The 72,089-nt window shown below is 34.9% G+C and overlaps 1 pseudogene; it reads right to left on the bottom strand.

The window, feature by feature from the left end:
- Positions 1 to 36,013: 36,013 nt before the first annotated feature.
- LOC102996930 (uncharacterized) lies at positions 36,014 to 69,455 on the bottom strand (annotated as a pseudogene).
- Positions 69,456 to 72,089: the final 2,634 nt, after the last annotated feature.

Here is a 72,089-nt window from a genome sequence, read left to right as displayed (position 1 = left end):
AACTGCTACTGCTGACAGATAAATCCCCAGTAAGGAAATGATTGCAGTCAAGAGCATAATCACTATGCCCCAGGGACCTCCAAAGTCTTAATCAAAATTGTTTTTGTTAAGTCATTTTTAACTATTACCTTTACTATTTGAAAGTAGTGATCATGATCTATTGAAGATATATTTTATTTTTAATCTTTCAAGCTTATTACACCATCTGTGTGCCAGCTGCCCTTTCATTCTTTTTCATGAATTAGCTCCTTGATTCACACAAAATTCCCTTTGATGGGTGCTATTATTTTCCCCACTTTGAAGAAGAGGATACTGAGTAACCAATGTGGTTAAGTAATCTGTCCAAAATAATGCTGCTAAATCGCAGATCTGGATTTGCACTAGGGCATTGTGACTCCTTAGTCTGTATCCCCAAATGGTCTCTGCCCCCAATCCAAGTTAAATTGCATTCTTTGTTTGTTTGTCTATTTTTGTATTGTTATTATGTTTTAAGAAAACCATTAATTTTGGACATTTTAATGACACAATTTTTGATAATTGGAGGGGTCATGCAATTAGTCTGCTTTAGTATTAGGGCAGATGAAATCATTAGCTACAATTTTCGAGCTGCTCAGTGATAAAGTGTGTTCCTCCATATCGTGTTCCACCTTCTAATTCTAAGGCTATAGTAAATTTTACTATGCTTATAGGAAGTTTGTCTTCCCTTAAAAATATAAAGCACAGGTTGATGGGTAAAGATTTTGTGATGATAAAGACCACTGTCTCCTGCCAGTTCTTTGTGTCTCTGGTCTTGCTCATAACCCCAGAAGCCCTGTAGCTAAGTCATGGAGTTATGGGGAAATAACTGATACCATGGAATTCTAGAACCATATGCAAGTTGATGTTAGTAGATATAAAAACTTAAAACTTTCCAGAACAAGCAGATCTGCAAAAAGGAAATAGTTACATTTACAAGGAAAACCCTCATCTCTGAGAAAGAGGGAGACTCCTCTCTCCCCTGAAATGAGTCAAATACAATCTAGATTTATTTCCTAAATTCTAAGATTAGGTAAATGTGTGATATTTGGCTTCATTCCAAGGCACTAGCATCTACTGATTTATAAATGACCTGGAAATATTTATGCATAAATGAGCACTCAGAGGTGAAGGACATAAATCAGCCAAGGATTATGTCCCAAGAGCCAAGGTAAGAGAATGTTTCAAGCAGGGATAAGCAATAACACACAAACTTCTTCAGAGATAAAGAAAAGACTTAAAGTGGTTTCATACAAGTTTGTTGTGAATGTTTTATTTCTAATACTTTTATTTTTAATATTTTTCTTTCATTAAAAAACTTTTTCTGCAACATTAATAGGTTTTATAATTGGTGCAAATGTAAAAATTCCTACTTATAGGGAAATTGTCTAACATGATTATACCTTGGTTTGAATGTTTGCACTTTTACTTTTACTTTTATTGTAGAGCACTTCCAGCATATGCTGGAAGGAATGTATTGTGCTGCAACATCTTCTAAAGAGCTCAGCATGGACACTATTATGAACACGCACCATAATGTACTGTCCTGTGTCATGCCCTAGTACATTTGTATAGCTGTTTTCTCTGATATGCTGCCCTTCTCCACCTTTTATGTGACAAAAATTAACTTAATTGCCTCCACTGGGAAGCTTTTTCTGATCTCATAGACTGGATTGGGAATCTTTATTTTCCCATAGTAGCCTGTGCATGATAAAATCAGACCCATTGGTTTCCAAAATAGATTATGAACTTTTCTGAGACAGGCATTATATTCTTCATCATTTTATTCTAGTCTACTTCCTGACACATGTTATGCACCTTAGTAACCATTGTTTAACTGAACTAACCTCCTAAAGTTGTGTTAAGAGAATATCACTGTTGTAGGCATCTTCTGAAATCCTTCCCAGTGACTCCTGCCTTCCCAGACCCATACCCTTGTGTGGACTGGACCAAGTGACTTGCCTCTACAAAATAGCATATGGCAAAATGAATAGGATGTCACTTCTGATATTAGTTTTAAAAGGACCTTGAATTCTATGTTGCTCTTACTTTCTCTCTTGCCTTCTTGTTTGCAAGTTCTGATGAAATAAACTCTGAGCTGCCCTATGGAAAGGGCCACATGGAGAGGTATTAAGGGTGGTTTCTGGTCACCAGACAGTAAGGAACTGAGACCCACAGTCTGCTTGCCCATGAGGATATGAATCCTGTCAACAACGTGAAAATAATCTTGGAAAAGTATCCACCCCCACTCAAACCTTAAGATGACTGCAGCACAGGCTGGCATCTTCATTACAGCCTTGTGAAAAATCCAAAGCCAGAGGACCTATGGAGAATAAATTCTGTCATTTTAAACCATTAAGTTTTGGAGTATCTGTTATTTATAAATACATAAATTACACAATCATAAAGCCAAAAGCCTAAGATAGACCCCCAAATTATTTATGTGAGTAGATAGGAGATATCAATCACCTTAACATGTTATAGGCAAGACCTGGAAAGTGAAACTTTCCAGAGAGGAGACACCACAGGCACCCAGATACAAAAGTCAACTATTGCAAAAGAGGGCCCATGGTCCTGTAGAAACAAAGTGTATCCTAGCATTTGCATTTTATGTTCTTGAAAATTGGTCAAAGGATGTGCCACAAGTGTAAAAATTAATAATTTCTTACCAGATATGATCAATATTTTGAATATTTTTTTCAATAATGTGTTAAGTGAGGACAGGGTCTGAGCTTTTCTTCTGAGGTTATATGATAAAAGAGTTGAAATTTAACATACCTCTGTGTGATTGATTGTCAACTAGGTCCTTTCCACTGAACTATGCCATCCAATCCCATATCAATTACCAGTCCTCCAAGAGAGAAAAAAGTAATATATGCTTATAGCCTGAATTTATCTATAAATGATTCAACTAGAATTCCCCAAAGCTAACATTAATATATGAGATTCTACTCATTCTAGGACTGAGCAAGGAAAAACACTGAACAATAAGACTTGATTGTAGAGATGGAGACAAGATTACATGCAGAGGAAATTGCTCTGTGAGTTATGATATAGCAGGAGAGCAACTTTGAGTTTCAGCTGATGGCCTTTTGTATCATAATTCCGTGGTACAGTGTAGAGAAATAAGAGGAACAAAGCTCAAAATAGAACAAATAGACCACTTAAAGATAGGGAACACAAAACTGGGCATGGAAAATGATGGTGACACATTATTGAACACTTTCCATGAAAAACATACTGAAAACACAGCAAATATTCAATGGTCTACATTATATTTGCTGAAGCAGGACATATACTCAAAAGCATAAATGATGATACAAGGTTAATATTATGATAAAAATAATATTGGCATAAAACTTACTATATTTATACACCTATACAAGTTTTTTCCATTTTCACAAGAACCCTCTAAAGTAAGTCTTATTATTTCCATTTTACAGATGAGAAAACTAAAGCTTAGCGAGTCCTCATAAATTAAAAAATAATCTACACAAAACCCAATTAAATGACATAACTGAAAGAAGCATAGGATTTTAAGGCTGGAGTGATAGATACAAAATTTATTAGAGGACTTGGGGCATGGCCTGGAAAAGGAAATGCAGGATTTAAAGGAACAAGGAGGTGTTTGGTTTAGAGAGAAAGCACACCAGTGATTTCTCAGCAGCAAGAACGTATATGGACCATTTAAGGAGCAATGGAGAGCCTGTGTCAAATGAGAAAATAATGTGTGCGGAATAGCAGATGTAGACATTGATTTTGTTCATTTTGAATTAATAGAAGAGATGAAAATTGGATGATGAAAGGATTACACAAAATATTGCTTTCCTCATCGAATTCATCCCCTTTCACTTACTATTACTTATAATGCTTTGTATTCTTTTTTTGTGTGTGGTGGGGGTTGCTGTACGTGGGCCTCTCACTGCTGTGGCCTCTCCCTTTGCGGAGCACAGGCTCCGGACGCGCAGGCTCAGCGGCCATGGCTCACGGGTCCAATATATATATATATTTATGTATGTATGTATATATGTATTCTTTTTCAGATTCTTTTCCATTATAGGTTATTACAAGATATTGAATATAGTTTCCTGTGCCATACAATAGGTCCTTGTTGTTTATCTATCTTATATACAGTAGTGTATATCTGTTAATACCAAACTCCTAATTTATCCCTCCCCCAACTTCCCCTTTGGTAACTGTAAGTTTGATTGCTATGTCTGTGAGTTTACTTCTGTTTTGTAAATAAGTTCATTTGTATCATTTTTTAAAATTCCACATACAAGTGATATCGTATGATATTTGTCTTCCTCTAACTTACTTCTCTTAGTATGATAATCTCTAGGTCCATCCATGTTGCTGCAAATGGCATTATTTCATTCTTTTTTATGGCTGAGTAATATTCTATATTCTATTTTATATATATATATACCACATCTTCTTTATACATTCATATGTCAATGGACATTTAAGTTGCTTCCATGTCTTGGCTATTGTAAATAACGCTGCTATGAACATTAGGGTTCATGTTATCTTTTGGAATAGAGTTTTTATCTTCTCTGGATGTATGCCCAGGAGTGAGATTGCTGGGTCGTATGGTAGCTTTAATTTTAGTTTTTTAAGAAACCTCCATACTGTTCTCCATAGTGACTACACCAATTTACATTTCCACCAACAGTGTAGGAGAGCTCCCTTTTCTCCACACTTTCTCCAGCATTTATTATTTACAGACTTTTTGGTGAGGACCATTCTGACCAGTGTGAGGCGACAACTTATTGCAGTTTTGATTTGCATTTCTCTAATAATTAGTGATGTTGAGCATCTTTTCATGTGTCTGTTGGCCATCTGTATGTCTTCTTTGGAGAAATGTCTATTTAAGTCTTCTGCCTATTCTTTGATTTGGCTGTTCATCTTTCTTATTTTATCAGTACACTTTGCATCACTTGATCCTTCCTACCAAAATTATTTTGAGTTTTTCATGCCATCACCTCCAAGTTCTAATTTCTTATAAGCCCATAAACCCTAATTCAATCTTTAAATGTTTTCATTACAGAGAAGCAGTTTAAAGATAAATGTAATACAGAGGGAAAAAGTAAAGGAAAGTTAACGTTCATCTTTTTAAATTATTATTCTTTCTGTAAAATTCCCTAACTGCATTCATTTCATCAGTTTGTCCCTCCTAAATTACAGTTGGCAATGGATTCATTGTAAGATTAACTAAGCAAAGCCAAGACCATTAATTTATGAGTAACATCTATTCATTCTTCATTTATACTGCTGAGTAGAAGGTCATGTTTTTATGCCAAATTAAATGCAACTGTAAAAAGCAGGAAGACATTTTTAGCAAAGCATTCATAAAACTCTTTGACCTGTGTGGTCAGAGACAGTATAATACTAGAAGCAAAGCCACAAATAAACTAAATCTTAAATTATTAAAAATTTCATGAATCAGGATGATGAAGGAACTGGGAAAGTGTCAAAGTAATTCCTAATTTTTAATTGATATTTTTACCTTGTTACACCCAAGCCTGGAGTAAGTAATATATTTGAATTTTTCTGCTGAGTTTATTTTCTATTGCTACTTTTGAATATATATTAAAGGAAAAGGAAAACAAAGGTTTTTTATAACTAAAAAAATTACATATCCACTCTTTTTATTTTTATTTTTCCTTCATAAGTGTCAACTTAAAGAACATTCTTTTGTAATGAATGTGGTTTTAGCTCTTGACAATAAATAAAATTTCTACTTTTTAAAAAAAAATAAGTTTATTTATTTGTTTATTTTTGGCTGCGTTGGGTCTTCGTTGCTGTGCGTGGGCTTTCTCTAGTTGTGGCGAGCGGGGCCTATTCTTCGTTTTGGTGCACGGGCTTCTCATTGTGGTGTCTTCTCTTGTTGTGGAGCACAGGTTCCAGTCACGTGGGCTTCAGTAGTTGTGGCACATGGGCTCAGTAGTTGTGGCACATGTGCTTCGTTTCTCCACGGCATGTGGTATCTTCCCAGACCAGGGATCAACCCCATGTCCCCTGCATTAGCAGGTGGATTCTTAACCACTGCGCCACCAGGGAAGTCCCTCTACTTGTTTCTTGAAATAATATGCCTGTTTCTATTTATTTAATTTTTAAAAATCTTCTCATTTTAAAGGTCCTAAGTATTAAAAATGTGACAAAATACAGATGGTCGTTATTTTCAATAATCTAGTATAAAATGTAAAACTTTAAAAGTTTAATTTAAATACATCTGGTCTAATTGGTCCTCCACCCTCCAGAATTGTTTAAGTCTAATTTGGAGGTACTTCTGATACAAGAAAGAAAATGTGTTAAAAGATGGCATCTAATATTTCAGACAGAAGACATTTCAGTAGAATATATAATGAAAAATTTAAATTGTTTCATTTAATGAAACTATTTGCCATGTGTCTGATTATTGCTAAGTAACAAACCACCTTATAGAAGTACCTTAAAATTTTCTCATTTATTTTGTTCACATATCTGTGGGTTGACTGAGCTGTAAGCATTTCTCATTTGGGGCCTTTCTCATATGGTTGCCGCAGATGGCAGCTGGAGATGGGATCATTTCAAAGGTTTTTTTTCACTCATATGTCTGACATGTACACTGGAAAGACACAAATAGCTAAGGCTCTTCAAGCCATTCTCTCTCTCTCTCTCTCTCTCTCTCTCTCTCTCTTTCTCTCTCTTCCCATGTAGCTGTACTTCCAACATGGAGGCTGAAGGCTCCAAGAGTGAATGTTCCAAGAGAAATTACTTGAACCTGCATGGCTTTTACAACCTGTCTTTGGAAGTCACACAGTATCTCTTCCTTTACATGCTATTCTTTGAGGCAGTCACAAAAACAAGCCCAAATTCAGGAGGAGGAAAGACTAATTCCATCTTGTAAGGGAGGAAGAATCAAAGAATTGGAAAACCACCACATCATGTATGCAAAATATTATCTAATTTTTTTATTTTTGTTTGAATAGAAAGAGTTCATTTTTATTTAATAATGACTTTAATTTATGTGGTATTGAAAACCAGTAATTCACTATAGTTCATCAGTTATGATAATCACAGATAACTCGAAGAACTTTTTACTCTGCAGACCTATATTTCCACAAAACAATAGAAAAAAGGTTAAATTCAATTAAATGTAAACTTCAGGTAGCTGATGTAGTCAGTAAGTAAGAAAACTGATTGCCAATGTTTGTTCAACAAGTAATTTGTTTAGCATCCAGTTAATGCTTACTGATCATGTGGGTCAAATATCAAAGAAAGACAAGAAAAGTAAAAGTATACCTAAAACATGTGTCTTTTCTTTTCTAGAAAAACAACTAAAAGCTACATGAATTGTTAAAGTTAAATTTTGTGGGTCAATTATCATCACTAAACTAAATAAACTATAAAAGTTTATTTTATAAACTTTTAAGAAACTATAGAAATAAATTAAGTAGATACATTTATTTATTAAATAAATTAATAAGGAAAAGACAAGTAGTCCTTTCAAAAATGTGTGAAAGACATGAAAAAGCCTCTTACAAGTGTAAACACAAAGGACCAATAAACAGATTTGCTGAATATTTAACTTTATTAATAATCAAAGAATTTCAAAGAAAACAATAAATAAGTACTATTTTCCTATAAAATTGACAAGGATTAACCAAGTTTTATATACACTATTGGCAAATGTATGGTAAATGATAAACAAAAATGATCACTGGTTGATTGAAATATAAATGGACACAGACTTCCTAGAGGGAAACTTGGTAAAATGTGTAACAATCCTCACGCAACTGAATTTTCAGAAATTTCACTTCTTGGAAATTTTCAAGGATAACATCAAGGAATATAATGGAATTTTCATATGAGGAATAAGCATATATCGAACAATAAATATTAAAATGGTTAATGAAACATGAACTCAGATAAGTGGGGAGACCTAATCAAAACTGACTTCAAATAAGAAATTGGAATTGATTTTACAATGAAGAATGAATAAAATGTGGATAGGCTGAGGAGACAAGAGAAATCAAAATCAAAGTAGTAAATCTAACATAATCTCCATTCTCCTTAGTTGACTCTTATAATTCCATTCCACAATGATCTTTCTCTTTTCTGAGTTGATAGTACATTTACATTAAGTGTTAACTCTTTGAGCCTATAAATGTTTTTTCATGACTTTTTGTTTCTTTGTTTCTCCAATTAGATGGTTAGCTCTCTAAGCACAAAAACATCTTCTTTGATATTCACCCTTGTGCAGTGTTGGGTGCATGACTGGTTTAATATATATCACGTAAGAATTTGTTGATTGAGTAAACATTAAATGAGGTACCACAGATGAATTATTCAATTCTAAATACAGACAAAGCATCTATACAACGTATTTTTATTTCATTGACTGTAACATTGGTTGTTTTCACCCTTATTTTAAATTTTGCTTTTAATATAGTGATCAAGGTAAATTGAACTACATTTCATAAAAAAAGTAGTTAATAAAAATAAACATTATTGCAATTTTATAGCCTAAAACTGTCTATTTCCCAATTTTCAGCATGGAAATGGGATGACATAGTCTTTTTTTTTTTTTTTTTTTGTGGTATGCGGGCCTCCCTCTGTTGTGGCCTCTCCCGTTGCGGAGCACAGGCTCCAGACGCGCAGGCTCAGTAGTTGTGGCTCACGGGCCTAGCTGCTCCGCGGCATGTGGGATCCTCCCAGACCGGGGCACAAACCCGGTTCCCCTGCATCGGCAGGCGGACACGCAACCGAAGATCCCACATGCCACGGAGCAGCTAAGCCTGTGCGCCACAACTACTGAGCCTGCGCTCTAGAGCCTGCGAGCCACAACTGCTAAACCCACGTGCCACAACTACTGAAGCCCAGGTGACTAGAGCCCGTGCTCTGCAACAAGAGAAGCCACTGCAATAAGAATCCGGCGCACGGCAGAGAGGGGCAGCCCCCACTCACCACAACTAGAGAGAAGCCCGCGGGCAGCAACGAAGACCCAATGCAGCCAAAAATAAATTTAAAAAAAATGCACACGAAAAGATGCTCAACATCACTAATTATTAGAGAAATGCAAATCAAAACTACAATGAGGTATCACCTCACACTGGTCAGAATGGTCACCATCAGATAATCTAAAAACAATAAATGCTGGAGAGAGGGTGGAGAAAAGGGAACTCTCCTACACTGTTGGTGGGAATGTAAATTGTTCTCCAGACACTATGGAGAACAGTATGGCGGTTCCTTAAAAAATTAAAAATAGAACTACCTTGTGACCCAGCAATCCTACTCCTAGGCATATACCTGAAGAAAACCATAATTTGAAAAGATACATGCACCCCAATGGTCACTGCAGCACTGTTTACAATAGCCAGGACATGGAAGCAACCTAAATGTCCATCAACAGAGGAATGAAAAAAGAAGATGTGGTACATATATACAATGGAATATTACTCAGCCATAAAAAAGAACAAATAATGCCATTTGTAGCAACATGGATGGACCCAGAGATTGTCATACTGACTTAAGTAAGTCAGACACAGAAAGACAAATATCATATGATAGCACTTATATGTGGAATCTAAAAAAAAAGGGTACAAATGAACTTATTTACAAATGAGTCACAGATGTAGAAAACAAACTTATGGTTACCAGGGGATAAAGGGGGCAGGGATACATTGGGAGACTGGGATTGACATACATACTACTATATATAAAATAGATAACTAATAAGAACCTACTATATAACACAGAGAACTCTACTCAATACTCTGTAATGGCCTATATGGGAAAAGAATCTAAAAATAGAGTGGATATGTGTATATGTCTGAATGCTTCGCTTTGCTGTACACCTGAAACTAACACAACATTGTAAATCAACTATACTCCAATAAAAATTTAATTAAATATATATATAAGCAAGAAATAAATCTTTTGTGTTGTAAGCCACTGAGATATGGGGGTCATTTGTTATAGCAGCTTCCTGCAAATTCTTTGAAGACTCTCTGGGGAACTCTATATAGGTCCATAGAGTAGAGTTTAAAATTTCCATAGTAACAGTATGGTCTTATAGGAAGTTTCAGAATTAGTTGTCAGATTCCTATATACAGACTAAGAGGACAAGAGCAGAGATGGTAAAAATTCTGATTTTATTTCAGCCAATTGTTTCTACGTCTTTCCAATCACAGTTCTATCAGAGATGCTAATGATTGTTATTAAATAGTTTTGTTAAGGGTTTTCTATGACATCTTTTCCATGATCCAGCCAACAGAAGAGATGCTAATAACTAGAAGGGAAAAAAACAAATAAAAAATATCTAGGGCTTCCCTGGTGGCGCAGTGGTTGAGAGTCTGCCTGCCGATGCAGGGGACACATGTTCGTGCCCCGGTCCGGGAAGATCCCACATGCCACGGAGTGGCTGTAAAAATCTAATAATTAACACATTGGGTAACTAGTCCTAAAACAATAATTCAACCCCCTGTGTTCAGACTGCATGTTGGGAAGTCTCTAAAAAACTGATAAATTTAGAGAACTGGCTCAAAATGCTACTTTCAATGTAACAAGAGAACTTGTCTCTCTCTTTCTAAATCTCTCTCTTTCTTTCTCTCTCTCTTTCTCTCTCTTCCCATGTAGCTGTACTTCCAACATGGAGGCTGAAGGCTCCAAGAGTGAATGTTCCAAGAGAAATTACTTGAACCTGCATGGCTTTTACAACCTGTCTTTGGAAGTCACACAGTATCTCTTCCTTTACATGCTATTCTTTGAGGCAGTCACAAAAACAAGCCCAAATTCAGGAGGAGGAAAGACTAATTCCATCTTGTAAGGGAGGAAGAATCAAAGAATTGGAAAACCACCACATCATGTATGCAAAATATTATCTAATTTTTTTATTTTTGTTTGAATAGAAAGAGTTCATTTTTATTTAATAATGACTTTAATTTATGTGGTATTGAAAACCAGTAATTCACTATAGTTCATCAGTTATGATAATCACAGATAACTCGAAGAACTTTTTACTCTGCAGACCTATATTTCCACAAAACAATAGAAAAAAGGTTAAATTCAATTAAATGTAAACTTCAGGTAGCTGATGTAGTCAGTAAGTAAGAAAACTGATTGCCAATGTTTGTTCAACAAGTAATTTGTTTAGCATCCAGTTAATGCTTACTGATCATGTGGGTCAAATATCAAAGAAAGACAAGAAAAGTAAAAGTATACCTAAAACATGTGTCTTTTCTTTTCTAGAAAAACAACTAAAAGCTACATGAATTGTTAAAGTTAAATTTTGTGGGTCAATTATCATCACTAAACTAAATAAACTATAAAAGTTTATTTTATAAACTTTTAAGAAACTATAGAAATAAATTAAGTAGATACATTTATTTATTAAATAAATTAATAAGGAAAAGACAAGTAGTCCTTTCAAAAATGTGTGAAAGACATGAAAAAGCCTCTTACAAGTGTAAACACAAAGGACCAATAAACAGACTTGCTGAATATTTAACTTTATTAATAATCAAAGAATTTCAAAGAAAACAATAAATAAGTACTATTTTCCTATAAAATTGACAAGGATTAACCAAGTTTTATATACACTATTGGCAAATGTATGGTAAATGATAAACAAAAATGATCACTGGTTGATTGAAATATAAATGGACACAGACTTCCTAGAGGGAAACTTGGTAAAATGTGTAACAATCCTCACGCAACTGAATTTTCAGAAATTTCACTTCTTGGAAATTTTCAAGGATAACATCAAGGAATATAATGGAATTTTCATATGAGGAATAAGCATATATCGAACAATAAATATTAAAATGGTTAATGAAACATGAACTCAGATAAGTGGGGAGACCTAATCAAAACTGACTTCAAATAAGAAATTGGAATTGATTTTACAATGAAGAATGAATAAAATGTGGATAGGCTGAGGAGACAAGAGAAATCAAAATCAAAGTAGTAAATCTAACATAATCTCCATTCTCCTTAGTTGACTCTTATAATTCCATTCCACAATGATCTTTCTCTTTTCTGAGTTGATAGTACATTTACATTAAGTGTTAACTCTTTGAGCCTATAAATGTTTTTTCATGACTTTTTGTTTCTTTGTTTCTCCAATTAGATGGTTAGCTCTCTAAGCACAAAAACATCTTCTTTGATATTCACCCTTGTGCAGTGTTGGGTGCATGACTGGTTTAATATATATCACGTAAGAATTTGTTGATTGAGTAAACATTAAATGAGGTACCACAGATGAATTATTCAATTCTAAATACAGACAAAGCATCTATACAACGTATTTTTATTTCATTGACTGTAACATTGGTTGTTTTCACCCTTATTTTAAATTTTGCTTTTAATATAGTGATCAAGGTAAATTGAACTACATTTCATAAAAAAAGTAGTTAATAAAAATAAACATTATTGCAATTTTATAGCCTAAAACTGTCTATTTCCCAATTTTCAGCATGGAAATGGGATGACATAGTCTTTTTTTTTTTTTTTTTTTGTGGTATGCGGGCCTCCCTCTGTTGTGGCCTCTCCCGTTGCGGAGCACAGGCTCCAGACGCGCAGGCTCAGTAGTTGTGGCTCACGGGCCTAGCTGCTCCGCGGCATGTGGGATCCTCCCAGACCGGGGCACAAACCCGGTTCCCCTGCATCATCGGCAGGCGGACGCGCAACCACTGCGCCACCAGGGAAGCCCATGACATAGTCTTAATAGTCTAATATTATGTTTCTATAAAACACTTTAGAAATAAAAATATTAAAATAATATTATTTTGTTTAAATAATATTTCTTTTTATAGTCACACTTACATGTAAGATACAGAGAGAAATCCATTATTTGTACATCCATATTCATACGTATATTTAAAATGAAACAGTGTGACTCATTTCACTATTAATGATTAGAAATGACATATATCACATTTCCAGATGTGAGAAAACAGAGAAAAACGTATTTTTCATTTTATAAAATGTCCAGAATAATTTATAAACATAGAAATCACAATTATAATGATGATTAAAACCTATGGGATGCAGCAAAAGCAGTTCTAAGAGGGAAGTTAATAGCAATAAAATCCTACCTCAAGAAACAAGAAACATCTCTAATAAACAACCTAACCTTACACCTAAAGCAATTAGAGAAAGAAGAACAAAAAAACCCTAAAGTTAGCAGAAGGAAAGAAATCATAAAGATCAGATCAGAAATAAATGAAAAGGAAATGAAGGAAACTATAGCAAAGATCAGTAAAACTAAAAGCTGTTTCTTTCAGAAGATAAACAAAATTGCTAAACCATTAGCCAAACTCATCAAGAAAAAAAGAGAGAAGACTCAAATCAACAGAATTAGAAATGAAAAAGGAGAAGTAACAAGTGAAACTGCAGAAATACAAAGAATCATGAGGGATTACTTCAAGCAACTATATGACTATAAAATGGATAACCTTGAAGAAATACTCAATTTCATAGAAAAGGACAACCTTCTGAGACTGAATCAGTAAGAAACAGAAAATATAAACAGACCAATCACAAGCACTGAAATTGAAACTGTGATTAAAAGTTTTCCAACAAACAAAAGCCCAGGACCAGATGGCTTCACAGGTGAATTCTATCAAACATTTAGAGAAGAGCTAACACCTAACCTTCCCAAAATCTTCCAAAATATAGCAGAGTGAGGAACACTCCCAAACTCATTCTACAAGGCCACCTTCACCCTGATACCAAAACCAGACAAAGATGTCACAAAAACAGAAAACTATAGACCAATATCTCTGATGAATATAGATGCAAAAATCTTCAACAAAGTGCTAGCAAACAGAATCCAGCAGCACATTAAAAGGATCATACAACATGATCAAAGGGGGTTTATCCCAGGAATGCAAGTTTTCTTCAATATATGCAAAAAAATCAATGTGATACACCATATTAACAAATTGAAGGAGAAAAACCATATGATAATCTCAATAGATGCAGAAAAAGCTTTCAACAAAATTCAACACCCATTTATAATAAAAACTCTCCGGAAAGGAGGCATAGAGGGAACTTACCTCAGCATAATAAAGGTCATATGTGACAAACCCACAGACAACATTGTTTTCAATGGTGAAAAACTGAAACCATTTCCTCTAAGATCAGGAACAAGACTAGGTTGCCCACTCTCACCACTATTATTCAACATAGTTTCAGCTCCCAAAGTTTTAGCTACAGCAATCAGAGAAGAAAAAGAAATAAAAGGAATCCAAACAGGAAAAGAAGAAGTAAAGCTGTCACTGTTTGCAGATGACATGATACAATACATAGAGAATCCTAAAGATGCTACCAGAAAACTACTAGAGCTAATCAATGAATATGGCAGAGTAGCAGGATACAAAATTAATGCACAGAAATCTCTTGCATTCCTATACACTAACGATGAAAAATCTGAAAGAGAAATTAAGGAAGCACTCCCATTTATCATTGCAACAAAAGAATAAAATACCTAGGAATAAACCTACCTAAGGAGAGAAAAACTTGTATGCAGAAAACTATAAGACACTAATAAAAGAAATTAAAGGTGATACAAACAGATGAAGAGATATACCATGCTCTTGGATTGGAAGAATCAATATTGTAAAAATGAGTATACTACCCATAGCAATCTAAAGATTCAATGCAATCTCTATCAAACTACCACCGGCATTTTTCACAGAACTAGAACAAAAAATTTCACAGTTTGTATGGAAACACAAAAGACCCCGAATAGCCAAAGCAGTCTTGAGAAAGAAAAACGGAGCTGGAGGAATCAGGCTCCCTGACTTCAGACTATACTACAAAGCTGCAGTAATCAAGACAATATGGTACTGGCACCAAAACAGAAATATAGATCAATGGAACAGGATAGAAAGCCCAGAGATAAACACCTCCTAGAGTAATGGAAATAAAAACAAAAATAAACAAATGGGACCTAATGAAACTTAAAAGCTTTTGCACAGCAAAGGAAACCATAAACAAGATGAAAAGACAACCCTCTGAATGGGAGAAAATATTTGCAAACGAAGCAACTAACAAAGGTTTAATCTCCAAAATATACAAGCATCTCATGCAGCTCATTATCGAAAAAACAAACCACCCAGTCCAAAAATGGGCATAAGAGCTAAATCGACATTTCTCCAGGAAGATGTACAGATTGCCAACAAACACATGAAAAGATGCTCAACGTCACTAATCATTAGAGAAATGCAAATCAAAACTGCAATGAGGTATCACCTCACAGCGGTGTGAATGGCCATCATCAAAAAATCTACAAACAACAAATGCTGGAGAGGGTGTGGAGAAAAGGGAACCCTCTTGCACTGTTAGTGGGAATGTAAATTGATACAGCCACTATGGAGAAGAGTACGGAAGTTGCTTAAAAACTAGAAATAGAACTACCATATGACCCAGCAATCCGACTACTGGGCATATATCCTGAGAAAACCATAATTCAAAAAGAGTCATGTACCACAATGTTCATTGCAGCACTTTTTACCATAGCTAGGACATGGAAGCAATCTAAGTGTCCATCAACAGATGAATGGAAAAAGATGTGGCACATATATACAATGGAATATTAGTCCAAAAAGAAACAAAATTGAGTTATTTGTAGTGAGGTGGATGGACCTAGAGTCTGTCATACAGAGTGAAGTAAGTCAGAAAGAGAAAAACAAATACCGTATGCTAACCCATATATATGGAATCTAAAAAAAAAAAAAAAGGTTCCGATGATCCTAGGGGCAGGAAAGGAACAAAGACACAGGCGTAGAGAATGGATTGAGGACACAGGGAGGGGGAAAGGGTAAGCTGGGATGAAGTGAGAGAGTAACATTGACTTATATACACTGCCAAATGTAAAACACATAGCTAGTGGGAAGCAGCCGCATAGTACAGGGAGATCAAGTCGGTGTTTTGTGACCACCTAGAGGAGTGGGATAGGGAGTGTGAGAGGGAGATGCAAGAAGGAGTGGTAATGGGGATATAGGTATACATATAGCTGATTCACTTTGTTATACAGCAGAAACTAACACAACATTGTAAAACAATTACACTCCAATAAAGATGTTAAAAAAAAAGAAATCACAATTATAACAACCAGTTGATTAAAGTGCGTGAAACATTTATCCATGTTGTTTATTTCATTTTGTATATGTAAAAGTAGTTAGTTGCTCTTTACTTTTACAGGGTATATAAGCTTATGATATAAAAGAAGATGCTGTCTGCAAGAAGGCAAGAATACTTGCTTTATAATGAAGGAGATTTACATTTTATGGAGAACAGTAGAGGAAAAAGTGTATATCAATAAATAATATCAAATAAAGCAGAAAAATGAACAGAATTAAGCACATATTTAATGCACCGTCAAAAGAGCTACATATCTACATATTTCTCTTATTTAATAATTTGCCTCTTGTATCACATTAGGAAACAGAATGCCTTTTGTGGATTCAACTTTAAATTTCAAGAAGGACTTTTTCCCATCACTTTGTCTAGGGAAAGATGATGAGCTCAATTGAAAGTTGGTAATAATATGAAATTGTATTTCTGAATGGGAAATAAGCATATGACACACATTTGCATCCTGGTTTCTTTTGCTATAAAATATGAAAACATTAAAATGAGATATAAGATAAATTAGAAACTGGTTTGAAGGAACTAATCCTTCCAGTTTCACTGTGTTGCCCAATAATTAAGCATATCCAGTAGTTGTCAGAAACATGTAAAGTAAAATAATTCAAAATATTAAATTTCATCTCATGGGAACTCTCTCTTCAAATTAAAGGGATTATCAGGCTTTCTTCTTGTACACTAACAGAAAAATGGTTTTCTCTACTGAACTCAATCTATGAACAAAATGAGCACAAAGCAAATAAGGAAGGCTTGAATGCTTGAATCGTGGAAATCATCAACTTTTAAAGCTATCCATTCTAACAAGTATGAAGTAATATCTCATTTTGGTTTTGAATTTCTCTATTGATTAGTAATGTTAAGTGTCTTTTTATATACCATTTGGCCATTTGTATGTCTTCTTTGGAGAAATATCTATTCAAGTCCTTACCCATTTTTTAATTGGGTTTTAAAAAATTATTGAGTTGTAGGAATTTCTTATATATTTTGCACATTAACTCTTTATCAGATATAAAGTTTGCAAGTATTTTCTCCCATTCAATAGATTACCTTTTCACTTTGTTGATTATTTGATCACTATCATGTATTCCACACCCAACCTTTATTTCCCTGTATTAGAGAGTGACTCTGCCTCCCATAATATCAAGAAAATAGGCATTGTCAGGAAAGAATTCATTCAATCATTTTCTTTTCCAACTCCAGATTCATTTGAATAATAATAATAATAATAGCCATTTTCTGAAAATTTGTCTTGTGCCATGCACTCTACTAATTCTGAGTTTCTTAACCCATGCTTCAGTTTCCTCCTCTGTAAAATGGAAATACAATAGAACCTTGCTCATGGGTTTTGTGTGAGTTAAGTAATTTAAAAGCATAAATATTCATGCATGGCATGTAATAAATATTGAATATGTTTAGCTGTTTATTACAAACATCATTATTATCATCAGTCTCCATGCATTTGCTCTAACCATAAAATTGGGCATCATACTTAATGCTTCCCTTCCTCTCTACGTGCATTCAATTTATTACTGTTTTCTCTTGATTCTAGCTACTAAATTTACCTTGTTATCCCCACTGTGACTTTCCAAGTTTACAATCATCTCTCAGATACTTGTATAATTTAGAATATTATAATTGCCTCTTAATATGTCTCCCTACCTGCAGACCTTTCACTTTCTAATCCAGTCTTAATAAGGCAGGAGAAGGATCTTATGAAAAAAAATCAAAGATTGATTTGATCAAGTTACTTTCCTATTTAAACTTATTAAAGAGTCTTCATGGAAATAGATATAAGATTCAAACCCCTGAACTTGATTTAAATCCTTGATGCTCAACGTGGGCCAGCAAATGGACCAGCAGTGTTAGCATTACTTGTAAGCTTATTAGATATTAGGGCCCCACTCCAAAACTACTGACTCAGAATCTAGGTTTTAACAAGATACCAGATGATTTCTGTGCACATCAATTTTTAAGTACTGACTTACATAGTCTTTTAATCTAGCGTCTGCCTACCATTCCAACTTCATCTTTTCTAATTCTATGCTTTGACACACTGTGATGCAGCCCCAATGATTTTTTAAATTATTGTATTTAATATGTATTTAACCAACTCTGTCTTCTTCTAGGCCTCTGCCTATACTGTTTGGTTTGTCTGGAGCACTATACTTACTTTCATAACAATGCATCTTTTCCAAAGTCAAACTCTTTTATTCAAGTCTCTTTTTCTCTTGCTAGTCTTTCAAGAGTGCTGTTCTGACTGCTATCATATGTTATATACCCCACCCTTTTGCTTCCATAACACATTGTACTTCTCCCATCCTAGCTCTAAACATAATCTCATTGTAATTCTTTTGTCCCAATTACAGTAAGATTATAAAATAAATCAGTGCAAATATCCTTACTACTTTTCCCCCCATGTTATTTTCAATGCTTAGCAGAGTGACAATACATGACAGATGATCAATAAATATTTGTTGAACAAATGACAAATGACAAGAATACTGAGACTGAAAGTGTTTGAATAATTTATCTTATTACATAGTTTACAGCTAGGGAATATTAAAGTCTAACCACATTCTCAACACATAATTTTCCTCCCTCATGTCTCTAGATGTTTCCTTCTTGAAACGGTAAATCCTTTAGCTTTTTCTTGATTTTAAGCCTATCAAATTTCTCTGGACATGTGTGTAACCAATTATTTGGTCTCTCTTATACTTTTAATGTTTCCAAATCCAGCTGATCCTTCTCCTCATGCTATAAATACACATATATTTCTCCCATTTAAAAATAAAACAATAAGAACAACAATAAATATTTTCTTGGATAAAGGTTTCTCAAAGATGTTCAGTGTTTAATTGTGGCCAGATGATGTCAAAATTTGGTCTAGAAAACAAAAAAGGAAGTTCTGCCATCATATACATTACAGATCATTACAACATATATAGCTCTTACGGAGAGTTACAATTATTATTTTTTAAATATCTGGTAGAAGATCTGAGGCCATGGTTGGAAGCAGAAAGAAACCTTTCTAGTATCCTGGAAAAAGATGATTGTGACATTGTTTAGAGTTATCACAATGGAACTAGAAAAGTGGTCAAGTTGTAGACATTTTTGATAATAGAGCTGAGAGGGCTTTCTGATCAGAGGTAGTTACAAGCTGAGTCTTGGGCTTCTTATGACTACTGTGAACAAAGATAAAGATGTGGTTAATTCTGGTAATTTTCTATGAAAATTGTTTTAATATTATGTGTTAGTGTAGGGAATACTGGAAAAGAAGTGTGAGACATTAACATCATAAAATATCTGTTTAAATCATTGATTTCTACAGGAAGCTTTCAAAAAGGTATATTGAAGAATATATTTTATTATTGTTTACATTATAATTGTAAGAGATATTGAAAGTTACAGGTATCCAAGTAGCTATTCAATGATCAAACAAAAAAATATAAGCATAAGTATATAGCATTTATAGGGAGGAATAGCTGAATCAGGGATTATAACACAAAAGATATAATCTTAGAAAAATTTTTTAATGTCTCAGTATAGTGATTTGCTTCTAGATCATTGCTTGAAAAATATTGCTCATACATTTAGTTTTCTTCAAGCATTTGGAGAAATTGTGGGTGGAAACAATAGATTCTCCAGCTTTCCGAGTGATGGGGAAAAAAAGAATACAAACAAAAGTAAAACAGAGAAAGCATGTTCGACACTTACTCCTACACAAATCTCTTAGGCATATTTGCCATATTTGCTTACTTGATATTCAAATGAATATGCTAGAATGAAACAACTATGTCATTCATTTATTCTTTCATTTATTCAATGAGCTTATATCTGGCAGTTACTCTGTGTTGGCAAATATGGCAACACTGATATTACAGAGGTTAAGCTAGGAAGGGAGAGCACCATTTAGGCAGATTAGGGAAATACAACACTGAATATTCTAATAGTGTTGATGAACATAGCAGTGAAAACACAGAAGAGATTGTGTTTGATCTTGCCTGAAGATGCCGGAGAGACTTTACAAAAGGGAGAGTTGTAAGGTGCCTCTTGAAGAAGAAGGAGGGGTTCTGCAGCTCTAAACAGAGAGAAGAACATGTGCAAAATAAGGATTAGTTATTTAATTTATTTTTGTCATCCTGGGATACTTCTAATTTCACTGTATGTAGGTTTTTTCCTCGGAATTCATTAATTATTTGCTCTGCACATGTGGAAAGATCTTTTTTAATAAAATTGATTTTACTTATGAAAAAAAAAAGGCCATTGTTGATTTGGGCATGAAAAAAGTCCAGATAAACTATGGCTCAGGGACCAAGATGCCATAGGACAGGAAAGGCAAACCTAAGAGTACTTTTGATATGATGAGACAGAAGTCTGTGTTTTAATCTGTAGGTCATTAGGAGTCAAGAAAGTTATTTAAATAAACTATACTTGTGATTTTGAAATAATTCTGTCATCTGTGTGTTCTGGAATGAGTGGGTTCACTGGTGGCCAGAGGGGGTTAGAGAAAGTTATAGAGAGTTTGTTGTTTCATGTGGGGTTTAGGAAGTTTAAAAGATAGCATTTACAGTGGGAGGAAGAGAGTGAGTTATCCATCAGAAAACTGAACAGCCTTTGTTAGGGTAAGGGACCCAGCTCATTCCTCCAGCTACCAGGAGTATGAATGATGGTGGCTCATAGCTTTCCATTGACAAGAGGAGCTACTTCACTAGAAGTTATGCACCCTCATTGGGGCACACTAAGCAGTCCACATCCAATGACTGGTCTATTTAGGGCTACAAAGACCCAGTTCTCTTGCCTCAATTCAGGACAATTTAGAATGGCCATCCCAGGTCTAGATCTCCCTGTGGAATTGTCTGAAGCCTGTTACTTCATTGTAGTCCAACTTCTGTCTCCAACCTACCCTAGTTCCCTCCTTCTCTTACAGGTGTTGATCTTAAGAGCATTCCCCAAAAGCCACCTGCATAAAAAATAACTGACTCCTGAAGAACTAAACGTAAGACATATGTTAGATGCCATAAATACAGGAATATGGGGTGGAGATTAGACATATATAGAATAACTCATAGGGACATTATTAAAAATGAGATTGGCTATTGACAAAGAAGGTCTCATGTTTGTCTCTTCCTTTGAAATATGAAAAATTCCCTTGGTCTGTATTCTTTTTTGTGTGCATCTTTTGCACACTTTTGTATTCTTTCAGCAAATATTTACGAAGTTTTCTGTGTAATTTGCATTTGTGAAAAAAATGACTTTGAGAAAAGTAAAAAGAATATATTGGAGGAGAACAAGACTGGAGGTAGAAAGTCCAAGTAAAAGGCAAATTTAATATTCCAAGTGATCTACATAGGGCCAAAGCAAGGTGACGAGTATAGGGATTGAGATGGAAGGGCACATTTAAGTTATAATTAGCAGCAAAGAAGTTATAAAACTTTGAGCAATTTATGAAATAAATCGTGGATATAACTGGATCGATTGTGAATCCCAGTACTCTATCCTGGCCCTTCGGTTGCATCTTGTTATCACTGAACAAATAAAGATGAAACCAGAAAATATAGTTTGGTGGAGGAGAGGGAAGGTAAGTAGTTGAAATCTGGACAACCAAAGCCATTAGAATGTATGAGATCCCCAAAGAGGAGAATGGATAGTGAAAGAAAAAATGACTGATGAGAGAGTAGGGCAGAGTAAGGCAAAAAAGACTTGTGAATGAGATTGCAAAGAAACTAGGGGGAGAACCAGGTGAGGATGGGATGATGATATGCTGGATTCCAAGGGTTGAGATAGATTTAAAAAAAGGATAATAACACTCTTGAAAGCTATAGTCAAGTGCGAAGAGGATATAAAAAATGACTTTGGATTTAGAAATCAGAGCATTATTGCAAGGCTTAACTAGTGCAGTTTTATTGGAATAATGAGGTAATAGTAAAAGTTCAAGCATTGTGGACTGACAAATGGGAGGAGGTGATGTAGGAATATTATGAGTTTAGACTATTCTTTTGGTCATCTTAGAAGTGAAAGAAAGAAGAAATAATAGATGGAGAGAAACTCAAGGTAAAGCTTTAACTTTCTAAACTTTCTATTTTATTATATTTTAATTTTTAAGTGCAAAAACACTTATGCGTATTTATAAGCAGAGGGGAAGAAACCAGCAGTGGAGAAAAAGACTGTCAATATACAACAAAATAACTTATGGCTGATGGCTGGAGAAAATTCTCAAGGTCAATAAAGGGTAGTGAACATAGCATGCAGAGTAGAGGTGTCATACTTTAGATGTAACTAGTTTGTTTCTTCCGAGACAAGAGGGAAAGAATTATTGGTATACAAAAGTTTGTAGGCTGAATAGGTGGAAGCAGCTGGTGATGGACACACCTGATGACATCCATCTTTCATATAAAATAGAAAGGAAGTTTTTATGCTGAAGGAGAAGTGTTAGAAAGCTAGAAGGGGATATGGAAAATTTTGAATACTTGCTCTGAGTAATGTGAATGATTGTGAATGGCTAAAAATGGATGCAGCACTAAGAATCACTGAGAAGTCATATATATTTATGAACCATAATTTTGAAGAGTTACCAAACTGCACAGTTGAATGATTTTGGCCAGTTATTTTGTGCAAAAAATAAATGAAGTATTCAAGCAATGAACAGGATTATTTGGACATCTGAGATGGAAATGCTTGCCTTCACCTTTTAGGCTAGTGCATTGGCCCAGCATTGGTTTCACATACTTTGACCATTACTTTGGGTGATTCAAGAGAAAATCCACTGAGTGTGTGTGTGTGTGTGTGTGTGTGTGTGTGTGTGTGTTGGCAATGTTACCAACCAGGGTTCTTGGCCTCCTTAATCAATAGAAATTGATAAGAGGCCAGACAAGAAATTCAGGCAAGGCTTTATTGGGGCCCCTGCTGCAGCAGGAGGGAGTGAAAACAAGTAACAGTTTCCCTTGCTCACTAGCTCTCTTGCTGGAGGTGGTGGGTGGGGGGAGAGCTGTTTCCTTACATGGGGTGAGGGTAGGGGTGTGTCCAGGGGTCAGGCTGGAAGGGTGGCTTAGGTGGTTTGCCCACCCCTTTGGCGGTGCTGTGTGCAGGGATCATACGCAGTACCCTGCTTTTGCTCCCAGATCTTTAGAAGTGGCAGGTTTTTTTGTTTGTTTGTTTGTTTTTATCTGGTGTCATAATTTGCCCCAACTGCACATGGACACAGTTATTTTTAGTCCCTTTAGTTTCTTTGTATTTTGTTGCTTTAGGAGAAGTTTGTTCAGGTGCAAGCACAGCAGCAAAAGACCCCAAGTCCCAGATCCCATCTCAGCAGTATGTGTACACAAAACACAATTCCAAATGGTGAAGAGTAGTCATGAACATAGAAGTAAGAAAAAACTCACTGAGAAGAAATTTTGCAATCTAATGGTAACTAATAATTCTCCAACTTGATACCCAAACATCTGAACATGAAGTCTTGTGAACATACAATGAACATAAAGAAAACAATAAGCATAATGAAAACTGTGTCTTTAAGATCTGCTCATAGAGATCAAAACAAGGTATCATTCTTTAGGAAGCAAGCAGTCTGATATTTGGTAAACAACCTAATGTTACTTTTTTTAAGTTTATGAAAGCCTTTCCCCCATATCCTTGGAGAGTCATTTTCTTGACTGCTCTCACATGAATGTTTCCATGCTTATAATAAAACTCTGTCAAAAGGTTCAATTCAGTTGTTCCTGTGTGTGTGTGTGTGTGTGTGTGTGTGTGTGTGTGGAAGGGAATCTCTTGTGATTGAAACAATTGGGTAATTTTTTTTCCAGAAGATGAAGTACCCCTATAAAAAAGTATAAGTGTTATAGACTCAGGTTGGTTAAGTGGGAAGCCAGGAGACTTAGCTGGTTAGAGAAGAGTGATTAAAGGCCATTGTCCACTGTACACACAATTCATTTAGTCTTGTAGATGCATGAGACAGGCATGTGGAAGAGCACCAGTAGCACAGGAGAAACCCTAATTACTCGAGGGTACATGTATGTATTTGTGTGCAAAGCAGAGGCCTCTTAAAACTTGGATCAGATTTGCTGTTTTTATAGATGAATTGTCAAATCTACATCTTTTTGAAAGAATGAGTCATTAGTTTTACATAAAATGTAAAACTAGCTGAATGTCCAGTTGCTTACAATTATGCTTTTATTTTTCCCCCAGTTTGTACCTCAAAAATCAGTCCTGTGTAAAACTGTCATTGGGTTTTCAAATGCAGGAAAGAAACCACAGGCATAGGCTTATATAACCAATAAAACTTATAAATGCTGCATCAAAGATCAGCAAGCCTTACTGGTGCATGTAGGTTAAGACCACACAAAAAAAAGTCTAACTATGCTTGAGGAGCTAAACTGTGGTTGCTGTGGAAACAGAGCTTAACTTTTAGGTTTTACACTGTGGTGCATGGAAAATTTCAAGCCGACTGTGCAATAATGTTGGCTTTTTCAGTGAATATACAGCATCAGTTATGGGAAATAGCATGAATGGAAGATAATGAGTTCCTAAGACTGACAACAACGTTGAACACACAAACACACATACGCACACACACAGACACACACACATGTCTAACTTTTTAGAAACATAATTAGATATTATTTTTTAAAAAAAAATATTCCATTTTCCTTGTCTTAGTCCATTTGGGCTGCCATAACCAAATACCCTATGCTGAGTGGCTTATAAACAGCAAACATGTATTTCTCACAGTTCTGTAGGCTGGGAAGTCCAAGATCAAGATTCCAGCAGATTTGGCATCTGACGAAAACCTGCTTCTTGGTTCATAAGCTGTCGTTTTTCTGCTGTGTCCTCACATGGCAGAAGGGGTGAGGAAGCTCTTTAAGATCTGTTTTATAAGGGCACTAATCCTATGCATGAGGTTTCACCCTAATGACCTAGTCACCCCCCAGAGGTCCCATCTCTTAATAACATCACATTGGGTATTCGGATTTCAACATATGGATTTTAGTTGTGGTGAGGGACTGGGGGGAGCACAAAAATTTAGTCCATTGCATTCCTCCACTCTGTTTTTATAAATCATTTCCAATGGAAAATTTTCACTCTCATAACGTTTATAATGTTATTCTAAAGGTGTCTTCTTTTTTTTTTATTTTGACAACAGTGGTAATGGATGATCTCTAACATCTCTCTCATTAATGATTCCACTGGTGCATTGTAAATAAATCACAGAGGCATGAGCATTTTAAAATTATTTTGTCCCATGGACAATACAGAACATGTATAAATTTAAGTATACACAGATATACGAACAGAAGTTTAGCTAAAGAGAAAGTCATCTTTTATAGACAAAAATCTGTAAACAAAGTACAGATACATTTTTATATCCCCAGGTAAAAGAGTGCCGCTGTATAGATAGGATGTAATTTATACAAATTATTTACCTAATATTTCTGACATTTCTCTGTAATAATTGCATAATTTATATTTCCCAGTGTGACCCAAATAGGAAAAGGAAAAGCTAGGAGACAAGGGTATATCAAAAGTACCCTAAAAGCAGCCTCTGGCTCAGAGGTCCTCCACCCTCGCCCCCACACTTTCTTATTGGAGTCACACAGCTGTCCAGTTCCATGTACCCCCTTTCTTTTACTGGCAACCCCAAGTTACTAAAACATTCTCATCTCGGCTAATGATGTCTTGCTCTCATTCCTCACCTTCCTGTAGCCTTGGTGCTGCAGGCTGTGGTCTTTGCAGCTAATGTTGGCTCACCTTTACGCTAACCTTGAGTGTGGCTATTGTTTTCTTGTCAATTACCATGTTAACACAGGGCTGGCACAGTAACTACTGTGGAAGCCAATTTTTTTTTTTTACCATGTTGTGGCTCCTGTTAACTTTCTAGTGTCTCTTCCATTTTTTTCAATCACTGCACTGAAATTGGGTGAAGACTTCATTAATAGAGGTAACAATTCTTTAAACACTCAAACAGGGACCATGATTTTTTTTTTCTGTGAGTAATACACATTTTTGGTGCTAGTACTTTATTATTTCAATGCAATACTTAATCATCCTTCTCAATTGCTTTTTGAAACTATTCACACATCCCACTAGGACATGAACTAGAAGATAATATAAATAGCAATTCACAGTGCAGTATTCAAACTTATTCTGTCTTATCATGGGCAATGAACACTTTTATGTCAAGTATTCACTCAATGCAATGATAGAGGGAGCAGTTCTTATAGCAAGGCACTGCTCTAAGTGCTTTACCTACATTAACATTTAATCTTCATGCGAATATTAATCCCTATTTTCCAGATGAGGAAACTGAGGCACAAAGAGCTTAACAATTTGTACAAATTCTCACAGCTAATTAGGGGCAGAGCTGTGATTTTAAAGCAGGCCAACCTGGCTCCGTGAACTTTTATTATTCTGCCTCTTTAAGTCTGGGATAAAGACAATTGAATTTCTCCTAAGGTACAACTTCCTGAAAGTTAAGGGCAAGCCTTTGCAAATTATTTAATTCAGAGGTCTCCATCAGGGGATTCACCATCAGCTCTAACAGTTCCTCTCAAAGTATCCATAATGGCTTTATGCAAAAAAACTTCTTTGATGCCCATGCTGAGAAGCATGTCATTCTAAAGGGGCTATGAAAATGAAATGACTTTTCTCTGGAATCTCTACTACAGCGGAATTTAAATACTATTTTACAGTTCTAATTAAAATGACACTATTTAATGCAGTGATACATAGAATCCTTTGTAGTGCAAATTTTTTCATCTACCCCAGACATCAGCAAATGTCAAATAACATCCATGCCATGATTGCCTTTATGTGGCCATTCAAAAGAGTCAGCCCACACACCCAATTTTGAACTCAAGTCTTTTTGAAATTCATATACAATAAATTATATTAATTGGCCACATTTAAATGGGGGATTAACATGATGAAATCATAAACTAAAATAATTACAGATTTTTAGGAGGTATTTGTCCCTAGAAATTAAAAGCAGAGTGTGTAAAAGCAAATACCTAACACTATGTCTTTTGAGCAATGTAGTAACTGAGATAAAGAGAAGCTATGACGAATATTCCTTTTTTCCTTAATCAATCATCATGAGTGAACTTTTGAAATCTTCACATTATCTTTGAAAATTCCCTTTCCCTGTTCTCCAAACTCATCTATTTATTCATTTTAATGTTTCTATTTATGGAAATTTCAATTTTCATCTTTATGAAAATATACCCCATATATGGAGTATATCATATATATTTTATATACAATCTAAGTAATACATATTCACAGTTTAAGCACTCATGATGTCTCATTGAAAACATCTTTCTTAGTCCCTTCTTTTCCCAATTCTCACTCCTCAGAGGTACAACTTTCAAGTCTTCCATTTTTAAGTCTTCTAGTTTTCTTTACAAGTTTACTTCCATGTTTATCAACAGCATGATTAGCCTGCCTTTTTTTATTTTTCAGCTTAAGGCATCATTCCACATTGCAAGGAAAGATGATTTTTCTTTTTTACATTCCCTTCGCCCATATCTGCTTCCTCTTCCCTCCTCTTTCCATTTTAGTTACATGAGCTTATATGTATCACCAGTTTCAGTTCACTCAGTACTCAGTGTTTGCATTATTATGACTATGCAATATTTTTCACAGCAAAGCCATGCAGCATGCTATGGTATTACATAATGTTATAAAGATTAAATGACTTACAGCTTTTGAAGTGCTTAGAACATTGTACGTAATAATCCTACATAAGTGTATATAGTTTAATCAAAATCTTTTTGATTTTCTACTTTTCACTTTTCTGATTTTCACTTTTCTACTAATATAGTCAATTTTGTAATGGATAGTTTTTACATATGTCTTTGCACGTTTGTCTAATTGTTCCTTGAGATAAATTCCTAGAAATAGAAAACAAAATCCTTTCTTTAAAACTTTTTTTCTATATGTATTAACTGTCTCATTTTTCCTTTTCTTGATTTTCTACAAATTGTTTATTAATTTAGCTAAGGTTTCTGACAGAATTGTAAAATTATTCTCAAGTTCCTCATATACATTATGTATTTTATCAATTTGTTTCATAACTCCTCTGTCTGCTTCTGCAAACTTTCTAGGACAGCTGTGCAGAGCTTGCCATGGGATATCTTTTGCCAGCATCTGGAGAGTTTCTTTTACCTCTCTCTTATTGGAAGGCTTATTTCCTCATTCCCATGCTTGTTTGTTTTCTTAGTGTTTTCCTTCTTTCATCTGGAATACATCCTCCGATAGTTTTTAGAAAAACAGGATACAGAAAATAAATAAGAGACTCATGTGCCTGAAAACATCTTTGCTCCACTTACACACTTTATTTGATGTGCATTGGGTATAATTACAAATAATTTTCACTTATAATTCTGGAAGTTTTCCCTGTTCCTTGTTTTCTTTGGGAACACACTTTTCCAGTACATTGACTCTTTGGGACTGAAATCACACTGTGCCTCTGCTCGGGCCATAGGGGTAGCCATGCCATGCAGGCTTGTTATTTAGAGTACTATACATCCCTGACCCTGGTAACTGACTCAGGAATGGCTGTGCCACTCCAACAAGTTACTTCAAAGCTTAAGCTGGGATTTGGTACATAGGCCATGGGAGAGAGAAGATTTATCCTCCTCTGGGATCGTAAGCTGTTAGGACTATGTAAACCCGGAGCTGCTGACAGCGCCCTCCCCTGGTCACATGGAGAATATGATGTATATCACCTGATATTGCATAATGATGCAAACACAGAGAGGAAAGAAAACTTAGGGATAGGAGAGAGAAAGACAAAAAAGTTTTCACCTCTAGAACCAGTCGTACTTAAACGAATATTTTCTATTTTATAGAACTATTTCAAACCGTAGATCTATTACTTACGAGAACAAAAGAATATTTAATATAACTAGTTTTTTTTATGTCGATGAAACTGACACTATATAAACCAATTGTTATATGTTCACCAGCATATGACATGGTGAACGTTGGTGGCAGATTCAGTACCCTTGCCTCTTCCTCTAATGCACTGTAGTTTCTTGTGTCATGTGTCAAAGCCCAAAACCTGAAGAGTGATGAAGTTAAGTACCGGAGGCTTATTGCTATTTATTCTTCGCATACTTATTAAACAAACAACCAAAAAACAAAAACAATAAAAAGTTCAGTTAGCCCTTATTATGTATCAGTCTGTGTGTCTCTCACATTTTTTTCTAGTTAGTTGTTAGGTTCAAATATTAAATAATTATGAGTATTATATATATTTGTATATACAATGACCTCATAATATGTGCTTCTACATATACATTTTTCATTGGTCCTCTTGAGAATACTGTCCAGAGAGCATATGACAAACTTCAGGCTCCTGGATTCCTTCATATTCCCACTTTACCATCACTGTGTAAGTCATTCTGCAAAGTTCTAATGTGCCTTTAGCTTTCCCATGACATCCTTTTTAGTGCATATTGAGAAAAGTAATCCAAAAGTTCATCCTATTTTTATATAGGTATCATAAATATAAAAATAAATAATAGCATTTTGCCAGTTAAACTAGATCTATTTCCCTAAACTAAAATCCCAGTGATTGTTTTTATAGGTTTGTATTAATTTTTTGTAAAATATTTATTTTGTAAGATTATTAAATATTTTGATAAATTTCTTCAGTGAAAATGACAGTAAGAAACTTAAAAAACTGAATAGTAGTACTTACTACTTGACCACAAATTTTATTGTCCATTTAGACATTTTCTACTTTATGACCTTGTCAAAAGAGATAAAACAAGACTGAACAAAGAGAGACATCTAAAACGTTACAAAAATGGGATAACTTGGTACCAATGATGTCCAAGAATGTTTATTCTTATTTTCTTTGGTGGATATTTCATCATCATCATCACCATATTTCAATCTAAAATTACATTAAGCCTTCTTCAAAATACCTCCCTTTGAATTATTCAGTGTATGACCCTAGCTTTCCATTTTCAAATTGGATATATTCTCATTAAATATGTATGTTTTCCCTATGGAATATTTTTAATTCTGGAATTGAAAGTCCCTTAAGTATCTTTTGTTTTATGGATTAATATAATGAATACTTATAATATCTGCAAGATCTGGCCTACATTTTAGGCAGTGCTAATGGGGCCATTTTAGACATATGTTTATTTGTAAACAGAACACTTTCAGACTATAATAGATGCATACATTACTAGACTGCAAATTTGTATATTTCTGTACAAACTGCTTCTCAGTTGCAGAAGTAATTTTCTCTATAATTCCATGAAGATAGAGAGATAGCTGGGAGTCCATCTTTTTTCCTCCATGTCTCTGGGTTATTTGTAATGTGGTTCACTTACCTTCCAGTCATCAAAGCTCTGGAATGATGAAGCATCAGTAGTTATATGCAACCCATATAATGAAAAAGAGTGTGAGAAAATTTGGAAATTCATACTGGTACATCTGCATTCCCCTAGTCTGGGCTACCCTAGAAGATGAGAACTGGTGTTTTTGTTATGAACAGAAGGTTTATGTGCCCCCAAAAACATACGTTGAAGGCCCAACCCCCAGTATGATGGTATTAGGAGGTGGGGCCTTTGGAAAGTAATTAGGTTTAGATGAGGGTGGGGTCCTCATGATGGGAGTAGTGCCCTGTAAGAAGATATCAGAGCTTTAGCAATCTGTCTCTCTCAGCTCTCTCTCTTTCTGTCTCCCCTCCCCCACCCCAAATGAGGACACAGCAATGAGACAGCCATCTGTAAGCCAGGAAGAGGGTCCTTACCAGACACAATCTGATGACACCTAGATCTTAGACCTCCCACTCTCTAGAAGTGTGAGAAGTAAATGTTTGTTGTTTGAGCCACACTGTCTATGGTATTCTGTTATAGCAGCCTGAATCAAGGCAATAACTGGGACTGATCTTGAAGGACCTTGTGAACAATAACATATTATCTGTGTGACCTTGGGAATAACCTGAGACTCATTTTCCTTATGCATAAAATGAGTATTATGACAATATAGTTGTGAGAATTAAGTAACTTGATATTTGTAAAGTGCTTTAAATAGTACTTGGCACATAGTAAGTGTCAGCTATGTAATTGTTATAGTTGTAAGAACCGTTTTCATCTAAAATACTTGTCTTAACACCCCCTTTAGGTAACATTGCTGTTTTAAAAATATGAATCCTAGTTTCAAGTTTGGAAAACAGGGGCACCAGGGTAATCAACACACTTTTGGCTGGAAGCGATGGTAATCAACTCAACAGTTTGATCAAATAAATAGTTTATGGTCCAACATGACTGAGCACAGCTGAATTCAGGGTCCAAAGTTTGATGGGTTTGACGATATCATCAGTTTATATCAGTCTTCATTGGTTCTCTCATTCTCAATTTTTCTTTCTTTTGTGTTGCCTTTATTCCAAATAAGAAGTATGCTTGGCTAACCCCTTCAAGACTGCACTGTCTTTTCAGTTCGAGATCTTAAAAAAATGGAGAAAGACCACCCGTTTTCTCCTAGAACCCATTTTGGTTGTGCCTGCCCCCAAACTGTCCCCAGAAAGTAACAAGTATTCTTTAGTCATAACATACCTCAGGCGCTAGGCAAGTGTGTCTACTTAATAGTAGCCTTGTCAGAATCCTGTAGACTTTTGTGGAATAGGAGAAGAGTATATTCTAAAAAAAAGAAATAGCTTTAAGAAGAGAAAAATGTATGGATGTGTGCATACTACTGTAGCATGCATGCTGTCTCTTCACTTTCCATCTCTTCTCTAACATAGTTTGGCAGCTACCCAAAAGGACTGAGCAAATCTCAAAGTCTGTCCAATGGTTTGGTTTAGGTGTCCATGTGGCTACTGCTGCCACCCCTGCTTTCCCTCTTGAAATATTCAAAATCCTGTAGCTGCTTCCTCAAGAGTCAATGCAGTTCACCACTTACAGCAGGAGTTCTGGATTCAGGTGTTCAAATTCTTGCTATAGCACCTACTATGTCCCCTGGTCAAACAACTTCATTTTTATTTGTACATCAGGAAAATGGGGATTATTGTATGACTATCTCAAACATAAGTGAGGCTTAAGTAAGGTGATATATATGTAAAATCTCATTATTTGCTAATTTTGATAAAATTATCACTGCTTCCTGGGCGACCTAGAGACCAATACAGATAAGTGCAGTACATGAGATTCCTTACAACAAAGAAAATGTTGAGAGAGAGCAGAATTTGGAGGGTGTTAGTGAGAGCAATTCATTGTGTTCAAGGGAGCTAGAATAACTAAACTCCTTGTGTTTCATTTTAGGATGCAGTATGATCACTGCCTCTGCTTTCCTTCTTTTTATTTTTTTGTTATCCCTGGAAAATTCTAATATTTGATGTATTCAGAACATGTAATTCTTGTTTGATTCCAGAGACTGTCAAATGAATAAATAATATGTTTGTACTTTAGGTTTCATCTGGTTTTATTCAGTGTCGCTATTTTTTCTCTCTTGCTGTATTTCCTTGTGTCCTGCTTCCTCCTCTATCTTCTTTAGATGAATCTTAGATGATTTCCTTTCATCTTAAAAAGCCTTTTATAATGATAAAAATATATATATAACTCTGCAACTCAGAGGCCAGGTATATTTTTTAGTTCTCAATAGTGACAAAAATGCTTTTCCCAAATGCTTCCATTGCATCGAGATCCCTTGGGCAGCCTTGTTCTTGCTTTGGCAAACCTGTGGAGAGGTCATTCACTTCATTTAAATTTGATGGCTCTGTGCGTTTGCAATGTATGTCTAGAAAAGCTATGAAGGCTAGCTCAACTCTTTCTCGGCATAGAGGTATTTTATCAAAACCTTTCATGGGCTTTTTTAATTTGCTTCCTATCTTTATCAATGTCTCCATGAATTTTTCATTCTGTCATGAGGTTAAAAAAAAAAAAAAAGACTTAAAAGAGCCATTTAAATAACCCAGAATCAAATATTGTAAACTTCGCTGAAAATACTTCCCTCTTCATTTTTATAAACATTTTTTTTCTTTGAAATTGTGCTTTTAGAGTAGGAGAGAGGGGTATCTACAGCAGCTGGTCATTTATTATCTGTATTTGCAACAGCTGAGAGACAAGATCAGTTGATTCTCCTTGAGAGGTAACAGAGGAGAAATTATCAGGCCAATCTGTTTATTTCAGATGAGCACTTTGAATAGCCTTCTCTACCACATGGCATAGAGGTTCACCTTAGATGCAGATGATCGTTGACCAAGAAAATATGGACTCACTGAAATACAAATTATAGGCTTTTCAAGCTTAGAACACTGGCCTTGAAAAGGAAAGATGGGCTCTTGGAGAGTCTATAAAGTTTTCTCTATTCCACTTTTTGCAAAATGAAGAGGGATAAGAGAGCTCAGTCTTAAGCTACAGGACATGAAACCTGTTCCCAGAATGGCTTAGATAATTCTCCAACTTGAGAAAACTGAAATATTTTGGGGGGAGGAGGGGACATTCTCCCATTATTTAAGATAAGAGTATTATCACCAGATCCTCCTCTGTAGTGTTATAAAGATGAAACATGGATTAGGTATTTTGAAGAGACCGAGTAAATAATATTGCATACCTATATATTTTTATCTTCTATGTTATCTTAACATTTTTCAATTTAATACATGCTAGCTCTATGTCAGGCCACATGCTTTCTATGCCTTATCTTTATCCACCATAAAAACCCTATAAGGTACCCATTTTATAACTTTAAAACTGGAAGGTTCCAGAGAGTTTTCTAATATATTTTCATGAAAATGATCATGTTTCCATTATCTTTAGGGAAGATAACTCAGAAGTTAGAAAAATCACTAGCTTACACATTTTTTAATGGATGGTGACTAAATAAGGTCCTTTGTCATGTATTCTCATTCATGACCTAGTATTCTAGCATGGTGCTCTCAAAGTGTGGTCCCTGGACCAGCAGTATCAGCATCACTGGGAACCCATTAGAAATGCAGATTTTGAAAACTTACTCTAAACCTATTGAATCAGAAATTCTGGTGGTTGAGCCCGGCAATGCATTTAACAAGTTTCCCTGATGCACCGTAAATTTGAGAATTCCCATTCCATTGGATGAGTAGTTCATTAACTTTAGTATCCTGAGGATACTGTGCAGACTGCTTAAAAAAAAAAAAAATCTTAGCAACACTCATAATAATTCTTATTCAAGCTACATGATATGGATCTGAGTTAACTGCGTGTAAAGGAGCAGCCCAGTAAACCCAGTGTATGTGGCCCTTATAATTATCTGGATTAGACAGAATGGCTTAATACTGAAGTTGTTCAGCTTTCTATAAATGCAAAATGAAGACCTGTTGTTTATATATTGTGCTTACACTCCATATTAGGTTTGTGCAAACCAATTCACCCAGTCCCCCAAAATGGAGTTTTCAAATTATTGAATGAATTTTTAGAGTGTGATTACGGCAATCCACACTGAACATTCAATATTCTTCCTTTATGGTGTTCCTTATGATGTACTTGCACTTGGAAGGTAATTTTGCTATATATAATCAACCTTACATTTATATTGTGTTACATTAAATCATCTTAGCTTTCTTGCATTTGTTAAAGATTCCTTTTCTTTTAAGATTTGGAATCATGTTTTTTTAGCCAAAGACAAAAATCTTTGAGAGTTCTGGTTTAGGTAGCTTTCAAAATTGGAGGTTAGTTTATATAACTATGTTAATATTCTCATTCCATAGACTGATGCTGAAAGAATACAAAGAGTTTGTTGGTTTATTACATAGGACTGCTGCACTGATGGTATCACAGCTGTTTCTTTAATATGGTAGCTGCCAGCAGAAATACCGGTTTTAATGAAGCTTTGCACAGGCTCTTATCTCTTGCTGGGACCGACTCTGTTATAAATAGTTTGGCCATTGACTCATCATTAGACTCGTATCAGGAATCAGCCCAAGCTCCTCTAGCTTACTCAGAGACCTGCCTTGCTTTATGATTCATAATTTTGTATTCATATAGAGTGGATAACACTCAATGGTCTTTTTTTTCTTCACTATTTTATATTACCAAATGGAGCTGTGGTCATTTTGTAATTTCTGGGTAGCTGAATTGTTCAGATATGCTCTTGCTGTGTGAGCAACTTGTCAAAGGTAAATGGTGTTATTTCTAATCCCTTACCATCAGGCAAGAATACCTCAGAGAATGAACAGTGCTCTCTCTGTGCGTGTGCGTGTGCACGTGTGTGTGTGTTTAGGAAAGGCGAGGGGAAGAGAGGATAACTTGAATTTATCAAATTTTTTTCAGTGAGAAAAAAGGAAATGCCAATGTCTTATCACTGTAGATTCTAGAATAAGGTGATTCTATCTTACCTGCCACTTGCTTTGGATAAGTCTAACACCTTTCCCCTGTATGATATTAAGGAGTTGGCATGGTTCAATAACCATGAGCAAAGTAAGCAGGATTTGGGTAAGACATAGATGGGTGTATGAGTCACATATTAGAAGAGTAATACTGCTAGCTGCCATAACAAACCTCCCTCAAATCAAAGTGCTTTAAGTGCTTTAATAACTATTTTCCTCATGTCATAGTCTACTGTGAGTAGCATGGGTCTCCTAGGAGTCTGTTTTTGAAGGGGTTACTTAAGGATTTCGGTTCCTTGTATAGTGTAGTTCCACACTCCTGAAGTCATTTGCCTGTGGCAAGAAAGAGAGACAGAGACAGAGAGAGACAGAGAGAGACAGAAAGAAAGGAAACTCTGGAATTTAAGGGTTTACCCTTGGAAGTGGGAGTGCCTCGTTTCTTCCTGTATTCTATTGACCGAAACTAATTCAAAGTCACAATCTCACTGCATAGAAGGTTGGCATGCATCCTAATGTGTGCTCCAGAACAGTCAATATAATTGGTTAGTATCCAGTCAGTTCCTTCTGGTCACCAATAACTTTTTCATTATTCCTCTTATATGGAACACATTCAGCCTTTCCCAGTGCTATCAACACCCAAATTCCATCAGCCAGGCATCCATCTCGAAAATCTAGGATCTTTAAGTAATGTTTGGACCAAATATTACTCATTTTAGTCTAGAGACCTACTGTCAAAAAGATATATTATTTACACACACTCCTCCCAACAATCACTCAATTATTTAATGGTGAAACAAGGAGGGCGTAAACACAGAATATTCTTATTCTAGGAGTAAAAGAAAAACACAAAAGTTACTGGTCTCTAATAATAGAAAATCCTGCCAATCAGACTATGTAAAAGCTGCTCTCCTGGGTTGGGGAACCAAGTCAGCTATCTGGGAGGGGCTCCTGTGTTAATTTTCCCCATATTCTCCTTGATCAGATCTTTGTGATGCTTCTCCTTGCTCAATATCCTCCTTAGCCATATTTGAAGTATGTTTTTTGAGCCTTATTTTTTCTTATACATTAGGGGCCCAATAGTTATTTTAAGTATTTGTCAAAGATCCCCTTGCTACCTTTTAAAGACAATTTCTCTGATGCTACATTTTCTTCAAAAACTTAATAGGTCTCTGATCTGTTCTCTCTGAGTAAGTTCTGTGTGTCAGAAACCATACCCAATGTTCTCCACTAGACATTACTCTCCAATCTGTTGTTCTATTTCTTTTTTCTTTTTGTGGTCTCCATATATTTCTGGACCTATTTCTGGTCAAGCTCTGCCACAGAAAATAATAAAAATAAATCCAGAATATATGGACAATATCACTAAAAATTGGACAGAATATTTTTTTCAGCTATGAATAATTGACAAAAACACCTGCTTTCACTTGCTATTCTCTTCTCATTAAAAAACAAAACAAAAATCCTATAGGAAAATTACTCATTAATTTTTACTCCATATTTTATCCAAGAATTCTGAGTGAGACCCTGAGCATAATTCTTATGCCTAGTGATACTTAGTTTAGCCACCATCCTTTCCTATAGTCATTGCCATTTACTGTCTCTTGGACATATTACTTAATCTTTCTAAATCTCTTCTCTAAAATGTCAATAATAATGATATCCTCTCCCTAATGTCACTTTGAAGATTAAATTAAATAACATTACATTTCTTAGTGCAGTGTCAAAGCCCTCAGCATATAATTATTATTATTGTTGCTTTTATCACAATTGTCATCCATACTTTGGGTTTTACAGACATATGGTATCTGCTATATATTTTATACAAGCAATATTTATTGACCTGAATAAAAAACAATGATTAAGACATGATTTCAAAAAGCTGAGTTTTGTACCGCTTTATGAATAATCCATAGCAATTTGTGAAAATTCAATTCTTATGTTCAGCACTGCCTTCCTTCACCTGATCAGCTTATAAATGTCCACTTATTTATTCAATGAACAGCATTTGGAATAGCAGATGGCTTTGAGTTGCATGCGTATTATTTCTTTGGGCCTTAGTGATATACTGAGCCATCATTTGCTGTGTAATGGTTGCTTCAGGGAACAGAGCAATTTATTCCAAAAGTACAGGGCTGACACATGGTACATGGGCACAATGGCATAAATACATACACAGGTGGCAATGACATTAATACAACCAATGTAAGTATTGGCAACAGATTTTAAGCACCAATCTGCCTTTGGGCTACAACAAGCACTACCCATATTACCATTCTTGATTTGTTTTAGGAAGATATTAACTAACTTCTGCTTTTAACTTCTTGCTGTAGACTTAGTATGCTGAATCAAGGTTCTGAATAATGCACTGTGGTTAGCCTAGTTCTTCAAGTTCTATTCAACTTGAGGCCTGATTCAACAGGCAATTCAAGTAAGAAAAATACTTACTAATTTACTTACCACTATGTATACAAACATATTTCTTTCCTGGATAAGACTTGGGGCATTGGATATCAATAACAAAATCTATTTACAACGTATTTCCTGGAATATGTTTTACTGGACTCCATATAGAAATAGAAATATAGTGCCCACGATAGTACTTGCAATTGCCAAATTTGCTGAGATTTGGGGTAGATGTATTGGCATTGTCTGAATCTAACAGATCCTACAACTGTTACTTAATGGGAACTATAGGTTACCATTTCCTCCCATCCCAATGCTTACTGTTTGCTAAATAAAGCAGGTCACTTTCTCTGACTTTTAAGGGATTCAGGGTTGTACAATTAAGCCACAAATGTTGACAAGATAAGAGTATTATCTTTTCTTCTTCAATCACCACTTTTCTCTCTTTTGGTTTCTTTGATTTTAGTAAGTCAAGACACAATCTTTTTTGTGCTCTAGAAAAGAAAAAAAAGCAACTCCAGCTTGAAATGTGTTTATCTGTGGGAACAGGGTTGGAAATCATACTTTCACATTCATTTTTGTGCTGCCGTTCTTATTTAATATTCAATCATCACAACTTGCTATAACCTAGAAAGAAGAATTGAATAAGACCAGCAGTAGTTTTTTTTTTAATGTGCTCACAAGCTATTTGTTTTTAAATTAAATCTTTTTATCCAGAGGCCAGTGTGTGTTGGGCCGGAAGAGGGTGCAGCTATAGACTTCTAGAAGGTTAAGGTGAGCTTGTAAACTTACCATATAGATGTGATTAATATTCTAATATTTTCATAGTTTGTAATTTGATCTCAAGGAACTCCTAGTATAATGACTTCAGCACTATGATTTTATCAGCATGAAACATACTCTACATTTTCTATTCAGAAATTCCCCTGACCCAACCCTTTTCATCTCAGAAACTACACTCACTTTAGGCAAAACATTCTTGAAAAACGTCTCATCCTTCGCTTCTCCACTTTCTACTCCCTCCTTAATGCTTTCCTCCTAGTTTTTTACATACTTCACACCCACCAGAGATTGCTTTTAAGGGGATCACTTCTCACCTATCTCTACTTTGAAAATCCAGTGGAGGTCTCCCCATCCTCCTCTTTTGCTGCTTTCAGGAATATCTGGCACAAATAAGCTCTTCTTCTGAAAGAATTTTCCTCTCAGTTTCTGAGAAGACATATTCTCTGGTTTTGTTTCTACCTAATTTTCTTCTCTTGATATTTCTCTGCTATTGGAGTAATCCCAGACTCATTCCTGTACACACAAATATATATATATGTTAATTATTATGATAGTTATTCTTAAAAGTGTTTGGATATTTGTTTCTATAATTCTATCATTGAGCTTACCACTGAGATCCAGAGTTGGTAACTACCTAACAACTTGATACTTCCACTTGAAAATCTAATAGCAATGTGAAATTTAATATGTCAATCACAATTCTTTCTTTTAAACCACCCCTAACATTTTTCCTCCTTCAGAGTTTAGTCTCGTTAAATGACACCACCGTCCATCCGTTGGCTCAAATCAAAATTTTAGGAATCATCCTTGAGTTCTCTCTCTTATCATCTGACCATGTATTCATTTTTCATTCATCCATTTACTAAAGAAACAGTTATTGAGCAGTAACAATGAACTATTGCTTTGAGCCCTAGAGATCCAGTAGTAAACAACCATTAAGTTCTCTGCTAGGCTGGAACTTACATTTAAGTAGGGAAAGACAAGTAATAAACAAATGGTTACAACACTTGTTTGTAATAAGCACTTTGAGCAGCATGGGAATAGGGTCATGTAAAAGGGCGAGGGTGACTCTGAAATTGCGGCATCTGAAGAGTTCTCTTTAAGAGATGACATTTAGTCTTGAAGCTAAATGACACAAGAAGAAAGATCAGGAGGAAGAACAAATTTAGGATGCAGCTTGACTTGTCTGAAGAAAATAAATTGGCTGGTATGGCTTTATAGTGGATAATGGTGAGAGTCATTTGAAATGAAGTCAAACAAGTAGGCAGGGGTCAGGTCATGTGGATATATATAAACCAGCTTCAGGAGTTTGTAACTCATTCTACGTGCAGTGATAATTCGTGGAAAGATTCTAAGCAGGGGGATAATAGAGAGGGACTTATCTTGTAAAAAATATAAGTACTGCCCTATCTAATCCAAACGCTGTTCCTTTTTTGCTTAAAATCTTTCATGAAATTCATAATTAATTGAATAGATGAGTGCTTTGCATATAGCAAATGCACAAAAATATCAAATGAATGAATGATAAAATAAGCAAAAATATGTTTTACATAATTTTATGTCTGTTAATTTTTTTTAAATTTCAATATTTTAAAATTAAATTGTAATTTGGAGTTTTCCATTTTATCAAAATTAGTAGATTTGGTGTGAGTTTAATTAACTTCAATTCAATAAATTCTCACTGTGTGTTATGTGTCTTCTTTATTAAAAAAAATTATGAAAAAGGAAATAAGGCATAGTCTCTGCCCTCAAGGAACTCAAACTCTAATAAGGCATATAATAATCCAACATGAGAGTCGATCACAGCACTTTTCCAACACAAAGGCAAACATGGGCTTTCTAATTTTTTCCTTCCTTCTTGCCTTCATTCTCTCTCTTTCTATTGGAAAGTTACATTAGACCAGGCACAGAAACAGAATAGAAATATGGAAAGATTTTTAAACAATCAAGGAGAATGTGAAGGACACTGATAATTTATAGGCATCAGGAAATTTTATATCTATTGGCATCTGAGACTAATACATCTCTAAATTTGGTTACAAATCATTCTGAGCTTGATTATAGAATGGCTTTGTACTAGTCAGCTTGGTTGCCATAACGAGATAGCACAGACCGGGCCACTTAAACAACAGAAACAACTTATTTTCTCATCATTTTGGAGGTTGGAAGTTCAAGATCAAGCGTCAGCAGCATTGGTTTATGCTGAAACCTGTCTCCTTGGCTTGCGGATGGCCGCCTTTCACTGTGTTTTCACATGGCCTTTTCCCTCTGCATATGAAGAGAGAGTTAGTTCTGGTGAGTTCTGCTACTTCTTCCTCTTCCTAAAAGGACATCAGTCATTCAGATTACCCTATGATCTCACCCTCAATTACCTCCTTAAAAGTTCTATCTCCAAAAACAGTCACATTGGGAGTTAAGGCTTCAATATGTGAATTTTGGTGGGAACTCAATTCAATCCATAACAGGCTCTATACACTCACAATGGACTATTGCATTAATTATCTCTTAAATCGTTCATAAATCTAGCTGTTTAAAACAACAAAAGTTTCATTATCTTGACATTTCTGTGGTACAGGAATTGGAAGAGGCTTAGCAAGGTGATTGTGACTCAGGGTCTCTGATGAATTTGCAGCCAAAACATCAGCTGGTGCTGTAGTGTTCTGAAGAATAAACCAGGGCTAGAGGATCCACTTAACCATGGCTCATTCACATGGTTATAATTTAAAACTATCACAGCCACCTAAAATAATTCTTAGTTTTATAAATATTTATGTTGCTAAATAATTTTAATCCCATTGTAGGTACCTGGCATGCCTTAAAACTAAAGAGAGTTGGAATCTATAAGAAATGCATGAGTTGAACTATTTACTCTGAAATTCAGAAAAGATTTCCTCAGGTGACTCAGCCACTGGAAGTAGAAATAATAGAAAAGGGAGGGACTAGTATTTTTATCAGTATAAGCTACAGGAGTCTGAGTTTTACTAGTTCATAAGAGTTTGTGTGTCAGCAAGGAAAAAAATGTCTGGTAATTGATTATATTTTGATGTCATATATTAAGTAATTTATTTTTACTGAGATATTTCTTGAGGTACTGTTAAAAAAAGACACTGGCCCTCACAGAAGATAGCCAGAAATGATTACTTACAATTGTTTTGTGATGTATGTTCATCGGTCCTAATAGCATAATTTTCTGAGGCTGTAAATATGTGCTTTGATTTTGGTTTTGCACAGTAAGATACGGCATATTGGAGTCCTTTCACTTTAGAATAGCCATTTTTTTTTTCTTTTGACCTGCTAAGCTATTTCAAGGACTGAGAATAAAGCAACAACTAAAGATGTGTTTTAGATGCTATCACTGAAAGTGTTTCCTCAGATGTCAACAGATATTCAAAGGCCGAGAGGACCTTAACCTTGCAATATTGAAGTGAGGATTACAATTACTTTTAAAATGATAGTGTAGTTGGCAATGAATTTTCAGAAAGTGCAACGTTTCAGTTTATGGCCTTTTTCAAAATTACAAGGAATCTCTGATCTTATAAGTAAATTCCAGTGGAAAGTACCCAGGAAGAGAAGACTAGAGATCTGGGTTCCAGAGATGTGAGCAGACCACTTAGCCCTTTTGACTTCTGTTTCCTTCACTACTAAATGAAAAGTTAGGGCTCATTGTTCTCTGAGGCCTCTCAAAGCTCCACAGTTCTGTGATTATTATTTTGAAGTAGAAAATATAGATTATTTGATTGCTGATTGCCATGAAAATATCAATGAGAACAATGAGCTGTAAAAGATGCAATTTTATTTCCTATGTGACCAAGCCAATTTAACATTTATAAGAATTTTTTAATGAAATAAAGCTTTCCAGGAAATAGTTTACGTCAATATTAAAATTCTATGATAATAACAAGGTTGATATCTAAGAACAGCTTTACAGACCCTATGATGACCAAAGGAGCTATCTATTAGTGATTTATTGCTGACGAAAAATTCAAAAATTATATAACACAAACTCTTTCTCTATAACATCTAGAATTAGCATATGAAATAAGCCCAGAGATATGATTTCATAATGAATGTTACCATGTAATGGTTTCCAGCAAGGTGATGAAGGATAACACTTTTCTAAACATACTATCACTGAAGAGTTTAGTACTGGGTGGGAACTAAAAGTCTTTGAGTAAGCTATGTTTAAGCCATAGTACTCAGATATTTACATATATCATGTCATTTAATAAAATGAATTCATAAAATTACTTAAGCTAAGATTGAATGTCATTAGCTTGGATAAATTTTTGCTGTAGACTGAGGGTCAGAAGAGTTGACAGTAAATACTTGCTCTGTGACCTTAAGCTGATCATGTAACCTGGGTTGACCTTAATGATCTCATCTTTGAAATTAAGGATTTGGAGTGGTGGATCTCCTTGTGCAGTTGAAAGTTCTAGGCTTTAAAGTTAAACGTGTAATTTGTCTGCTCTTTTATTCCCTGATTATATAACATTAAGCAAGTTAGTCAACATATTAAGACAATTTCTTTAGCTGCAAAATGAGGATAACATGAAGCATCTTTCAGCGTTGTCCTATGGATTAAATGAGACACTGCACATCAGCTATCTCACACTAGTCCAGCACATAGTAGGTGCTTTGAAAAATGGGACCATATCGTTATGTTCTCTTTGGCTTCAAAAATAGACCAATTTATTTTTAAATTTTCATCTAAATTTTTCCTTAATTGGACTAACAAGATTGGAATGACCATATATATTACGGTTGTTTTACCCAAATTAAACTAGATGGAATCAAATGATTCCTCCATCAGTGTACTTTGTTAACAGTGGTAATGGAATTTTATATTTGTATTTTATAATAGTGTTAAGAGTTCATGAATATGCATATATAAGTAGAACTGTTTATATCATGTGACTGTCACTTTGAAATTTCAGTACTTGGATAAGATTTGAGATCATAGGCATAGAGTGACATTTAAGATGCAGAATGGATACTTTGGTTGAGTAAATGCCAAATAATTTTCACTAACATTGAAAAGGCCAACTACGTTAAGATAATCTAACTGTTTTGCCAGTGGTATCTTCCCTCCTGCCATTCCCTTCTGGTCTAGGGTTTAGGCTTGCTTTTTGGTGACTGATGTCATAGAGCTGTGGGACACTGAGGCAAACTCTAAAATCTCCATACAGAGGGAATTTATGCCTGAATATATGCTATACAAGATTTTTCTAGAGAAATCAAATACACAAAGTGAAATGTTATACGTTTCATAGTCTGACACTCTACTCTGAAATCTCTCTGGTAATGGCAGGTCTGGTACATTTCACACTAAAAGACATTCAATAAGTGATAAAGTGCAAAAACAGGTTTATTAATAGCATACACAAAATGTCATGAAAGTTAAGGCAAATTACATATAAACCTGATAGTTCAAATTACATATAAACCTGATAGGTGGTAAGATGCTCCAATTTCTGAAGGATGCTGAAATTCTTTCAAGGACCTGAAGTAGAGGCCCTTGCCAGTTTATTTTATGGGCTCTAATTGTCAAGAAGCCCATCTGGCTCCATGGCTCACCTTCTGCTGGCAAAGCTGCCTGGCTGGCCATCCATATCATCTGGAGCCCAGGTGCTTATATCCTGGATCACTGAAATGTTCACAGGACCACATGCTATGTTCACAGTAGTGGATATAGCATTTTTATTTTAATATTAAAAATAAACACATGAAAGCTATTGGAACGCTTTACTCTCAATATCTTTCTCACGTCCATGTAATACTATTTAGGCACAACTAATCCTCTCATGGCAGCTATGATATATCAATTTAAGTTGTGGGAAGATAAAAAAGTACTAGGGCTTGCCTTGAAGACTCTCTTGTGAAGTGTTGAGTTATTGAGTAACCATATGGCCTAGTTGGTCTTGGAAACCCTCTGTGTAGGTCTGTTATCACAGTATAATTACTGAAAACTTTTTTGTTTATCCTCAAAATGTCCTGGTGTGGACAATAAATTATATGGTTACCCCATAATCTCCTTAGCAATGTCATTAAAGCACCCAGCCTTCTTAAGATTCTATTCTTTTCTACTTTTAAGCACTGAATTCAGAACTGGATAAATAAACTTCTCAACTATGTCTAAAAAATAGGTGGGTGAACCTAGAGCAATCTTATGCAATAATTTAGTAGATGCTGATGCAGGCAGATGCTGAAAGAAATTGGTTAGTGTTTATGACCAATGTGATTCGTATTAAGGTAAGTGGAGGCAAGGGATTGAAATGGCAATGTTAGGAGCTCATATGAGCAGGAAGTAGGACTGTTGCCGAAAGATCCTACTAAGTGACATAAGGAAGAGGGTTGAAACAGAAATTTAAGAGGCCAGGAGAATATGAACCCCAATGAATAAGGCTGAATGTGTGAAAAACCAATAAGAGAATTTGTCAGGTTATTTTGGTGAGGAAAAATTGTGTTAATTCTCGTCAGTAACAGAAGAAGTGAATATGAGTTTTAGGAAGAGACTTTTAGTAATAATCCTAGCTCCTTGTCAAAGGTATCTTGGGCTTCCCATTTAAAAATTATATCTATGTTATAGAGATGAATCATGTTGTAGCCATCAACTAATCTTCCTTTTCCCAATTCGAAGCTCACTAAGCAGCTCTTCTTTTTTCCCTTTGAGGAGAAACACATCATTTATATTTCTCAGTACTAATTAGTAAATTAGCATCCTGGTACCTGTATATGAAAGATCATACCAATTCAGTTTCATGTAAATTTAATCAATATGAAAACATTCCTAATTTCAAGCCACAGTGAGGCATGAGCACCACCCAGTAAGCAAAGAGCGTCACTGTGCTTTGTGATTAAACATTTAATATCACCCTGGGAAACACTTCACTTCACGATTTCCTTTATCATTAAAAAAGTAAATTTGCTTATCCACTATTGTGAAGTCAATAGATGCGAAGTACAATAAGTATTTCCAAATTTACATATTACATACTGAAACTTGAAAAATACTACATTACGTATTCAAAGCCATAGAGTGAATCAGTAGTAACGTAAAGAGGGAGTAGAACATAGGTTTTCCAAGTTCTTGTTTTTTGCTCAGTTTATTAGCATACACATTTTAAAGCTGTGGATTAAATCATGGGGGAAAATGCAGGTTTACACCTTTTTTCAGAAAAGACACAAAAGTACTTAAGCATGCTAGTCACGATTTCATTTAAAGAAATACTTACCTTGATGCTGTCTTGTTATTTACAAGGCAATCAGAGCCATTAACCTAAGATGACATTTTCAGTTGACATTAAACATCTTAGGCCTATTTTAGATAACATTTAAATCCTAGACTTAGTTTGGCTACATCTTTCCAATGATGAATGCTTTTCCCATCTTTGAGTGCTCTTAAGTGTAACCTGTTTTAATTTTTTTTGCAAAGGTAGTACAGTCATAAAATAAAAATTCAGAAGGAGTGAAAGAAAATAGAATTAAAATTGTCTTCTTCTCTCCTTAGCCGCCACAGAGCCTAGTTTTCTTCCCCAGAAGTAAGTACTGTTACCAGTTTCTTGTATAGTCCTCCCTCCAATTTATTGTTTGAGAAACACACATATACACATACATAATTTTAGCATTTTTACACATAAAATTACTATACTAATTACTCTATGCCTTGCTTTTAAAAAATGTTTCCATGTATAGCATAGCATTCATTTTTATATCAGTTTAAATAGAACTGTCATGTTCTTTTCTAATGGCGCTTCAAAAAGTATTCTAGTATTCCACTGAATATAGGAGCACAACTGATTTAAACCAGCCTCAGTTAACAAACTTATATTTTCAATGCTGCTCTGAATTTCCTTGCACATCTGCTTTTTGCTCAAATGTGAGGAAGCTAAATAATGAGGAGTTGAATATCCTATACTTATTACTCTATGCCTTGCTTTTAAAAAATGTTTCCATGTATAGCATAGCATTCATTTTTATATCAGTTTAAATAGAACTGTCATGTTCTTTTCTAATGGCGCTTCAAAAAGTATTCTAGTATTCCACTGAATATAGGAGCACAACTGATTTAAACCAGCCTCAGTTAACAAACTTATATTTTCAATGCTGCTCTGAATTTCCTTGCACATCTGCTTTTTGCTCAAATGTGAGGAAGCTAAATAATGAGGAGTTGAATATCTGGATAAAAGTACACATGAATTTAAAAATGTTGTAGTTATTGTCTACAGAAATTGCAATAGATGGTATTTCAGTTTACGTTTCCTCCAAGTATGTGTAGGAATACAGGAGAATGCTTCTTTCTTTCACCCTTGCCCACAATGTGTAGAAACGAAATCTTTAGTTCTTTGTGCATATGCTAGGGGAAAACCAATTTGTAGTTAAACTTTAGAATTTTCTTATTAAAAATTAATTTTGGTATTTTACTGTGTTTAAGACTCAGTTTCTATGAAATGTTTTTATCTCTTTCCTTGGAGGAAGAAAATGCTAGTGGCTTCAATATCCATACTTCCCTTTGTCATTTATTAAGGGACCAACCTTCCCCATAGGTAAATGTCTAAATTCTTACTGGAGGGATGTGTGTAATGTGTGAACACAAATATGTGTATAATTTCTGGGTTATATTGTCTCATTGTCTTTTCTCTTTAGTAATGATGAATTTTGTACAAGATGAGGAGATAGACAGCCATTTTAGATCATGGATACAAGTTACATGTTTAGGGAAGCTGGGCAACAATATAACACCTGGGCTACTTATACACACATTATTATATGAGACAGAATAAAACCCCTAATTTTAAAGCTATCTTGTTTTAGCTATTATTGTTTTGGTAATTTTTTACAAAACATCTGTATTTTAACTAATATGAACAAATTATACTGGGTCATTTGTATTTTTCTTATTAATTTGTAGATACTATTATATACAAACAATAAAAAACTGAATAATTTATACAAAATTTTTCTCTCCAGTTTAGTATTTGTTATTTGACTTTATGTTTTTTTTGCTAAAGTGAATTTTTTATGTTTGTGTTATCAAATTTATCATAAAAATTTCCTTTTATGGAATCTAGATTTTGAGTAATTTTTAATTAATATAGTGAGTAAATAGGTTTCCTGAGTTCTGTGAGCCATCCTAGCAAATTAATCTAACCCAAAGATTGGGTTGTAGGAACCTCTGATTTATAACCAGTAGGTCAGAAGTACAGGTAACACCTTGGACATGAGACTGGTATCTAAAGCAGAGGGCAGTCTTATGGGACTGGAGATAGTGTCAGAATTGAATTGAATTGTAGGATAGCCAGCTGGTGTCTGAGAATTGCTTGTTGGTGTGGGAAAACCTCTCCCCCACACATTGAAATTGGGTCTCAGAATCCTTTTAACACCTTAAATTTATACAATGTTTCATGTCAATTATATCTCAATAAAACTGGAAAAAATAAAACAATATAGTACTACAGCCTACCGTATTTGACAACAATCACCAAATTTCCTTGGGCAGATTTAAGTGTTCCTTTTATATACTTTTCATAGCATCATTTTGTTGAAAATTCCCCTACTTTCTCCCATATAGACATTGAACTTCATAAGTGCTAATACTGTTTACTGGTATCATCCCAGTGCCTGGGTTGCTTCATAAGTATTTACATAGAAGTGAATAAATGTGTGGTCCTTAAGACAGACAGCTGATTTAGAATTCTATTTCATTTTCTTATAGAGACAAATAATATATAAAGAGATATTTTAACGGACTTCATTAAAAATAGAACAGTATTGCTAGAAAATAAGTGCATTAGGTGTTTTGATAGATACTGATTAGGATCAAAAGTGTACATTTAGCCTATTAGGATGAATATCACTTAATTATTTTATGAGTAAAACCAAATATCTGAGGTTATTAGCCATTTGAGATCCAGACAAATCATTTCAGAGACAAGGAGAGAAACACTATTCCACTAATTTATAAAAAGTGTCAGACTTCAGTGCAATTATAAAGGAAATATAGCTGAAAAGAAGAAAACGTGTGTCAGTTAATGTATTTTTCATCCTCAATTCTTTATGTTTATATATATATTGCTTCAAAATATTTCTAAATATTAGAATTTCTTAGACACTATTAGAAATAATACATTTGTTTAAAATCAATTGAAAATACCCTCCAGTATTTGGAAACTTTGGCAATAAATCAAATCTATTCAGATACAGTTTGCAACTAGCCCTAAGACCCTATTGTAGTGGTAGACATTCATTGTTGTTGTTTTAGCTATTCAGTGTCTATTCTCACTTCTAGTAACAACCTTCCAAAAGACAATTTCTTCTTGCATTCTTGGAGAGAGTATCATTAATATTCATTGTCTGTCCCTAGACAAGATGTAGACAGGTAAACCCAGCGAAGCCTATTTTAGACTCTATCAGGACTTTGAATCATAAGCTAAGTGACCCATATGGGGGAGGGGGAGTAGAGCTGATTGATCAAAGCAGCAATAGGAGACTCAATTTGTTCTTGCCCCCTCAGCCTTTGGGGCTATATTAGCTCTTGCTCTGTGCTAGTTAAGGTCTTCAGTTCTTCCTTCAATTAATTCTACTTTCTCTCACATTAGCCAAGGTGGGCTCTGTGAATTGCAACTAAAACACCATGAAAAGACTTGTTACAATGATTTGGTTTCAGCATTACTCAAGCACCTTCCCATAATTTTATTAGTTCAGTTTGAGTAACATGACTCACAATTGTCAAATTCTTTTCAAATATGAAACAAGCAAACAAGCATGGCAGCTGATCCCATATCTCCAGTGCATGGATTTCAGAACGGTTTTACCTACTACACAGGACAAATAAAATCATGATAAAGAATGCTTAATGTTTTTAGAAGTTTATAATTTTTAAAGATTTTTCACATTATTACCTTATTTAATCCTCATAGGAACTCTGTGAAATAGACAGAAAAGGAAATATTACTCCCATCTTCAAGGGAGGAAATTAAGTTTGAAAAAGAAAAAGGAACACCAGAGAGCTATTGAGTTAAAGGAATATGTCACATAAATAAAATCATTTTGCATACCAAGTCTAAAAGTACATTGTAAAACCACATCTAGGGAAATCCTTTATTTTAATGTAATTATTTTATGTATAAGAAGCCATCCTAAAAAAAAAAAAAAGCCATCCTGCTTAAAAAAGAAAAAAAAAAAAGACTGGTCTTTCAATTCAGTGTTTGATCCCTGAATCTTCCATTCCTAAGTGCTATTCCTACTAGTCTAGTTAATAATCTTGACTGTGTAAAATCTGATAGTAATTTTCTATTCAAATAATGTGTAGGGAAATATGGTATTATTCTGACTCAAGGTTAAAGTTGATGATGATATTTTCACCTTCAGTGGGGTCATGAAGTTCTGCACTAAAGAGACTGAGTATGGGAAAGAAGAATCTTTTTTTTCTGAAGTCCACAATAGCTACTCAACCAGCAACAATTACAGAGTACAGCCAGGGGCTGACAAATAATCATTCAGGATCTATCTAATTTTAAAATTCTTTATATTAATATAAGTTACCATACACAAACAAACACATATATGTATGTATGTGTATGCAGACATGTTTATATCTTAGAAACAGATTCAGGGAATTCTCTGGTGGTACAGTGGTTAGGAATCTGAGCTTTCACTGCTGAGGGCACGGGTTCGATCCCTGGTAGGGGGACTCCAGCAAGCCATGCCACATGGCCAAAATTTAAAAAAAAAGAAATAGATTCAGTTATTATTACTAAAAAGTCTGGAAAATAATATTTTATAACTATTAGAGTTTAAAATATTCCCCCTTTTTATGGCTTACAGCAAATTGACTCCATTCCTTTCTGTTGTTTTCTTTTTGGAAAAAGGAAACAACTAGCTATGACCATTTCTAAAATAGACTTCATATCTCTGAAGGCCATCTTAAATTATTCCTTAATTTCTTTTTCCCCAGGCTAAGTTATCCTTTTTATTTTTACTTTTTTTCTTAAAGGCCTTGTGTTTCAACCTTTAATTATCTCCTTTACTCAACCCCTGCCAAACTCACTACACATATTAAATTGCCATTGATTTTTTCATTTGGGTGCCCAGTGGGTACACAGAACTCTACAAAGTATCTTTCATTCATATCCTTGTGATTTCAGCCAAGTACAGAAATTCTGATGTAAATTTGAACATCATTCCATATACTGTATTAGAGGTTAAAAAATGAGACCTGTGAAGGGTGAATTTTTCAGATAAAATCTGCCCCTACTATGGACTTTTATGTTAATGTAGGGCTAGAAACTTACATAGTTTCATTTCGTTATTCAGAAAAGTGTTACCTTCTTGTCAGATTGCCCATTGCATCTAAGATTTTTAGGTTTATATGACAACATTTTGGATATTTACCTTTCATAATCATAAGAGAAGGAAAAAATCTACAATTCAGATTGGATCTGTATTTACTAATTTGTCTGTTTTCACTGCCAAGCCTAAAAAAAAAAAGCTAAAAAAGTAGCCTGTTTTGACTGACAACTATTTTTTTTTCAACACACTCAAGCATTTTGATTCAAGTGTTAGTCTAAATAGTCAAGTTTGTGTCAATAGACACACTAGTTTTCCTTTATTTGTTTGAAGCAAGAAATTCAAGGGTTCACATTTCAGCTTTCAAGATCCTCTTTCCTTCCTCCAATCTGTTTCCTTTTTCCATTCTCAAGCTGAGGTCATCAACTAATGCTACTGGGCAACTAGTTGCTAGTAAAACCACTTTCCATATATTTCATAGGAATGGCTATTCAACATCATTATACCTATACTTATTTTTGTGTACCTGTTATAGAACTATAATTACTCACCCTCTGGAGCCTGGTATAATGAGTCTGCTCCCTACAAACTATGTGATTTATCTAATTCACATGACTACTTTTATCCTCAGTTTTCCCATCATCTATATTTAGTTTCCATATTGGGCTAATGTACAGATTAAAGGTAAAATACTGTATAAAAGATTATTTGCACATTGCCTAGCATACAGTAACTACTGCCAAAATGAATGCTATTAAAATACATAATATTTATTAATGGTATTAATTCATAAAATGGAGATACCCAAGCACAGTTGGGCAAGGCTAGTTACTATAAATGATAGTCCTCAAAAACTCAGTGGATTAAATAACAGTTTATTTTATCACACTTAGAAAAACTTAAAGCTTATCTGAATAACAAACTCAACTCTTTCTTTGAAAGTGAAACCATAGTAGAAAATATAGAAATATCAAAGAGCACATGAATCCTTTCTGGGGAAAAACATAAAATCTTATTTGACTATTAGATGTGAAATTTACTATTGTATATTTAAAGGGAACTGTTTTAGAGAAAGGAACATAAAAGTAAAATAGAATTTAAAATATTCAAATTTCAAAATCTAATAATAAACTTTATCTACCCTGCAGCTGACCTACCATCTTATTACTAGTTAGGTTCTTAATACCTTAAAATATTAAACTGAATTTTCAGAGTTTGAGGAAGCACATAGAGAACAAGTGGAAAACATACCATAATTTGCTTCAGATGTTAGAAAAGTACAGCATGCTTTCTCTAACTGTAATCCCCTCCCTTGTAACAACATTAACTTTAAATCATTTCTAAATTGTTTTTATTTACTAAATTGCACACACAAAGAATGTCTTTGCAAAGCCAGTGTTTTTGTTTTTCGAAGCAATCATGTATTTTTATTTTTAAAAATTATGATGTGAAATGTACAAAATGCAAAAGTATGTGTTAAGAATTGAGAAATCTGTTCATATACTGGTAAGTCAACTAAAATTTAGTGAGCAAATGATGAACATTTGGGTATAGATTTCATGGAACTGATAAAATATAATATTTTATAACATTTACAAATAATATGCTGCCACTTCTAAGAAAATATCTGTACTTTAGATCTGGCCTCGAACTCTTGCTGTAGTGGAGAGCTTGCTGGATGGAATACCAGGAGGTCTGGGTTCTAACCCAGGTTTTCCTGGACAGCCTCTGGAAACTCAGACAGGTGTTGATTCTAAGCTTCAGTTATCCCACTAAGAAAGGAATAGCATTTGAATGGTGAAAATAATATTGTGTAGCATTTGGGTGACTGCTAAATGGGAAAATACATATGAAAACACCAAGCAAGGATTTAGGCTCATGGTAGACATTCAACACGTCCATTCAATAAATTGCCCGTTCCCTATTTTAATTCCTTTCTTTTTCCTTTTCTACTCCATCCCTCTTCAAACCTCTAGAAATTCACAGCTCTGTATAGTCCCTACAGACCCCAAGAAACCATAACTTTGAACATGTCTCTGGTTTCCCTTTAAAGTGAATCAGGAGGTCAATACATGCAGTTACCTCCTTACATTCTGAACATTTTTGCACATTGTCTTGTTTTATGCTTGTATAACTGCAAAAAAGTGACTTCAGTTGGGAGGAGTGGGTATACAAACTGTGTATAGCAAATAATTTTCAATACAAGAACAGGTGCTAATGCTAATGGCAAGAACAGGTGCCAATGGAACACTGGGTCCTTGACGTAGATAGAAGTAGAGCTAGACAGGATCGGTTTGAGGAGTCCCTAGAAATTTTAGAAATGTAACTATTCTTTTTCAAAGGAGAAAAATTATAATTGTGTTGACTCTTTGAATGATTTTAAAAAGTTAAAATGCAAATCATTTCAAATATTTCTTTTTTATATAAAATATAGGTATTTAAAATATAAAGTGTTCACAATTTTATAAAATGTTTTCACATTTTGCACCTGCAAACAATGTCTAATTAGCAATTAGTGTTGGCTAAGCTTAAAAATTTTAGTAGTGCAATATAACTTTAAATCCCCATATTAAAAACTGATTTTTTTATAACCTTTAGTACTAATTTTCAAACTCAGAATCAACAATGTCCTAGTTGTAATAAAACATAACACTAATAAGATAATTGTATAATAACTCTAATACAAGATTGCATTAATTTGAGTATTAAAAACATTATGTTTAAAGTCTGATTTATAGTATCAATGTCACATGATTTGTCCTTTTAGAAGGAATGAGTATATATACCATCTCTTCTCTTTACATATCTCATGCTGTTCTATGAGAATTTATTTTCTTTATATCTTATATCCTTCTTATAAAATACATCCCTTTGGTATAATTGCACAAAACCACAATTGGTTATTTATTTTGGCTTACTGAACATTATACACATAATTTGTACATTCTGGTTTACTTTTTTTTTTTTTTTTTTTGTGGTATGCAGGCCTCTCACTGTTGTGGCCTCTCCCGTTGCGGAGCACAGGCTCCAGACGCGCAGGCTCAGCGGCCTTGGCTCACGGGCCCAGCCGCTCCGCGGCATGTGGGATCTTCCCAGACCGGGGCACGAACCCGTGTCCGCTGCAGTGGCAGGCGGACTCCCAACCACTGCGCCACCAGGGCAGCCCTAATTTGTACATTCTGTTTCTTTCATTCATTCATTCTTCATTTATTCATATTTATTGATTTTCTACCATGTACTTGGCTGTGACCTAGTTGCTGGGGAGTCAATATGATGAGATTTGGTTTCAAACCTCAGGAGCTTTCATTCTATTGGGGAAATAACACAATACACTTTATTCTATACAATAAATGATACAGGAAAATTTGAAATTACAGTAATAAAAACGGTGTGGTAATGTCACAAGATTAGACTAATTGAAATGAATGCAAGCTAAGATATCAACCCAAGCGCATGTAAGGGCTTAAACATTACAGTGCGTGTTGCCTAGTAGATGGTATTACAAAAATTGGATCTTAATATGAAGAGAAATACAATTAAATCTCTACCTAATTACACATGAAGCTTGAACTTTAGATAGACTAAAGACCTAAATGTGAAAAGAAAAACTGTAAGGTAATTATATTAATACATGAGAGAACATTTTATTGACATAGGGTAAAAGGATATCTTTTATCTTCATTTTACAGATGAGGACACTAAGGCACAGAGAATTTTAGAAGTTCTCTGGGGTCAGTCAGATAATACATGCATGACCCTAGTTTTGAGCTCAGTCTAACTCTGAACCCACAGTCTTAAACACAACGTTAAATTGTCTCATTTCCAATTACCTAATGCCTGTGCATATCAGGAGAGCTGTTATTTTCAAATTTCAGATGCACAATGATTCAAAATTCATAAATGGGTCATTTCAAATATTACTTTCTTTTTCTTTCTTTGTCAAGAAAATAGTTCCTTTATATAATTTTTGCTAAACAATTGTTTTTCTACCTCCTGTCTGTGATTTTATCCCCCTTATACACTTTCTCAGAAATTAGAATATTTATGTTCAATAGAATGGAATTGCAGTCTTGTAGATATTTATTTATTGAGGCAAATGTTGTAACTCAATCTTAATTCACCTTAGAAGACATTAATATGTATTGCCACACTGAAAGAAAGACCAAAAGAAAAAGGGAAAGAAGCAAGGAAGGAAGGGAGGAAGGAAGAGAGGGAGGGAGGGAGGGAGGAAGAGAGGAAGAGGAAATTTTGTTGAAAATACAATTTTCCACAAAGAAAAAAATTGACAAATTGGACTATATTAAAATTACAAACTCTGTTTCTCAAAGGACATCCTTAAGATAGCATCCTAACTAGGAAAAGATATTTGCTATTAGGTAATATCTCCTACAGTTGAACCTACATTTACCCCATGAATGAGCCAGAAATTTTACTGTTAGGTATATACACAACAATATCAAACACACATGTGCCAAAAGTCATGTACAAGCAAAATAGTTAATTTTTTGTTTACATTTATTGACATAATGTTTTATTTCCTTCATAGTTAACATGGTATATTATATTAATTGATTTACTAATTTTAAATAAACTTGAATCCATGAAATAAACCTAACAACATAGATTATATTACCTTTTTTATTCATTGTTGAGTTTGGTTTGTTAATAGTTAGGTTTGCATTTTTGCATTTATGTTCATGGGTAAAATTTGCATGTAAATTTATTTTCATGTACTATCCTTATTTGTTTTTGAGGTTATGCTACTCTTATAAATACTGTTGGTATACATATGTTCTTTTCTATTTTCTAGAACAGTTGGTGTAAGATTAGAATCATATGACCCTAGAAGTTACAATTTATTAGTGATGCCATGTACACTAAGAATTTTCTTCAAAGAAAGTTTTTAACCAATGATTTAATTCAGTTATGGATTTATTTAGAATTTATAGTTCTTCCTTTGTCAATATACAACTTGTGTTCTAAAATTTGTCTATTTCATATGAAGTTTCAAATGTATTAGTATAAAGTTGTTCATTATATATTAATTTATTAAATCTCATTGAAGATTAGTCTATTTTATTAGATTCCTCTTTCATGAACCAACTTTGAACTTTGTTGATTCCATTTTGTCTGTTTCTGTAGTATTTCATTATTTTTACTTCTTATCCTTAATATTTCCAGTCATTTACTCTTTGGGTTTATTCATTTTCCTATTTCTAACTTTTCAATTCATTCATTTTTAGCCTTTCTGCCTTTTGATTTTCAATCTTAGGCAAATCCTAGACATTTTCTTCTAATCCCTAAACCAAAGCTTAAATTCACTGCATTTGTCAACTGCTTGCAAGGCCTAGGGTAATGTTGCCATTCTTAATTCTGGATTTCCACATCAGTTAGATTTTGGCTAGGTCATGGATTATTTCCTTGGTATCTTACTAATGGCTCCATGTTAATTAAGTTATTATTTTTAATGGTCACTAATAATCTTAATTGTTTTCAGCTGGATTGATGGTCCTGCTGCTTAGCCTAAAATATTCTTGAAGGTACAATATTGTATTCTTTCCATAGGTGAAATCATCCCATTATTTTGGATATTTTTCTTAAAACCTGTCTTATTCCTTTATCTGTGTTGCCTCTTTTTTTTACACTGTATCCAATTTTTATTTTATTCTCAACATTGAAGCAAACATTAGATACAGTATGCAACCACTATTTAGCTGATGTAAAAACTTTAAAACTTCTTTTTCTGTGGGATGAATTGGGAGATTGGGATTGACATATATAAAATAATACGTATAAAATAGATAACTAATAAGAACCTGCTATATAAAAAATAAATAAAATAAAATTCAAAAAAAAAAGAATTATAAGGAAAAAAAACCACAAAACTTTTTCTGCATTTGCCCAGCCAATGATTCATTATATTTGAAATCAGAACATTTATCATTCAAAATATTATATCTTTTTTCATGGTATCAGAGAATACCAGTGCTGAAACAGACAACGCCAAAGTCTCTTTGCCTTAAAATTAAAAGATTTGTTTCTCACTCAGATTTATTTATTTCTTACTCAGTCCAGCTGGCAGCCAGATTCCATGTGGTGATTCAGGAATCCATGCCCCTTCCATCTAGTAGATTCTCAAGTCTTCCCACTCAATCCTCTGCATCTGGCTGTGAAATGATTGGGGATTGGTGGCTGTCACAGGAGATTTGGTGGACCATACCTGGAAGTGTAGAGCATTTCCATCAGCAATCCATTGGCCATAGTCACATGGCTTCATATAGAGAGAATGTTGGCTGGGAAATGTAGAATCACTCATTGTTCTTTCCACAGCCAAATTAAACAGCTACCAAAATAATAGTAAATTAATTGAAAATGACAGAAACAAATAACAACTTGGAAAATTGCCTCCATCTGTGTGGCTAGGTTGTCTATCAGCAAGACAAATTAATACAAATGCAAATAATTCAGCCCCCCTTGGGCTATAAAATTGATTACAGACATTTGCATGGTATCATCTTCAAGAACGTAGTCACAGCTCTGCATATCCCTTTATGTAACTAGTTATGGAATATTATAAAAAATTCTTTGTTTGTTTTAAGCCAAGTACTAGGAGAACTGTCAAGATTTTTCTTTCTGTTTGGGCTTTTTCAGTTTGCAACTACATAAATAATCCAAACTTGGCCTGACTTGATTTTCTAGTGATACTCAAAGGATTAATTAGTGTCTTGCTTCCTTTCAAACTAACTGATCATTGGCTTTTCATCTTTCTTCCTATTTTGCAGATATCTTACATTAATGATAATAGTCACTCTCATAATAAGCACTCATTTCAGATTTCAAATTGGTAAAATCTATTCTTCATTAATTATTTAAATTCATTTGCCTAAATATATTCACAAATTTGGGGGAAAGTATATACGTTCAGCAGTACCTGATAGACTGTTTATTCATCATAGCAATGAAATCAGTTTAAAAATTCTAACATTTGACTCCACTAAGGTTTGTAGTCTCCTGCAAAAAAGACTTAGGTAGTTTCCAGTCTTACCTGCCATTGATCTTGACTCGATTCTTACATATTGTGTGCTGACCATTTAAAATGAATAGTGAAGGATTATAATTCTTGTTTGGAATATTTGTTTTCATTTTCTCTGTGGTATCCTTAATTTGGTTTTACTAAATTACAGTAGGGGCTATGTTTTTTTCTTTTTTTAACTTGTTTTAAAGAAATGTTACACCATCTTTTAGTATTCTTATATCCTTCTTATTAGACTTATTTTTATGACCTTTTCCCTGTTGGATTCTAAACCTTTTTATTCATTTCTAATTTTGATGTATTTGTCTATTTCAGGATACTAGAGCTATTAAAGTATGCATTTTAGAAGTACAGTTAATGTTTTCTACCCTCTCCTGTGATATTACCTGTCTTTCCAAAACTTTCTTCTTCAAGACTCAACATTCCAACTACATCACCCTGAAGTCTTTTCCCACCTCCCCATTTGAGTTGACTATACATTCTCTCTTCTCCCAGAGAGATTATTTATATTTTTATCATTGTACTAAACAAAGACATAAGAAGTAAAAACAAAAAGGGTATCTATCCTTCATGAACATACAAGTGATAATCTATAGTGAAACATTAACACATCAACTCAGCAATCTATTAAAAGATAATATATCATGATCAAGTAAGTTTACCCAAGAAATGCAAGCTTGGTTAAACATTTTTCTTTAATTAAAAAATGTAAATAGATAGCTAGTGGGAAGCAGCCGCATAGCACAGGGAGATCAGCTTGGTGCTTTGTGACCACCTAGAGGGGTGGGATAAGGAGGGTGGGAGGGAGGGAAATGCAAGAAGGAAGAGATATGGAAACATAGGTATATGTATAACTGATTCACTTTTTTATAAAGCAGAAACTAACACACTATTGTGAAGCAATTATATTCCAATAAAGATGTTAAAACAAACAAACAAACAAAAAACTAAAAATAGGACTACCGTATGACCCAGCAATTCCACTCTTGGGCATATAAAAAAACAAAACAAAACAAAACAACGATGTAATTCACCATATCAACACGCTAAAGAAGAAAAAAAAATTATCACCTTGTAGATGAAGAAAAAGCATTAGATAAATTCCCATATCTCTTCATGATAAGAACTTTCAGCAAAAAAAAGGGATATAAGGCAACTTCCTTAAGCTAATAAAATGCGTCTTTGAAAATCCTACAGTTAGCATCATACATAACAGTAAAAGATGATGATTTTTTCCTAAGATTGGGAACAAATAAAGGGTATCTGTTATTGTCATTCAAATTCAACAGGGCCCAGTCCATCCGGTAAAACAGGAAAAATAAATAAAATGCATGGGTATTGGGAAGAAGGAAATACAATTTTCTCTATTTGTTCACAACATGATTATCTACATAGAAGATGCTAGAGAATCTAAAAAAGAGATACTAAGCCAATAAGTATAAAGTAACATCACAATATACAAAGTTAATTTAAAAAAATCATTTGTATTTTTAAACACTAGCAAAGAAAAACTGAAAATTAAAATTTTAAAAGGTATTATTTATAATAACAACAAGTAACATGGAATATCTAAGTATATATCTAAAAATATCTGTAAGATTTATATGCTGAAAACTACAAACATCAATGATATAAATAAAAGAAGTCTAAATAAGTGAAAAGAAAAGCTATGTTCACAAATTGAAAGACTGAATATTGTTAAGATGTATTCTCCCCTAATTGACATGTAGATTCGATGCAATACCCATCAATATCCCAGGGGGGTCTTTTTTTTTTTTTGGTAAAAGCTAATTCTAAAATTAAGACAGAGATAAAAAGAATTAAAAGTACCCTTTCCCGCCAAAAAAAAAAAACTTTTAAAATCAAGAACAAACTTCAAAAACTTAACGTTACTTGATTTCAAGACATAACGAGACAATGTAGTATTGGTATAACAATAGAAAAACCAATAAAACAGAATAGAGGATGCAGGAATAGACCCAATATATATGATCAAATAATTTGTTTTTTACTGAGTTGGAAGACTCAAAAAGCTGCATATTACATGATTTCATTTATGTGACATTCTGGGAAAGGTAAATTTAGGAACTTAAAACTGATCAGTGGTTGCCAGAGGTTGAAGAATAAAGAAAGGGATTGATTTTAAAGAGTCAGACATGTGAACTTTTTGGTGTGAGTAGAGTATTCCATATTTTGTTTTCTTCATTGACTTGTGATGATTTAAGAATGGTGAACAATAATTGAATATTAGATGGTATTAACAAATGAATTACTTTTGATTTGGGGTTGAAGATGTGATGTGAAATTGTGGTAATGTATATAAAGAGATAAACTCGGTGATAAATATATGAGGAATCATTGCACTATTTTAACTCTATTGTATTTTATTGAAAATTATCTAACCCCAGTATAAGGTATAGTCGTTTGTTGAAAACTATTGGCCTTTCTTCTTAAATTTGAAAAAAGAATTTATATGTGACTTTCATGTCCCAAGAAAATTTATAAAAATACTACCTGAGAATTACGTTTGTTATGGGAAGAAGGAACCCACAATAACTTATTTACTTCATGAAGACAGTAGGAAGTTTCCATTATTTACGATGTGGGCATGTACGATCCTTCACTGAGAGATAGTGACTTTCCATCACAATGTACTGTGATTTACCATCTGAATAAAAACAATAATGCAAGGAGACAAAATAAGGTAACAGAATAAAGCAACAGAGTCATTCTGTCAGTGGATTAAATTGATATTTTGTACAACCCTACAGAAGGTGTTAAAGGTCCCTGCTGAGCTATGTAATAGCAATTCAAGGCACCCTATAGATAGTTCCAGTTCAAAGTTGATAATTAGAAAGAAGAAAAAAAAAAAAGATACCCAGACTTTAAAGAAAAAAATGAAATAAAAACCAGAAGGAAAAGTCAATGACTTTCTGCATGTTCAATATTAATCTTTTCTACTTTATTAAAAACAAATACATTAACGTGGCAATCATATCAGTAATATTCTCAGTTTGTGATTATGCTGATATCCATTAAATCTATGCATTGTACTTGTGGGCTGCCAAAAAACTGAGCTGACAAGATTTACCATTAGTTTTTTAAATAAGAGCATCAGAAAACATTATAAATAAATATTATTATCCATTAAAAGAGACTTTTGTTTTTATAGGAGAAAAAGATTTTAAATATTTAATGAAATCAATAGGAAGACATTCCTTATTATTTTGTAATTCACTACTCTACATTAGATCAGATTTACCAGTCAAAAGGGAGCACCGTTTACATGCAACAATATAGTAGATGAATGTTACCCTACATATCATTAATAATTATGTGGCATGGACCCTGAGGATATCTAAATCTCTAGGATATTAGTGGTTATAACTTTGAAATTATTTTATTTCTTGCAAAAAAAATCGTTAAAGTCAATTGAATTTCACTATTTTTAAAAGGATTAATGTTTAAATGATGGAGCAGTTATAGAAAAGTCTATTACCTGTGGCCATACATGGAGCTCCTTCTCGATGAGTAATACTTTGTAAGTGGCTGCCTGGAAGTGATTTTTTAAGTCTTAATTTTCCATAAATCTGTTTATTTTTATAAATAGCTAAATTAGACTGACATATAGATTTAACTGCATGCTTCCAGTTTGCACAAAGAAACGTAATTCAAATGATTTGCTGGCTTCAGACTGTCTCCAGCAAAGCAAGAAACCAGCCAACATGCAAACATAACCAACATCACAGCAGTCATCATAAGAGTAGATAAAATGTACTGAGAGCTTGTTATGTACTGGACACAGTTCTAAGCACCTAACAAATACCTCAAATAATCCTCACAACCATCCTGTGAGAAAGGTGCTATTATTGTCTCTACTCTTCAGATGAGGAGTATAGATTCAGGGAACTTAAGTAGCTTGTCCTGGCAACACAGCTGCCAAGTGAGATTTTAGCCCAGGAATTTTGGCTCTAGGGCCTATGCTTTTAACCAGCTCATTAATTTTTACCAAGATTCCTGAGCTAACACATAGAAAGTGTTTTAACAGCGTTTGTCACATAATAATGGCTCAAAAGTTTTAACCAAAATATATTTTTTTAAAGAACTAAAGTATATGACATTTATTTCAAGTGAAAATTGTAGTGGAGAAGAGGGAGAGTATACCAGAGCAAATAAGGAGCAAATAAGAAAATATAACATCCCTCACTCCTGTGACTTGTTGCTGTCTCATAGGGAACCTGAAATTTGAATATGAAAATCAAAGCCAAAGTCGATGAAGGCTACTCTCAACAAATCTTAACAAATCTTAGCCCTGGGGTCTCAACTAACTCATATTAAGAATGTAGGTCAGCTGGAAAATCAGATTCTTCCCTGAACTTACAGACATTCAAAGTTCTAGGCCAGGTGTGAAAAGAAAACCAAAACAACAACAACACAAAAGCAAAAGCCTTTCCCTTAGGCAAACTGGAGTAGTCTCAGCTGATTCCAGAAATTTAAGGTTAAAATATTCCGCTCAAGGGTGAAGTGTGACTTAAATACTCAAGACATAAGCAATAATAAATGGCTACAGATTTCTAAACTTCTTTGTGAAAGAAATGATTCTACCACTTTTTTTTCTCTCTCCTTATCAAGAGCAAAATTCACCCTCGGATCTTGTGTTTTCCTTTTGGAATTGAAGCCACTTACAGAAACACAAATAGTGATAGTTCTGATCAATGAAATGTTTATTCCTAACTGTTACTACAATCTAGGAAGATAAATGACATAGATTAAGCAGATCTGCCTTTAGAATTTGCTAGGCCTATAGCAGGAGTACAAATAGAGCTCATATACCTTGTGTCTAAATATATTACCTTATATATCAAAATTATTTGATTTAGGTGAGATTCTGAAAATCTATATTTATTTTTGAAAATTTAATTAAATCTTTATATGCTCAAAAAATATTTTTAATTAACTTTTATTGGATTATAGCTGCTTTACATTGTGTTAGTTTCTACTGTACAGCAAAATGAATCAGCTATATGTATATATATATCTGTTCTTTTTTGGATTTCCTTCCCATTTAGGTCACCACAGAGAAGTAAGTAGAGTTCCCTGAGCTATACAGTAGGTTCTCATTAGTTATCTTTTTTATACAGAGTATATATAGTGTATATATGTCAACCCCATCTCCCAATTCATCCCACGCCACCTTCCCCCCTTGGCGTCCATACGTTTGTTCTCTACATCTGTGTCTCTATTTCTGCTTTGCAAATAAGATCATCTATACCATTTTTCTAGATTCCACATATATGTGTTAATACATAATATTTATTTTTCTCTTCCTGAAGTACTTCACTCTGTATGACACTCTCTAGTTCTATCCACGTCCCTACAAATGACCCAGTTTCATTCCTTTTATGTCTGAGTAATATTCCATTGTATATATATACCACATCCTCTTTATCCATTCCTCTGTTGATGGACATTTAGGTTGTTTCCATGTCTTGGTTATTATAAATAGTGCTGCAATGAACATTGGGGTGCATGTACCTCTTTGAATTATACTTTTCTCTAGGTGTATGCTCAGTAGTGGGATTGCTGGCTAATATGGTAATTCTATTTTTAGTTTTTAAGGAACTTCCATACTGTTCTCTATAGTGGCTGTATCAATTTACATTCCCAAAACAGTATAAGAGGGTTCTCTTTTCTCCACACCCTCTCCAGCATTTATTGTTTGTAGATTTTTTTTGATAATGGCCATTCTGACTGCTGTGAGGTGATACCTCATTGTAGTTTTCACTTGCATATCTCTAATAATTAGTGATGTTGAACATCTTTTCTTCATGTGTTTGTTGGATAGCCGTATGTCTTCTTTGGGGAAATGTCTATTTAGGTCTTCCACCCATTTTTTGATTGGGTTGCTTGTTTTTTTATATTGAGCTGCATGAGCTGCTTGTATATTTTGGAGATTAATTCTTTGTCAGTTGCTTCATTTGCAAGCATTTTCTCCCATTCTGAGGGTTGTCTTTTCATCTTTTTTATGGTTTCCTTTACTATACAAAAGCTTTTAAGTTTAAGTAGGTCCCATTTGTTTATTTTTATTTTTATTTTATTTTATTCATTACTCTAGGAGGTGGGTCAAAAAAATCTTGCTGCGATATGTCAAAGAATGTTCTGCCTATGTTTTCCTCTAAGAGTTTTATAGCGTCTGGCCTTACATTCAGGCCTTTAATCCATTTTGAGTTTATTTTTGTGGATGGTGTTAGGGAATTTGATTCTTTTACATGTAGCTGTCTAGTTTTCTGAGCACCACTTATTGAAGAAGTTGTCTTTTCTCCATTGTATATTCTTGCCTCCTTTGTCATAGATTAGTTGACCATAGGTATGTGGGTTTTTCTCTGGGCTTTCTATCCTGTTCCATTGGTCTGTATTTCTGTTTTTGTGCCAGTACCATACTGTCTTGACTACTGTAGCTTTGTAGTATAATCTGAAGTCAGGGAGCCTGATTCCTCCAGCTCCATTTTTCTTTCTCAAGGTTGCATTGGCTATTCAGGGTCTTTTGTGTTTCCATACAAATTGTAACATTTTCTGTTCTAGTTCTGTGAAAAATGCCATTGGTAACTTGATAAGGATTGCAATGAATCTATAGATTGCCTTGGGTAGTATAGTCATTTTCACAATATTGATTCTTCCAGTCCAAGAACATGTATATCTCTCCATCTGTTTGTGTCATCTTTGATTTCTTTTATCAGTGTCTTATAGTTTTCTGCATGCAAGTCTTTTGCCTCCTTAGGTAGGTTTATTCTTAGGTATTTTATTTTTACTGTTGCAATGGTAAATAGGATTGTTTCCTTAATTTCTCTTTCTGATATTTCATTGTTAGTGTATAGGAATGAAAGAGATTTCTATGTATTAATTTTGTATCCTGCGACTTTACTAAATTCACTGATTAGCTCTAATAGTTTTCTGGTGGCATCTTTAGGATTTTCTATGTACAGTGTCATGTCATCTACGCACAGTGACAGTTTTACTTCTTCTTTTCCTGTTTGATTCCTTTTATTTCTTTTTCCTCTCTGATTGCCGTGTCTAGGACTTCCAAGACTATGTTGAGAAATAGTGGTAAGAGTAGACCTTGTTTTATTCCTGATCTTAAAGGAAATGTTTTCAGTTTTTCACCATTGTGAATAATGTTTGCTGTGGGTTTGTCATATATGGCCTTCGTTATTAGAGGTAGGTTCCCTCTGTGCTCACTTTCTGCAGAGTTTTGATCATAAATGTGTGTTGAATTTTGTCAAAAGCTTTTTCTGCATCTATTGAGATGATCATGGGGTTTATATTCTTCAGTTTGTTAATATGGTATATCACATTGATTGAGTTGCATATTTTGAAGAATCCTTGCATCCCTGGGATAAATCCCACTTGATCATGGTATATGATCCTTTTGATGTGTTGTTGATTCATTTTGCTAGTATTTTGATGAGGATTTTTGCTTCTATGTTCATCAGTGATATTGGCCTGTAATTTTCTTTTCTTGTGATATCTTTGTCTGGTTTTGGTTAAGAAAATAAATTGATTCACAATTTTAGTGTTCAATACCCATCTAGTTGCCCATGTAAATAATCAGTATTATGCTTTACACATGTTATGTCTATACATACATGTACACAAATGTAGGGGGAGTTTTGAAGTGAAAAATATTTTTCAGCTGTCAAACAACTGTTGGGAATACCTTACTCATTCATTCATGAGTAATACCAGAACCACAAATTGCAATACAAAGATAAGGCAAAAATTTTATATTAGACAATACTGAGAAATGGTACTTTGGTATGCAAGAATATATTCCATTCATGCCATCTGAAAGGAAAGATTGACAAGTCTATTTATTCATCTTTTACTTACATAAGGACTTCTACTGCTGAAATTCTGACTGCAGCTGTAAACAGTGTTTGTCTCTGACCTATAAAACTTCATGGCATTTGAATGCAGCGCCTTTTGTTTTTACAACATAGGTGAAGGAAAGATGTGTATAAGCAATTTGCTTGGGTGTGAACAGTGTTAATCATGAGAGCCTAAGTTAAGATTACTCCTTTATATTTGAACTTCAAAAAATGTTATTCCAAGTAAAAATATAATCAACTTAAAAAAAATACATTACAAACATATAAGACAGAAAGGCCCATGTCCTTATTATTTAAGAAAAAAACTTTTAAATCAAAAACAAAATAATAATCTTTCCCCTACTAAATACTCCTTACTTGTTCCAGTAACAAAATACACAAGTAAAAACATAAAAACAAATCTGAAACCAAGATGGTATTAGGATAAACAGTTATGAAAAGAATAAAAATATTACAATTCTGTATAAAACTGCAAAGAGAATGAATGATTTATTGCTATGTCTCTTACTTTGCCTCCAGCTTTCTGTCTTTGTTTCTTTCTTCTCTCTCTGTCTCTCCCCCATGTTTTTATGAGAAATTGCACAAAAATTCTCATATAAGTGTGTATATATGTTCACACACGCATGCATACTACCTATATATAGTTATATTTTCTTATATATGTGCAATATATATACATACACACACATATGTGTATATATATGTGAAAAGATACATATTTATAAAAATTTCTTACAGTTATATATAGAATGAAATGTTATGTGAAGAAGCTGGTTTTGAGTGAGTGATGCGGTTGGTTCTGTCATAGTTGTGTATTATTAGTGGGGCTCCCAGAGCTTGGGGTAATGAGTATATTAATCAAGGCTCTCCAGAGAAACAGAACCAAAAAGGTATATACATATAAGATATAGGATATTAACTCACACAATTATGGAGGCTGAGAAGTCACAAGATCTGCAGTCAGCAAGCTGGAGACGCAGAAGAGGCAATGGTGTACAGTAGTGCCCCGTTATTCCAAGACCCCCCAGTGGATGCCCACTGATAATACTGTACCCTATATATACTATGTATTTTCCTATACATACATACCTATGGTAAAGTTAAATTTATAAATTAGTCACTGTAAGAGATATCTGAATTGCCAGAATCACTGCTCTTTCACTTTCGGGCCATTATTAAGTAAACTGAAGGTTAGATGAACTCAAGCACTGTGATACCGCAACAGTCCTTCTGATAACCAGGAAGGCTGCTAAGTGACTAATGGGCAGGTAGCATATACAGGGTGGATATGCTGGACAAAGGAATGATTCATGACCAGTGAGGGATGGAGTGGAACTGCTTGAGATTTCATCACGCTGCTCAGAACACTGTGCAATTTAAAACTTATGAACTGTTTATTTCTGGGCTTACCCATTGAATATTTTCAAACCATGGCTGACCATAGGTAACAGAAACCTTGAAAAGGGAAACCTCAGATAAGTGGGGCACTACTGTATACCATGTCCATGTGATGACGGAGGGCTGCTGTGAATGCCCAGCTTTATGGTTTGGTGGGTCAGATGACACTCAGTTCATTATGGGAATCTCCAGTCACATGGTAACTTGGCAGCCCATGGTTAAGCATTCAGTCTCCACCAAGGCCCAGCATCAGGCCAAGAATTATTTCTCAGAAAGAGAATAGTTATCTGAAGAGTATGGTAAGGCCTTGCTCCAAAATCCTTAGGGCATGCACTGCAAAACTGCCCCCTATAGAGGCCTGTCAAATGTTCCAAAGAGCATCCCCATCTGCCACTGACACTTCAAGAACCACTGGATGTGCTGGATCATGTGGCCTCAGTGGTGGAGAAGCTTGCAAAGAAGCTTGGACCTGTTGCAGCATCTTATTTTGTTCTGAGTCACACTTGAAACTAGAATACAGGTCACTTGGTAAATGGGCTGGAGTAACACACTCAAATGAGGAATACGATACCTCGAAAATCCAAAGAAGAGCACTAAGTATTTTGCCTCTTGTTAGGTTGAAAAGGGGGCCAGATGCAATAACTTATTCTTCACTTTAGAAGAGATTTAGAAGAGATTTCTTGACATGACCCACACCACTGGACCCCTGAAAATTTTGCTGGGGTAGAAGACCCTTGATTTTTTGTCAGATTTGCATTTGTCTGACATACAAATATCTTACCAATAAGTCTAGAGTACTTGCTACTTCTTGCTCACTCAGTCCCTTGTAGTGATATTAGTGTAATAACATCAATGTGATGGGCCAGTGTGACATTTTCTCCAAGGGAAAGGTGATAAAGATACCTCAGGACTAAATTATGACATAGGGCTGGAGAGTTGATATACCCTTGAGGGTACAGTGAAGATGTATTGCTGACCTTGCCAGCTGAAAGCAAACTGCTTCGGGTGGGTCTTATTAACAGAGATGGAGAATAAAAGCATTTGCCAGAGCAATAGCTGCATGTGCGGTACCAGTGGATGTGTTAATTTGCTCAGTGAAACTACATCTACTACAAGCAGCTGTGATTGGAGCTTACAGTAATCCACTGTCATTCTCCAAGATCCACCTGTCTTCTGCACAGGCCAGATAGGCAAGTTGAATGGTGATGTGGTGCGAATCACCATCCCCGCACAATTCAAGTACTTGGTGGCGTCATAAATCTCTGAAGTTCCACTAGGGATGAAGTATTGCCTTTTGTTTACTATTTTCCTAGGTACAGATGGTTCTAGTGGCTTCCACTTGGCTTTCCCATCATAATAGCCCTCACTCCACAGGTTGGCAAACTGATATGGGAATTCTGCCTGCCGCTGAGTATACCTATTCCAAGTATGCATTCTGGAACTGGGAAAATAACCACAGGATGGGTTCAAGGACCCACCTGGCCCACTGTAAGATAGATCTGAGCTAAAACTCCATTGATCACCTGACCTCTGTAAGCCTCTACTCTGATTTGTGAACTACAGTTACAGTTAATTCCCTGGACTTAGTATCAGTTCAGAGACAGTATCCAACAGTCCCCCCCAGATCTGCTTATTTCCTTTTCTGCAGTGTACCTACCTCAGTTAAAGGCCATAGGAAGGCTGGGAGAAAGATTAACAGTATAAAATTTTGGCAGCGTAGCAGAGTCCTCCCTCAAGGGAACCAAGCCTCTACTTCATTCAATGGGTTCTGGGTCCATAAACTGGCCATTACAGTGCCCTTAGGCAATGCAGGGTTAATCCTATCAGACAGTGTAGAGGGGGTAGGGAGGCCACTCCCACTGGGCAAGGCAGGTCTCTTCCAATGGTAACTGTAGAATGAACAGGATTTAGAGGCTCAATGTTTCCAGCTTCACCAGGGTCATCCCAGATGTCCCTATTCTAACTTAGGATCCCATTCTTGCCCAATCAATGCCGTCATATTAACAGTAGACACTCTGCAAGGCTGGAAGTTCAATTTGTATTGTAATTCAGCCAGAGGCTGGTTGAGATCCTGTGTCTGATTTTTAGCAATCTCGGTTCTGAGGTAGGAGATAAGGATCTCCTTCAGAGCACACGTAGAGCTGGGAATTTGAATCCCTAGCTCATCCTTTTCTTTCAGTGCTTTGCCCAGGGACATCAGGAGCAACCACTCAATCTCATTACATTTGTTATTTTTCCAAAACTGTTCAAAAGTATCATGGTTACAGTCATTCAGATCCTTCTTTCTTTTTTTTTTTTCGGTACGCGGACCTCTCACTGCCGCGGCCTCTCCCGTCGCGGAGCACAGGCTCCGGACGCGCAGGCCCAGCGGCCACGGCCCACGAGCCCAGCCGCTCCGCGGCACGCGGGACCCCCCCGGACCGGGGCACGAACCCGTGCTCCCCGCATCGACAGGCGGACCCTCAACCACTGCGCCACCAGGGAAGCCCACAGATCCTTCTTTCTTATAAGTGGTTGATTGGGAGTATCCAGTGGAGGTATTTTGAGTAACTCTACTGCCAGATCATGCCATGGATGATCAGTGCTCTTTCACTACTGAAAATATAGTCCCTAGCATCTTTAAACCTAATCTGATTAAAGAGCCAACACCAGAAACTCCAAAACAAATTCTGAAAACTCATCTTTAAGATTCTGTTCCTCTAGAACAACTCTTGGTAGCAAAATCTATACTAGTCTGGGTTCTCCAGAGAAAGATAACCAATAGGATATTTATACAAGTATACCTCATTTAATTGTGCTTTGCTTTATTGTGTTTCACAGATACTGCATTTTTTATAAACTGAAGATTTGTGGCAACCCTGCATCAAGCAAGTCTATTGGTGCCACTTTTCAACAGCATTGGCTCACTTTGTGCCTCTGTATCACATTTTGGTAATTCTTGCAATATTTCAAAGTTTTTCATTATTATTATATTTGTTATGGTGTCTGTAATCACTAATCTTTGATGTTATTACTACCATAACCCACTGAAGGCTCATATGACAATTAGCATTTTTTAGCAATAAAATATTTTTTAATTAAGGTACATACATTGTTTTTTAGACACAATGCTATTGCACACTTAATAAACTACAGTATAGTGTAAACATAAATTTTATATGCACCGGGAAACCAAAAAATTTGTGTGACTTGCTTTAATGCAATATTGGCTTTATTGTAGTGGTCTGGAACTGAACCTGCAATATCTCTGAGGTATGTTTGTATATCTATTTATATATGTATATATAAAGAGTCTTATTATAAGAAATTGAGTATATATATTCTATTATTATAAGAAATTGGATAATACACCTATATTATATAAAAATATTTATACATATTTCTAAAGGAGTTTATTATAAAAAATAGGCACCTGGTTATTGAGGCCAAGAAGTCTCAAGATCTGCAGTTGGTAGGCTGGAGACCAAGGAGAGCCAATGATATCCAAGTCCAGTGGCCTAAGAAACAGGAGATAAAATGGTGTATGTTCCAGCCAAGTCTGAGGCCAAGAGCAAGAGAATGCCAATTCCTAGGCCCAAGAGAGTAAGGAAGAGAGATAGAGCTACCTCTTATTCAGTCTTTTGATCTATTTAGACCTTCAACAGATGGATATGGTCCACTCAAATTAGGGAGGTTAATCTGCCTAAGTGTGGGATGATTTTATGTCATGTTAATTTATACCAGAAAAATATATATATATATGGACCCAAAACATTCAGAAATAATGCTCAACTCACTCAAAAACAAATGCCAACTAAAATAGTGAATTCCATTTCTATCTTTCAAATTGGCAATAGTAGCAAGTTTGTAAATAATTGTTTTTGGAATGTGTGTGAAAGAACAACACTGCTGTTAGAATTAAGAATCAATACAACATTTGGAGGACATTTTGGCAATATTTTTCAAAATCTAGACTATTATATCCTTTTACCTAGACATTCTATTTTTTAAAATTTACGTAAGAGATATACTCACTCAAGAACGCAAAGACAGGGCTTCCCTGGTGGCGCAGTGGTCGAGAGTCCGCCTGCCGATGCTAGGGCACACGGGTTCGTGCCCAGGTCCGGGAAGATCCCACATGCCGCGGAGCGGCTGGGCCCGTGAGCCATGGCCGATGAGCCTGCGCGTCCGGAGCCTGTGCTCTGAAACGGGAGAGGCCACAACAGTGAGAGGCCCGCATACCAAAAAAAAAAAGAACGCAAAGACATACACAAGTGTGTTCCTTGTAACACTGCGATATAAGTGAAACATTTTCAAACAGATACCCAATAATTGTTTTTGTGTAGTACGTCTCTGCGTACTACTATGAAATGATATCCTATTGTTTTGCTTGTTGTGTTTTCGGGAAAAGCAAGTTAAAGACAGCTGTATTATAGGATTATATTTGTGCCAAAAAAGTAAAGCCACATCCTTATCTTTGCTCTTTGTACTTTCATTTTCTTTTTTTTTTTTTTTTTTTCCGGTACGCGGGCCTCTCACTGTTGTGGCCTCTCCCGTTGCGGAGCACAGGCTCCGGACGCGCAGGCTCAGCGGCCATGGCTCACGGGCCCAGCCGCTCCGCGGCATGTGGGATCTTCCCGGACTGGGGCACGAACCCGTGTCCCCTGCATCGGCAGGTGGACTCTCGACCACTGCGCCACCAGGGAAGCCCTGTACTTTCATTTTCATACTGGATGAGGACATGGTGACTAAAGTAAAACAGATTTGAAACCACAACGATGAAAAACACATGTCAAGGATGGTAAATACAAACAACTGAACTGAGCCACTTAAGTGTTCATGGCATTTACGT

Source organism: Physeter macrocephalus, chromosome 6 (genome assembly GCF_002837175.3).
Source record: "Physeter macrocephalus isolate SW-GA chromosome 6, ASM283717v5, whole genome shotgun sequence".
In the NCBI taxonomy this organism is placed as follows: Eukaryota; Metazoa; Chordata; class Mammalia; order Artiodactyla; family Physeteridae; genus Physeter; species Physeter macrocephalus.
Note: the sequence above shows the minus strand (reverse complement) of the source record. Positions and strands in the feature narration are given on the sequence as shown.